Source organism: Eschscholzia californica, unplaced genomic scaffold (assembly GCF_041429995.1).
Source record: "Eschscholzia californica isolate CP2 unplaced genomic scaffold, dmEscCali1.0.p SCAF_5, whole genome shotgun sequence".
Classification (NCBI taxonomy): domain Eukaryota; kingdom Viridiplantae; phylum Streptophyta; class Magnoliopsida; order Ranunculales; family Papaveraceae; genus Eschscholzia; species Eschscholzia californica.
In genome coordinates, this window is record NW_028238472.1 from 9,539,431 (window position 1) to 9,611,519 (window position 72,089).

Here is a 72,089-nt window from a genome sequence, read left to right on the forward strand (position 1 = left end):
GGAGTGTGCTACTTCTCTTAAAGGGTTAAACACTCTTCCATAGTGAGGTCTTTTAAAACTTTGAGGCCTAGATGTGCCAAAACAGACAGTACCATTAGCAGCCCATAAGGTTGATCGACGTCATCCTATTACAATCAGAATAATATCACACAAATTTCTAAGTCAGACTTCGAAAAAGATTACAAGAAACATTTCCCAAAGAACCAATATATAAACTTTAGTCAGTTATAATGAGCTATCACTTAGAACACGAATAGTTTGACAGAAATAAATCAAACTAGCGGCTTACAGTTGTTGCCACCTTCCCCACCAAATACCATAGTTGACTTCCAATCACCTTGTTCTCCTAAGAAAGACGCGTCATAACAGTCTTTGACATCTACTAGGGTCTTAATAGTTGAAAGTTGAAACCCACATTTACCCTTCTTTTTTATTCAAACATACATTATCCTTTCTATTGCTTTTCCATTTCATATAAATATCCACAACCATCGAAAATCTGTAAGAGGGGGGGAAACATGGATAAAATACATCAACCGTGATGCTATGCCCGGTGAGTTTTACCGGGTGAAACCCGGCGGCCTACATGGCGCGCCACGTACGGCAGAGAATAGGACGTGGAGAGGCATCTTTGTTTTAGAATATTTGTTTTTTGAAATAAGCCCGGGGTTTTGTTTAGTTACAAATAAGTCCTTTATATAAAAAACTCAGATGACCTAAAATCTCATTTTCTCTTGTACGAAGAAACCCTAAATTTTGAAATAAGAAGCCTGCCCTCAGGGACGTAACTATGTAAAGGCCAAGAGGGGCCTTGGCCCCTCCTGACCCTTAAATTTTGCTACATTTCAGTGCGTGCTGGAGTGAAATCTTTACTTTTAAAGTAGGTGCCCCCCCCCCCCCTCACAATTGTAACCCAACACCCAAGGCAAACCAACTTATTTTCTGCCTAACCAAATACACAGTCACCTAATCTAAACAACCCTAATTCCCACCGCCACAATTCCCTACACACTAACCAAATGACAATCACACGCCCCGACTCTTTTTCTTTACTGTTGAAAAGCACGGCTCCGAGTCAACAAAAATAAATACACGGCCCCAAATATAGGGATGTCAAGAGTTTTTTTTGTTGAAGGAATGGATGTCAAGAGTTTAGTAATTATTGTTTCTTAACTATTCAATTGATATTTCTAATTGTTCACTTATACTTGTATCGAGTCTTAACTGGTAACTTATTTCATCAAAAAAACTGGTAACTTATTTCAATTTCTTTTTTATATATTAATTTAGAGTTAATTCTTATATGGCCCCCTACTTTGTGACCAGCTTCCTTTATGGCCCCATTTTTTCCGTAAATTCAAATATAGCCCCCTATTTTCAAGTAAATGTCATTACTACCCTTCTTAATTCTCAATTTGAAACATTTAAAAAAAGTTATTTCCACCTCACCCCTCTCTCTCTCCACCTCATCTCTCTCTACAACTCACCCCTCTCTCTCTCTTTCCAACTCACCTCTCTCTCTTTCCAACTCACCTCTCTCTCTCTCCAACTCACCTTCATCTTCTCCAATTAAAGTCGCCAGCCGGAAAATTTTCCGGCCGACGACCTCCAAAAAAAAAAAAAAAAATTTCTTCTCATCTCTCTTTCTCTCAAACTAATCTCTCTCTCCAATCTTTCTCTCTAACTAATCTCTCTCTCTCCAACTTTCTCTCTAACAACTCTATAAAAATTGAATCTCATCTCTAATGGGTTCGACCCCAAAATGTCATCTCCAACTGTTGCTACATAGTTTCTTGAATTGCCATCACCGATAAGGCATGAGAATTTTCCGGTTGAATCTTGGGAACAATGGGTTCTTAATATCTCCATTGATTAAGCTCATCTTGTAATTCATACCCAAAACAAGTTAATAGAGAGAGATATTGGAGATAGAGAGATTAGGTAAAGAGATAGTTAGAGAGAGAGAGCTTGCCATTCCATTTCTTGAATCTGACGAGCAGTGTGACGATGATATCTTTTATTTTTGGGTTTATTGATATGTTCATCTTCTTGTTCATCTATTGATGCTCCTCCATCTAAATAAGTTTTCTAAACGGTGTATTTTAACTCAAAAAGGAAAATAAAATAAAAATTCACAGAAAGAAACTTATTGGAATCATGGAAGAGAAAGGATTGAAAGGCATATTCGTCATGAAATTGAGATTATTTTTATTAGGGTTTCCCATTAGAGATGATGAAAAAAGTGAATCAGGTGATGTTACTACATTATTTCCTCCAATTGATGACATTACTTGACAATCTCCTCCATACATGATGATGATCCTTTTATCTTTCTCTCTCTAGAATTCTGTAGTAAGAAAAAAACTAAGAGCAACTATCTAAATGAACTGAACTTGTGATCGAATTGTTTGGATTGGTACTATCTTCATCCAAGCAATTGCAACATAGCTGAATAAAGAACAAGCTGTCATATGTCACATAGTGAGGAAGATCGGATATTTGAATCCATAGTTACTCAATAGATACTTGTTCAGAAATAAAACCCCAATATTTGATGAATACCAAGTCGTTACAAGTCTGATTGTGAAAAAGGGGGAATCCAATACCATAACCGCTCCAACTTCATGGTCAGGTCGATTTTGGGTCGAACCCATTGTTCCTAAGATTCAACCCGTAAATTCTCATGCCTTATCGGTGATTGTGGTTCAGGAAACTGTGCAGCCACAGTTGGAGAGAGAGAGATTAGTTTGAGAGAAAGAGAACAGGATATAGAAGAGAATTTTTTTTTCTTTCCTCTCTCTCTAGATCTGTTCTAGAGAGAGAGAGAGGAGAAAGGAAATTTTTTTTATTTTTTATTTTTTATGTTTGAAGGTCGCTGGCCGGAAAATTGGCCCGCCGGCGACCTTCGCCGGTTAAGACGATGAGGTGGCGAGAAGATGAGGTGGCAGAGAGAGGTTATGAGATGGAGGAGATGACTGAATTGGAGAGAGAGAGAGGTTAGTTGGAAAGAGAGAAAGGTGAATTGGAAAGAGAGAGAGGTGAATTGGAGAGAGAGAGGGGTGAGTTGTAGAGAGAGATGAGGTAGAGAGAGAGAGGGGTGCGGTGGAAATAACTTTTTTTAAATGTTTTAAATTTAGAATTAAGAAGGGTAGTAATGACATTTACTTGAAAATAAGGGCCATATTTGAATTTACGAAAAAAAGGGGGTCATAAAGGAAGCTGGTCACAAAGTAGGGGGCCATATAGGAATTAACTCATTAATTTATGTCGCTTCCAATCGTAAAGAGAAATCAATTATGCTCGTCCAAATTTTGATCTCTCATTAAGAATATTTGTTGTCTCTCCAATCGTTACTCGAAGAGATAAATTTATTAGAGAAAGAGTCTCTTTCTATCTCCATCTCTCTCTCTCCCCCTCCCTCTCTCTCTGTAGTATGTACCTATCTTTATCCATCTCTCTACATTTAACTAATATAAAACAATTATTTTTAAACAAGTATATTTAAATGGCGAGCTGGAGCATTCAAATTACTATATAAATTTCTCAAATTAATTTATGACTAGAAAAGTTCGGCCCCCCTCTAACAAAACTTCTGGATTCGTCCCTGCCTGCCCTTGTTTCTTCAAGAACGTCTTCATATTCCTTCTTCCTTTCCGATTTGTCGTCTTATTCAACTAACTACACGATTCTTAGAAGCATTTTCATTTTTCTCTCGGTTTCTAATTTTCAATGCTAAATAAAATCAAAAGAGTGGTGCAAAATTGGGACATATTTTTTCTTGAAGTAATAAGAGATAAATCACTTATGGTGTGTTTGGTTGCAGGATTCCTATCAAAAGTGGGATTTGATAGGAGTCATGAATCCTTGGTCTGTTTGGCTACCAAGAATCCTAGGACTCTTGAATCTTAAGAATTCCTAATTCCAAATTTTGTGTTGGACCAAAATCCCACCCTACTCTATAGGATTTGCTAGGATTTTGGATTAATAAACCTAAATTTCAAATTTAAAAGCAACAAAAATATATTTCCCTTATACAAAATAATTATTTTTTCAAAAATCATTATTTTTTTCAAATATCATTATTTTTTTTTTTCAAAAATTATTTTTTTTTTCAAAAATCATTTTTATTTTAGAAAATCATTATTTTTTTCAAAAATTATTATTTTTTTTCAAAAATCATTATTTTTTTCACAAATCATTATTTTATAAAAAAAACATTTTTTTTCAAAAATCATTTTTTTTTTCCAAAAATCACTATTTCTTTCAAAAACCATTATTTTTGAAGAATAATGATTTTTGAAAAATAATGATTTTCAAAAAATAATGATTTTCAAAAAATAATAATTTTCGAAAAAAATAATGACTTTGAAGAAAGTAATATTTTTAAAATAATTATTTTGTAGAAATAAATAACTATTTTTGAAATTTTCGTGAAAAAAATAGGTTTCATGAAATTTCAGTTACCAGAGACAATATTTCGATGAGATTTTGTTTTTGGGATATTATTCATGAAATCGGAGGATATTATTTTAATTAGAATCTTATTTTATAAGAATCCAATTATAATAGACTAACAAACCCAAGGATTTTAAATGAAGGAATCAAGAATCCTAATTCTTATTGGTTACCAAACAAACCAAAAGAAACCATTTTAATTCATGAATCCGTGGAATCATGAATCCCAAGGACTCATGAATCCGTGGATTCATGAATCCTGCAACCAAACGCACCATTAATTTTGTATGTTTGTAAGGTGTTTGATTTATTTACTCTGAGAAACCATTGTGTTGAACTGATGTTGGATCATGCTTTCTAATTCTCCTTCAAAATATAACTAGTTTTCTACTTCAAAATATCTACATACATTAAACTTCTTTACCGTCATAATTATCATCTCCTTCTGGTATTGAACCTGATTTCATAGAGTTGAGTTTCACCTCACATTTACTAATTTTCTTATACTAATAACTGTGGCAGAAGAGTAGAGGTAAAAAAAAATCAGCTTTTTTATGTTGTGATCCACAATGGGGAAACTAAAAGGGAGATTTTAAAAGGCCTCCCCGTTTTTGTTAAAAGGCCTCCCCATGATTTCGTTGACTTAGTAAAAGACCTTTGACTTAGCTTGGTTAAAGAGCCCCCTCTTTGAATGGGTGAAAAAAACCCCCTTTAAAGGTGTATTTCACCCACATTAGGATTTTAGTTGTTAATTATTAAACTTCTTAAAACCCACATTAGGATTTTAGGTGTATTTCACCCATATTATTAGCCGTTAGGTCAAATATGGATGAAGGAGGTGCTCTTCTGCAGAGGGGGCCCTATAACCAAATGGGTTATAATGAGGGGCGCTTTTAGCGGGGAGGCCTTTTAACAAAAACAGCGGGGCCTTTTAAAATTTCCCAAACTAAAATTCAGTTCAATTCTGTTAGATTTATTTAAAATTATCAATCATGGGTTTGATTAAGTACAGGAGTTTCATAGAGTAGCTAATGGGTTAGCAACTTATTGCAGGCTAAAAAGGTCTTGTCCTTCTCACCTTTTTGGTTGAGGCATTTTATCAAACGCCTTGTTAGTAAATTTTGATTTCTACAATCTGATTTGCAAATTCTAATACTCGAGAAAGGCGTTTGAGTTTCTTAGGGTTCGTGGAGGAAAGTAGGTTTTGTTTATTGAGTTGGTTAAGTTATTTTCTCCGAGTCTAAATCCAATGACCAATACTACTGTTTGAAGTCCACTGTCTTGTCTCCTCCATGATCCATATGATCATCAGAAGTTTTTGAGATATGGGATTTGTTGGGTAAGTTCTTGTACCATTGTTTAGGTAGGCAACCGAGCAATAAAAGGTACAAAGAAAAATATGGGTTCTGTCAATCGAGCTAGGGCAAAATCTTACTTAGCACCATACATTTACTCACCCAAAATTTTAAACTAGGGCAAAATTTAACTTGAAGAAACCTAAAATTATAACACTACTGGAAGCTTGAGGTTCCTCTAGGAAACAGACTAGATCTAACTGTCGATGAAGAAAGAAGAAAACATTTTTTGTTGGAATAAGGGAGAAAGGGAAACCAAGGTAGATTGGGTTTTATCTTTTCCAAAGAGACTCATGTGTGATTAAAAGAAATTGCAGGGACTCTTTTTGAAACAAACAAAAAAAAAAGCCAGTATTCTTCTGAGGATCAAATGATGCTATGTCCACGAGGCGAGCCACGTAGGTACGCCGGGATTGGGCCGGGATTCCTACCGGGCATAGCATCATTTTTCAAAATACATAAGGTTGCTTAAGGTTAAACTAGAACAAAAATGATGCTATGCCCGGCCGGAATCCCGGCCGGGCGAGTTGGCAGTCCAACCGGGCATAGCATCGTGACGTGTTACGAGGGAGAGACTCATTTCTGGATATTTAGCTTTGAGTCCCTCAAGTTTTTTACTTTCGGAGTTGAGGACAACCCATATCGGATTCAAAACACGGCATTTACTCAAAGTAAAAAACTCCGATATTTAGCTTTGCGATTTGTCCCCTCTTCAATCGATTTTAACTCGATTTCTCAAAGAAGTATATGAAATCTGCAAGTAAGCAGAGATGGATCATATTTCTCACTTTACTAGTTAGTTATTAATGATATAATTTGGATCTAATAACTCCTAGTTTTTCTTTTTTCTTGATTTCAAATCGATTTTAACTCGGTTTCAACTCGATTTGCATCATCCAAAGCTTCATCAGATGGTAAGGTTCAACATCCCATCCCCTTCTTCACTCGATTCCATCCCCTCAGGTAAGCTTCATCAGATAGGCATCATCAGGTAAGGTTAACATCCATCTACTTTGTGAACACTTGGTTCACTCATTAATTGATTACAAGTAGTACATATGTGAGCTAGGGCAAACTCAAAAGGATTCAATTTGAGTCAGAATTCATAAACCATTCGACCAAAAGGAAACTAAGGCAACCCCATCTTCAACCGAGCTAGGGCAAACTCTCCACCCATCAACATCTATTTGAACTCGATTTTTTCTTCAAAATCAACGTCCAACCAAGATCAGGTAAGGCATCTTCTCTCGATTTCTCTTAATTTTTGATGTTAAAATCTCTCTCTACAAACCTAAAATTTTATTTGGGACAAGTTGAAGTTCGATTTTCTCTTAACAGTAACTCGGTTTTAACATCAATACATTATATGATCTAAAATTTTGATTATTATATGTTCTGAAATTTTGATTATATGTTTTGAAATTTCGATTATATGTTACTAAGATGTATTTTCTGAAATTTCGATTATATGTACTAAGATGTATGTTCTGAAATTGATTATATGTTATGATTTTTTGCTAAGATGTCCCTTCTGAAATTGACTATATGTTATCAGTGTTCAGAAATTTTAGAAATTAGTGTGATTTTGTCCGAAATTGATATTTACATGTGTGACTCTTCCCCGCATGACATATTGAATATGATGCTCGGATCGTTTTGTTGTTTTCTATTAGTTCATCTTCCCCGCATGACATATGGAATATGATGTTTCTTCTTGCTGCAGATTTTTGCTGGGAATAGCATCCATCGGACTTCGTCTATAATATTGCGTAATGCTATAGAGCTATTCAGTTGGCGAGGAGAGAATGACAGATTTTGTAGAGACAAAGCCTATACTTAACTGTTGAAGGTGAACACAACTAAGGAAGCTTCTTCTTCAATTTGTAGCTCCTTTCAGTCGGTTCCATGACGATAGAAGCTTGAGAGACAAAGAGGGATGAAAATGACCGTCAACTTGAGAGAGAGAGATGATGCTGGTTTGCTTAAAAATGTGAAGTAGAAGTTCAAAGAACTTTGACAAGATTTAGTTTCTTAATGTTTTTAATGTTCATTTGCTCAAAAATGCGATAAGATCTCCTAGTTTGAACAATTGTTTTGTTCTTTTGTATTGATTTGATTATGAATGTAGTTAATGTTGTTCTGATGGTTTCTTATGATAATTCTCCCTTTGCAACCAATTGTTATGATTTTTGTGTTCAAAGTTATGTCACTTTCTTTGTATTCCTTTACTGACATTCATGTAGGAACATGAAGATTAGATGCAAGGCTATCTGTTTAGTGCGTTTTGACCTTGCATCCTATGCCTTGAAAAACTTTACATTTTCCTCTTCCAATTTCTGCCGTACTTTTCGAACAAAGACCAAAAGGACGGTTTCAACTAGAGCATGAATATTTTCAAGGCCAGCGCTTTGGGGAAAGCAAAATAGAATCAACATGAAATGACAAACAATATGCATTGAAGCTCAATATAAGGATTCATTGATTTATAACATATCTCAAAATAAGCCCAAATATGGGTTTCCTCTACACTAGAGGTGTACTCGAGTCGAGCCGAGCCGAGTAGTAAGATGTTCAAGCTTGGTTCGTGTATTTGACTGTCGAGCTCGAGCTCGAGTTCGAGCTCGTTCGAGTAGTTGTCCACTTGTTCAAGCTCGGTTCGTATAAGTTTGAACGAGCTCGAACTCGAGCTCGCATTGTTTTAAGCTCGTTTATCAAAATACTTCAAATTAAGACTTTCTAAATCATCAAAATACTTCAATGATCATTTGTCACATACAATAGTAATGATTAATGATTCATATTCCGATAATTTTTTAATGGTTCATATTTCATGTACAAGTTTCAATACTAATACGTAATTATGTACTATACTATTATAAGAGTATGTTAACGAGCTGTTCACGAGTAGCTCGTGATACACTAAAGAATGTTCAAGCTCGGCTCGTTTATGTAAACGAGCTTGATTTTGAGCTCGTGTTAAGCTCGGGCTCGTTAATATTCGAGTCGAACACGAGCAATAGTCGAGCCGAGCTCGAGCAGCTCGTGAAGAGCTCGGCTCGTGTACACCCCTACTCTACACCCTAGATACAAATTTAGCTACTCATGGAATCTAAAGTAATATTCATTGAATTTATAAAGTAAATGGAATTACAAAAGATTAATGGAAAGAAATCACCAAGAATGCTCAAAATCCATATTCCCATGTATCTCCATTTTGATGTCCAATATTAGCTCCAAATGTTCAAGAATATTACCCAAAACTCCAAATGATAGCTTATTAGAAGATAAAAGAAGAGAAATTTAGAAGAGAGATAGAAGAAGAAGAGATTTGAGAGAAGAAGGTTTGGAGAAATTAGAAGGTTAGAAGAAGAAATTAGAAGTAGAAAGAAAATGTAAAGAAGAGATGAAGGTGGTAGAGAAAGTAGAAGAAAAGAATGGGGGGCTAGGGTTTTTAGTTTAGAAGAGGTAGAGAGAAAAGGAGGCTAAGAGAGGAGAGAGAGGCTAAGAGGGAAGAAAGAGGCTAAGAGGGAAGAGGCTTGGTTGATTCTCTAAAAGTCTTTATATAAAGTTAGGGTTTGGTTGGGGTTAAAGTGGTAAAAAGTGGGAAGTGTGAGGGCTAAAAGGGTAATAGGAGGGTTTAAAGGACAAAACCCTAATAAGGCTGGCGGCTAGGGTTTGTGCAATTGATAGGAGTAAGAGACAAGTGTCGGCTGATGAGAGGGGTAACAGATTTAGGGTTTTAACAACTAATGTATAGCCGGATAAAAGTTAATAAGTCGCGATAGAGACAGCAGTCGTCTGATCTTGGCGCGCTCGGATCTGGACGGACAGGAGACAGCCACGTGGCCGGGAGCACGGAACCTAGCTACTTCGGGCAACACGGAAGCAGGCCTAAAGGAGCAGAAGCTCAGCAACCATCGGATCTTGAAAACGCGGAACCCAACGGTCAAGATTAAAACGTTTGAACGGGACCACCAAGTTAAGTTGCTGCGCGCTCCACCGGATCAGGCCTATAGGGTCCACTTCGCTGCTTAGCGGAAACACGGGACTTGGATGAAACAGCCTCTAGGATGTGACATGTGTCTGTTGGGATACCGCGCGCCAGAACCGTACCCGACATTGTCCCGCTAGTCAACATCTTTTGACTGAACTTTGACCTTGGTTTATTCCTACGTCCGGACTCCGATTTGACTTCTGTTTTCTCCTACGGACTCGTCTCGACCTCTACTTTTCACCCATGCACTGAACTTGTCCAAATTACTAAAATATCCTCGATTCTAAATGACCAAAATACCCTTTGTATCCTTTTCTAACCGGTTTCACACCTAACTCTGCAAAAGACACTTAATCAAGAAAATCAACCATTTTATTATAATAAAGACTCGAAACGAACTAACTCGACTAATTTAAACGACTCCGATGGGACATTTTCATGACCCATCAGGGGGCCTCAATTTTTTGTTTCGCTTGGGGCCCCCGATATACTAGGGTCGACCCTGATGGTTGTACTTCGACCCCAACCAGCTTTACAGTGGACATATGTAGTCCTTCCACTTGATGCATTCTCTTCACAATAGGAAAATGAGAAATCCAATTAGAACTAAAAATCCACAAGGAATATATTATACCAAACAAAAAGAAAAATCTTTCGTCACTTTCTTGTAATTGGCCAAAGTACCATATGTGGAATTATTTTATACTTTGGGAAATAGATGTTGAAATAAGACAATTCAAAGATGTAAGTTTAAAGATGTCTCCTGTTGTAAATGAAGGGAATTATACCCTTATACTAGTGTTTATAGCGGATAACAACATCTAATGTCTAACACTAGTATCCCCAAGATCATCATGCAAAATTAGTAATTAAACTAATGGAGATAGTAGATTACCTTAATCGCTTTTCCCTCGAACTAGTTGAATTGATTAAAGAAGACCAAGAGCTTCAAGTGTAGCTCCTCTACTTGGGACACCGAATAGTGTATTTAATCTCCCTCCTTGAAAGCTCGCTAGCACTCCAATGGTGGTTTGATAATAAGAAGACCTTCTTCTTGCTTGACTAGAAGATAGCTTGGGAATTAGCTCACTTTCTCCTCTCTACTTGATGTGGTAGAGTAAGAAAGCTTAGAGAGAAATTTCACACCTTATTCTCTGCCCTAAGAGTGTTTATATAGAACCCTAATAAGAATCCACCTCCTTTTAGGTTTCCTAAAACACCCTTTAGAATAAGATTTAGGGAAATAGTCGAAAATAACAACTAGTTGATATTTTCTCAATTCCCTAACGAGATGACGTCCAAAACCATCCAAAATTTTCAGATTTAATGTTCATAACATAAGGAAACGTCCCTCCAAAAATCAGCCCAATCCGAGCCCTAAAAGTGCCCGAATCGGCCTAGGCCCAAAACCCTTATTTCGGGCCTTTCTGCTATCTTTTGCCCAAATTCTATTTAGGCCTGTGAGATATGTTTATGGGACATTCCCAATGTTATATCACACTCCCACTAGTCATATCATCCGATTAAATACCCATTCTTATGTGTAACCCGATGTAGGATCCGATCGAAGTTAGCCGCGAATTACTTCGTAATTCGACGATCATAGTTGGTTTCTAGCTAAACGCTACGACCCCTAAACCAATCGGACTTGATGATCTTCTTCATCAATTGTCCTAGCCGACATATTGCTCGCATTGCCATCTTGGTCGAAGGACATCTCCTTCAACTCCTTCAGTAAAAACGTGAGGCAAGAAGTAATTCTACTAACATGAGGTTTATCTGACGTAGTCAGTGTTAGAGAGAAGAAAGTAGGAGCTAGGTGTTGGAACCTCCTAATCTACCAGCCAAAAAAACGCTCATGCACCAGATCTTAGTGAACGTCATAAATGTAAGATATTCTAAACCCTTGACTTATTTCATTAATCATAATTCATATATATAGTTACAATGGAATGGGTTAAATACAGCAATAGCTAAATATACATCGAGATAATTACGGAAGTAAATATACAAAGAATATACAATGATGAACCGATATGGTAGGATATAATTATCGGCTAACACGCCCCCGCAGTTCGAGTCGGAGGAGACCGAAGGCATAAACTGGATCGAAAACGTTGGACTAGATGCTTCGGCATCCCTTTGGTGAAGATGTCGGCATACTGATAATCGGCAGGGATGTGGAGGACTTTGACGGATCCAAGGCGGACCTTTTCTCGGACAAAAAGAATATCCAATTCGATATGTTAGGTGCGTTGGTGTTGAACTGGATTGTCGGAGAGGTAAACAACCGAGATGTTGTCACAGTAGATGATTGAGGCGTGGCGAACAGGGATATGTAGTTCCAGTAGAAGATTACGAACCCAGCTAAGTTCTGCAATGGTGTTTGCCACAGCCCGGTATTCAGCTTCTGCACTGGACCGTAAAATTGTAGACTGTCGTTTAGAAGACTAGGAGATCAAGTTGGATCCAAGATAAACACAGTAACTAGAGGTGGAGCATCTGAAGTCGGGGCACCCGCCCCAGTCAGCATCTGAGAATGCAGTCAATTCGGTGGAAGATGACGGGGAAAGTAATAAGCCCTGATCTAAGGTGCCTTTAATGTAGCGAAGAATCCGTTTCAGAAACTGAAAATGTGGTTCCCGAGGAGCGTGCATAAATAGACAGACCTGTTGGACAGCGTAGGCGATGTCAGGCCTGGTGATCGTGAGATACTGTAAAGCTCCGGCCAAGCTCCTGTATAAAGAACCATCTGTAAAAGCGGGACCGCTTTCGGCACTAAGTTTGGATCCGACCTCGACAAGAGTGCTAGCGGGTTTGCAATTAGACATGTTCGCACGAGACAGAATATCAGCTGCATAAGTTGATTGAAAGAGAAATAACCCGTTAGCTTGTTTGTTGACAGCAATACCCGAAAAAATGATGTAGAGTCCCCAGATCAGACATTTTGAATTCAGTAGTAAGTGACTTAATGATGTTCTGTAGTGGTTCATCGCTAGAGGCAGTCAAAATAATGTCGTCTACATACAGTAACAGATAAGCCATCTGGTCCCCGTGGTGATAAATGAAAAGAGATGTGTCGCAGACACTGCTCCTGAAGCCACACTTAAGTAGATAACCTGCAAAACGTTGATACCATGCTCGTGGAGCTTGCTTTAGACCATATAAAGATTTCTTAAGTTTGCAGACAAATTTGGGATTGGATGTGGAGGTGAAGCCAGGGGGTTGAAACATGTATACGGTTTCCTTTAGGTGCCCGTGTAAGAACTCGTTTTTGACATCAAGTTGGTGAGTCGACCAACCACGCGAAATAGCAAGACTAAGCACCGTGCGAATGGTGGTGGATTTGAAAACCGGGCTAAATGTGTCATCACAATCAACGCCCACTGTTTGTCTTTTCTCATTGCCGACCAAACGAGCCTTATGACGTTCTAGAGAGCCATCCGCGTGGAACTTGTGCTTGAAAAGCCACATGCAGCGTATGACCGGGACATCAGGTGGTCGAGGGACAAGTTCCCACGTATTGTTGGCCAATAGAGCTTCATATTCGTCAGTCATGGCAAGTTTCCAGTTCGGGTCGGAGAGGGCAGTGAGATGGGACTTTGGAAGAGGTGACATGGTGGGTGATGTACTGGTATGGAGGGAATACGGCAGTTTGGGTTTGAAAATGCCCGACCGCGAGCGGGTTTGCATTGGGTGGGACGGTTCGGGTTGCTGAGTAGGTGGGGATGAGTTGAGTGGTGGATTCGGTGGGACATTGTGGGAGAGGGGTTGGGTGGATATTGAGGTAGTGGGTTGGGCCGGTTGGGGAGTGGGGATGGCTGGGGTGGAGGAATGGGCCTGGACAGGTGGTTCCGAAAGAGGCTGGGCTGTGGGCTGGGATGATGAGGAGGCAAAATAGGTTGGGTCAAACATGAGAGGATTGGGGTCGAGAAAGTCGTGGGAGGGTGGAGGTATTTGAGGATTGACCATCGGGAAGATTGTCTCGTCAAAGGTTACATGACGTGAGAAGATGGTTTTGCCCGAGGAGAGTCCGAGGCAACGATAACCGCGGTAGTTGGCCGGATAGCCAAGGAAGAGACACGGTGTGGCTCGGTGAGTAAGCTTATGGGGCCGGGTGGAAAAGGTGTTGGGGTAGCATAGGCATCCGAAGACGCGAAGGTGATCGTAGGATGGCTCCCGAAGGTACAAGAGGGATAAGGGGGTGCGGTTTTGGTACAGTTTGGTTGGAAGGATATTATGAAGGTAGTTGGCTGTATGGAGAGCCTCAACCCAAAAGTTGGAAGGGAGAGAGGCATGGGTAAGAAGGGTAAACATGATTTCGTTAAGGCGACGAATCATGCGCTCCGCTTTGCCATTTTGTTGAGATGTGTGAGGGCAAGAAAAGCGAAGCTGTATGCCATTTTGGGAAGTGAAGTTGTGAAAGTTTGTGTTGTCAAATTCTCCTCCCATGTCACATTGTATGGTTTGGATGGGTAGGCGGAATTGGGTGTGACAAATTGGTGAAAGTGGGTGATTTTGGAAAAGGCTTCCGATTTAAAACGAAGGGGATAAACCCATGTGTATTGAGTAAAGTCATCAATGATTACCAAATAATATTTATACACTGCATGACTTAACAAAGATGAAGTCCATAAATCGCAATGTAATAACGAGAAAGGATATAAAGTATGAGTACTTGAATCAGAAAAAGGTAGTCGTTTATGTTTCGACAACTGACAAGCATGACAGAGAGATGAGCTCTTCTGTTTATTACAAGAAATAGAGTTATTCAAACGAAGAAAATCCATCACTGGTTGACCCGGGTGACCGAGTCGATTGTGCCAGAATGGAGAGTCTTGGGTAGAAGCAAAACAAGCAGTGGCGGAAGCATTTTGGGTGAGCGGGTACAGGTCACTCGAGCTGTTGTGACGACTCAGGATCGTGCCATCATTGAAATCCTTCACAGAAAAACCATAGGGGTCAAATTCAATAGAAGTGTAATTGTCAACATTGAATTGACGAACAGAAATAAGGTTTTTGACGATGTTGGGATTAAAAAGGATATTTTTAAGGTATAGGGGTTTGGAGGGAAAGTTAAGGGTGGAGTTTCCCGAGCCCATAACTGGAAGTTTATTGCCATCACCAACAATTATTGACGATATTGGTGCAATAGTAGAAAAATTGTCAATATTACTCTTATTGAAAGAAATGTGAAAAGAGGCACCTGTGTCAAAGTTCCACGGATCATTGCTTACGTCTGTATCCCCGTATTAGACATGAACTGCTTCAGCGAGTTGAGTTGGTTCAAGGGGATCAACCTCTGCTAGATTTGCTTGAGCCGATCGACGATTGCCGCGAGTAGAAGTTTGCGGGTTCCATGGTTGAGACCAATTCTGGGTAGGGTAAGGACATGGTGGTGGGGTCCAGTAAGGTGGTGCCCAAAATGGTGGGAGATAGGGTTGCTGGTGGGGGTTGGTTGGGTAAAGAGGTGGTGGGTGACAGGCCAATTGTAGGTGTGTTGGGTTGGGTTTGGTGGGGTGCGGTTATAATGGTAGGATTGGCTATGGTTGGTGTGGTTATTGTGCCGGTAATGTTGACGGGTATTGGGCCTGTTGGTTTGGTTACGGTTGTTGTGAGGGGGTGGATTGGATGGTGGTATGGCAGCCGCAATTGCGGGGTTTTTGGTGACGGCGTCTCGTGTTTTAAGCAACCGGCCTTGGAGATGAGTTGGTCAATGGCGTCTTCCCAAGTGGGTAAGGAATTATTCAAAATGGAGGCTATTGTGTCGAATACCTTGGGAAGACCCTTAACAAGATGTAGTACTTTTTGTTGGTCATTCATGGGAAAATCTAGGGCATATAGTTGGTCGGTCAAGTCGCGTATCTTTTGACAATACGCATCAAGTGAAGGCATAGAGCTAGGGTAAGGTTGGTTAGTTCATGTTGTACGGCTTGGGATCGGGGTCCTTTGTTGTTTCTAAAGAGGTGTTTCACTCGTAACCAAGCTTCTAAGGTTGTGGATTCATCGGCCATGACACGGACAAGAAGATCGTCTGATAGAGTACCATAGATACATTGTAAAACAATGGAGTCTATGGTCTCCCACGAAACAAAATCGGCATATTCCTTATGTGGTGGCGGCGAACCGTCGATGTGACAAAGCACATTGTAACATTTTGCATGAAGAGTAAAGAGTTTAACCCATAAGGAATAAGAGACTTTTGTACCATCGAGGATACGTACCTTATGTTGAATGTTGGATACTGTATAAACTGGGTGAAGAGATTTGTCGGTGGCTGGTTCATTGAACGATGCAGGAGCTTTGTCGGCCATATGAAAGGTGAAGGAAAGAAGAATGCCGATCGAAATCTGGCAAGAAGATATAGGACGGCAGTGGTTTGATCGAAAACAAACCCTAGTAAGCCTGATACCATGTAAGATATTCTAAACCCTTGACTTATTTCATTGATCACAATTCATATATATAGTTACAATGGAATGGGTAAAATACGGAAATAGCTAAATATACATCGAGATAATTACGGAAGTAAATATACAATGATGAACCGATATGGTAGGATATAATTATCGGCTAACAATAAAGAGAACATATGATGGAAATAGAAAATAGATTAATTGCAAGTGGAGGCAGTTATTACTCACTATAAATGAATTCCACGGCTTGACATGTATTTGAATACGATGGAGCAAAAAGGTAATCTCTGGTGGCAAGCACCAAATGCTCGATATCATAAGCCTGACAGTAAATAGATGACGATGAAAAGATTACTTAAAAGAATACATTAGTAGTGATGGGGACCCAAAAACACATAATTAAGAAACTAACTGAAAAATAAATAAATAAATTCAACAAGTATATATGATTCAAGAACCAAACTGAAACAAATGAAGTCAAGCAACAGTCGAAGTACTCACATGATACGGAGACGTTGGAACCAAAGTTTCATATGGCTCATTCAATGTGATCACTCCATAAACACGGAGTTGTTTCAAGCAAGGCAAATCAGTGGGAAACGGAACTGCACCTAACAATATAAACATTAAACTGAAGAGGGAGGGATGTATCAGTATTTAACTCTAAAAATGTCCAAAGAGAATTTTCTCTTGTTCAAAGAAAATGAGACAACAAAGTATAAGAGCATCCACTCTCATTGACCAAAAAAGTCTCTTCATCCTAGAGCAAACTCGAGACTCAAATTTGTGTATGTGGTTAACTAGTGGAGTAAATGAAAGAGACTTGAAACCTCCATTACGGGCTGGAGAAGTAACCCAATCCTTCCATAGTGTGCATGAGGTGTACGAATAAGACGTCTTTAATTACTTCCACTAGAATACGTGTATGTATTACTAATTGCCCTTTTCTCTCTCCCTCTCTAGCCCCCTCCCTTATAAATAGAGATTCCATTCTGGAGAGACAGAGAGAGACAGAGAGATAGAGAGAGAGACAGAGAGATAGAGAGAGAGAGAGAGAGAGAGAGAGAGAGAGAGAGAGAGAGTGGGAGCAGGAGCCTTCAAACCAAAACCAATGTGAGTAGTTTTTTTTGTTGAACTGTTCCTCTCACCATAGTATTTCCGTTTGTATACACCCCAACCCACTAATTTCAATAGGTGATTGATCATTAGCAACAATCAAGACTCCTGGGCACCATGGTATTTCCGTCTGTATACATCCCAACCCACTAATTTCAGTCAATACTCACCCTTACCTCTCTCTCTCTCTCTATCTTCAACTTCTTCTGTTTCATTACTTCAATAATTCCATAAACAATCAAGATTTACTGGACCAGCAGAAGTAGAAGGATAACTATCATCTTTGAAAGACTGTATTCCATTATGATTTGAAACTAATGAAGAGATTTCATTGTTCATATGAGTAGTAGTTAACCCTGTTTCATGGGAGATACTGACAATTTGATCTCTCTCTGTTTTAAGTCTTTGTTGTTTGAATTTTGATCCATCACTTTGTAATAGAGCCCTAAAAAGGGTTTGATCTTGCATTAAACCAGATATTGGGCATTGATAATTTATGGAATTCGATGGATATTGAGTTGAGTAAAATGGGGTTTACTTATAAGAGTATTTGGAGAAAACAAATGAAGGGTTTTGGGACATCAAATCAGAATTAGGGTTTACAGACTGATTAGATGGAGACTTGTAATAGTCAAGAATTTCTTCCTTGTTCTTCTGAACTTCCATTGAATTGGAGAAGCAAACACACCTCTCTCTGTAAAACTCAAAGCTCCTACTTCAATCTCTCTTTGGTTTTACGGTTTTCGATTTCGAAGTTGATTTACAGAGAGAGATGCGGGAGAGAAAAAGAGGTGAGAAAGTCTTGATTGTTGCTTATGATCAATCACCCATTGAAACTGAGAGATTGAGAAGGAGAGGGACGAGAGAAAGAGAGAGACGGGAGAGAGAGTCTGCCGGACTGGGGAGGGATCTAATTTTGGGGTGTTAGATTTTTCTTTTTTTAAATCTTGGAGGTTCAATCTTGAACGGCCAGATCTCGGTCAAATTTTCAACGGTGCCACATCAGGAGGGTGGGGTGGGAAAAAACCCGCGAGCCCGAATCCGCCCACGTCCGTCCGAGACCGACGAAGTCCGTGGACACCCGATGTCTGAGGCGGACACTGTCCGACTAAAACCAACGGACGGACACGGACACAACGCCTTGTCCGACATCCGTTTGAGTCCGACTATTTAATTGTCCGTCCGACCACCCGTTTATATAATCTATACATATATACATATTATTTGTATACATAGATGTATATATAAGATGTGTACCAATATATATGTATATATATATATATAATAATGTGTTGTGTGTGTATTTCATCGAAAAAAAAAGTGTTGTCTGTATTTGTAATATATGTGCGGGATCATAACAGAAAAAGAGTGAGAATTTTTAACAAAAAAATGAAAGAGGGAGATACAACAAGAAACAGTAGGTATGGAAGAGGCTTAGGCCAAGGAAACTAGGGACTATGGCATTGGGGCCGTGGAGGTTTGGGGGGAGGTGTAGGCTAAAGAAATTGGTAGAGGATTGATTAGTCTCACACTGGACAACAAAAACTTTTGTGAATGTTTATAAAATTATAAAATTGGCCAAACTTCATTCCCATGCATTACTCCACACTCTACGTATTGAGCTTGGGCCAAATTTAAAAGGCACCGGAGTTATGGGCACCTTTATTAGGGTTGTGGGCCTGTTTTGCCCGTGCTCGGTTGTCCAAAATCTGTAATGTCTAACCTAATTGGTGGGCTCGGACGGGCAATGGACACTCAGATTTTGTGAAGTGTCCGTCCGGGTCCGCCCGGTTACCACTGCGGTCAAGAGGGTGTGGTGTCCGAACCGTCCGGTCCGAAAGGGGAAGTGTCCGTGGACAGCCCGTCCGGTCTGATTCCCATCCCTAGACTGGACTGGGCATCCTCTAAGTCGCCCTCTTGGGCACCGTAGCATTTCCGTTAAAACTCAGGTTGTGTTGGTTTTTCCTTTTCACAATTTTGGAAAAAGTTTTCTTTTCCAATAACTTATTTTTTTTGTTTCTATATTTTATGCAGCATTAGCATCGAAAATGGTTTTTCCCGACCCTGCAGCGAAACTTTACCCACACGTCGAGCAGGGGAAACAACTGAAACAACTTCTATGGATTGCAACGATGTTTGCTGTTGGATTAACCTTGACCACAATCTATTGTGGTATAAGGTATTGCTTGAAAAGAAGCAAGAACAAGGACCATAAGGTCCATAGTGTGGATATGACTTCCGAAATAGAATTAGTGTAATAAATACATAAATATAATTACGGATAATAAAAATAAAGGATACTTTTTTTATTTGAAATGGAATATGGAAATTCAATGTCATTGAGCATCCTGATATTGTATATCTGATTCGATATGGATAATTGGAATGTTATGATCTATGCAAACCAAATACATTATGGTGTCATGGATCATTTTCGACCTTACACATATAGTAGCATAGGATTACCAAACATGAAAAATATTTTTGAAATAGCCAACCCAATACAACCGCTGACCATGAGAAGACTTTCTACCCCCTTAGTATCCCTATTTTCCACATGTGAATATCCATAGAAGATCAACAACCTCCATAGGTAGGATGATTTCAGAATAAAGGTAAACAAATAGATCATCAAAGTCTTCTTTTTTCTTCGGTTAGATTCTGGAAATCTGAAATAAGGCATGAGAGCTATCTTGTGGAACATTTTCGTTTCAATCTATATCAGACACGGTCCATCTATGCTATCAATGATCGCACAGTTGAAGTACTAAATGTCTAAATTTATTAACATTGCACCACTTTGGGTTGTTTAAAACTTTCACCGTGATAAAAGTACATTACTTTTGTGAGAGAGATGAAGGGTTTCTGTTTTCTATTTCTTTCTTTTTATTGTTAGCTCATAAGATTTTAGGTCAACTATCAGGGGATATAGTGTTGACTATTTTCAAATATTTAAATTCAAATTGGTGGGATGTGTTAGTGAATGGATTTATGATTATGAATGGGTGTAATTCTTCACCAGCAGTAGACTTGAATTAATGGGCACATCCCACTAGGGGTGGGAATCGGGCGAGTACGGACACCCACTGGTAATGAAAGGTCGGGGTCGGGCGGGTCGGGCGGGTTTCTTTTATGGCTATTAGGGTATCGGGCGGACTCGGGCGGGCTTTTTATAAATTTTCACTGCCCAAAGCCCGCCCAAGCCCGAAAAAGGGGTCGGGACAGTCGGGTTCCGGGCCCCTCGGGCAGCGGGTAACATGTTAAAAGTATCTATATAACAAAGCGGCTTGGTTGTGACTAGGACAAGCTGACTAGGACAAAAAAGAGAAAAAAATGCCAACTGGATTAGAGGAGGACACCTTGTATTTGACCTCAAAACCTTGAATAAGATTAATTGCACTTTATCTTCAAACCCTTCATTTCCATTTTAGAAATTCAATTCTTACAAACTGTTTCATCTCCCCCCCCCCCCCCCCCCCCCCCCCCCCACCCCGTAAAATTTCTCAACATTAATCCTCTCTTCTTATCCCCATGCTACATCTCCTCAAATCTTCATGACCCTCAATCTTCTACTTGAAATAATCTCACCAGTTTGGAGACATCCAAAATAACTCCCACATTCTCACGTCGTCTCTCATTTGTGCTTGGCATTTCTCTCTCTCTCTCTCTCTTCATTTCTGTTTGGAATGGGCGCAAAGACGCTACTAAAAAGAATTTATTCTTGTTCTTCTTCTTATTATTATATCTTCTTCTTTCCCACAATTGTCGTTCTTCGTTTTGCAAAAATCATTTTCATCCTTACGGTGGATGGTCTTCTTCTAGATAACAAGAGTGCTGATGACTACCTAGGTTGTTGAGGTTGTTTCAGTAACAGTTAAATTTCTGTAATTTTTCATGGTTACTAGAGATTCAGTGAATTTGCCTGTAATCCCTCCTATCATAAGGTTAATAATAACATCATACTTTCTATTATTTGTATGATCAATATTATGAATTTGTCTTTCACTAACGAAATTGAAGATTATCTCATATAAGTTTTAATGTTTTTAATGTTTTTTCGTGTTTATACTAAGTCTGATTTGAAGTTGAATAGTCTTATTTACTTCTTAATTAGTTTATATTCTTATAAGAGCTACTGAGATTATTTCATGGTTATTAGAGATGTTAATCTGAAGAGTCCGTTCTTCTATTTTGAATGTTGATTTGTTAACCTCTTTCATTACTTAAATAGCTGATTCTTATGGTTTTGTACGCAGATTGGTTTTCGAGATATAAGCTAGCAGGGGAGAACTATTTTGCTCTAGATAGGTAAGATTATGTTGTTTTTGAATAAAGAAATACCCACGGTGTACATTTCTATTTATCTGTTTGGCTTGTGAAACTTGTAATAGATGTCGGAAGAGGGACGACCGAATTGAGTAATTGATGTATAGTTACATTTTCTTATCTTCATAATTTGAACTTATAAGGAATTCTATCTTTGATGACTTCCCCTTATGAGCTACTTCTATGTGCATTAGTGCTTATCGATCCCATTCTCCGGCTTAACATTTTTTTCCTTTCCTGGCTTAAAATTTCGTGGTTTAAAATTTTATCATGAATTATCAAACTCTATGTCATTGAAGAAGATTTCTTGAACCCTCTTCTTGCATACAAGATATTCTTAGAAAAACAAATAAGGTCTTGTATGAAGAACAAGTCGTTGATGTGAGTACTTGTACCTCTAGCCCAGATATGTTGAATTGGCTCCTGGAATTAGTTTTGAAATATTAAAGATAATTATAAAGCGACCCTTTTAAGATTTTGGGGTTTTGAAACAGTGGGTATCTGAGAACTGAAGTTTCTATGTTCTTTGGTTGTTTCAATGTGTGCATGAGTGAAACCTAGATTTCCAAGTTTGAATTACCATACGGTTCATTCTTCTCTTATGTAACAGCTTTGAAATTACACCCCAACCATTTTCATTTCAAGTAAGTTCAATCTCTATTATCTTATTTCATCTGTTTGATTATACAATACTCATGTAGGTACTCTATTGAATTTTCCACCCTTACCTATTCATCCATGTAGTGTACACACTTACTCTATAGTCTAGACCGATCAAAAAGTAAATACGGTTCATTGGTGCATCATATACACCCTATGATGGAAGTGTTAACTATGTTATTATGAAGGGGGTCTAGATTGACACTGTTGAACTATTCCAAAGGGGCAGTTAATTGAAACGAAAACTCAATCTCAGTAAATTCAAATTCAGAAAAAAAAAAACACACGGATCATGTTATCATTGAAAACTAGAATTCAGAATAAGCATTCCAGCTGACGGCTCAAATATAATCTCCTTCTGAAGACCGAGTGATCTTCAATATCTTTGAGCCGACACTAAAATGGAATAGAAGAGATGTGAAAATTAATCTCTGTAAATTCGGTTCTGCTAATATTTTCCATATACTGTTTTGAATCCACCCATCTTTACTGTATAATTCCAAAAAAAGAAGTTGAATTGAGAAGGAGGTATTAGATAATTATGTGAGAAAGTACCTATTTGTTTGTGTTTCTTCTTTTTCAGTTCCTCCTCATTTTCATTATAAGGAAGTTTTACTCTTAAATCGCAGTAATTGAGTTGTGAAAGATTCATTTGGAGAGGGTGACATTGATTTGTGAAAGTTTTATTTTGTCAGGATGACATTGAAGATGTACATTTGTCTAACTTTTGGAATTATTTAACAGTAATGTAGAGCTTCTCCTTGCCAAAATTTGGCTATAGATCTTGCATGGAACATGCTGTATCGTGTAATAAACGTCCCATTAAAGGTATAAAGTTGGTAACTTGGTATCATTTTCCTTAATTGTTTTTTAGTGTACCAACTCTTTATTGATGATATTGGTTCTGACGCCAATTTCCCTCAAATTCAAATATTTTTACGGCTCCAGTATTGGAGTAAGGTATATAGGTTGAATTTTTCTAAAAGTTCAATCCTCTAAGTTCATAGTTTCAAAGAACCAAACATCTAACTTGTTTATAAAATCTAAAGGTTCAATTTTGTATATAAAAAGGAAAGAACTTTATATTCATTTTTATCTAACTTTTGTTTTTGACTTACGATAAGACCAGGTGAAGTAAACTTTTCATTGCGGCACATGTTGTCCAATTCAACATATATAGAAGTTGTCAGAGGAAAATGAAAACCTTTGAGTTAGTTACTAGAAGAATTGTTGATGATAGAAGCAAGAACAACTATGATATGAACCATAGAGGCCTAGCGGGTATATAAGCAAAAGAATTCACTCGTTCAACAAGAACGAAACATTACGAGATATATTTGATAAACGAATATCATTAAATATATTTGCTCAAGATTCTTTTCTAAGGATGAATTTCCATTCCAAATTTTGTTAGTTATTGTGCATTTTATCACGTTTGCTCAAAAGAAACGACTGATACCCAATTTTTATGACATTGCTTTCGAATTAGAATGAATTTGATGGCCCAGTTGACTAAGCAATTTTACAGATGAAAATATGAATTGACAGAGGAATAAAAGAATCAAATATCTTTTTTCTTCAATCAATTGCTGTAATTTTGAAATTGTAGTAGTCAGTCGACTTTTTATTAGAGTTTTATAATTTTGGAAGAATTTGAATTCGAAAATGAAATAACTCTAGGGTCCGTTTAATACGTGTGAAAACCAATTATTTCTTTATAACTTACGATGGCACATCCAAATGTTTACTGAATGCATACTTCGGCAAAAGAAGACATTTCAAAATAAAGAATTATAACTTTCCCACTACATACTTCGCCAAAAGAAGACATTTCAAAATATAAAATTATAACCTTCACACTACTCGTTGTATTACATGTTATCAAAACATGATTTTTTTTCTATGCCTAGTTTTATAAAAATAGAAAAAGATAAAAAGTTATATTTCAGTCAACTTTTTCAGATCTAGAATTTCTTATTCTCTAAAATAGATTTCTAAATAAGTAGATCATACAAGTTAAGGGTTTTTTCTATAGATCTATAGACTCCGTTAAAAATCGAATCACATATTTGTAACTCCTTAACCATTTCTTCTAATTCCTATCTCCAGACTCCAATTACAAACATAACATGATATTCAAACACACAGAGCATATCAATTTCTTGCAAATTTCTTTCTTCAGCTTGATGTTCCTATTACATCTATTTGCTTATCTCAGATCTCCTTCATACCACAATGCCATATTATATTACATACAAAAATTTCTATGAAGCAGAAGATTATACATGATAAAGAAAACAACAATATTTTGTTACTAAAAAGAATTAAACAAAGGGAAAAGAGGAAAATAACAACACATCTCTACTTCTAGTTCTTTTAATCCCTTCTGAAGATGAAGATAACGAAAAAGAATAAGAAGAAGAGAAATAAATGTCAGATCAGATGTAGTTGTCCCTCGCTCTCATCTCTCCCGATCTTGGCTCTTCCACATACTTATTTTTTTTCTCTCTCTCTAGGGTACTGAAGTCTCCAAGTGATAATGGGAGCCTTAACTCAATGTGTAATTTATATATCTTTCCATCTTAGAGGAAACCCTAACTGAATAGAAGCCCTAAAAGGGTGAAAATATATAGGCACCCTTCGGGTGAATATGTCGGGCTCGGTGTGGGCGGGGTGGCGGGCAGAGCTTTTCACCCGAGCCCGCACATAAAAAGTCATCGGGTTGGGCGGGTAGTACCCGTCTTCGGGTACGGGCGCCCACGGGCTCTATCGGACCCGGGTAATCGTGACGGGTATCGGGCACTCGGGCGTAATTCCCAACCCTACATCCCACCGTAAGAATGAATCAATTCAAGTGGCACCTTTTCAAGATTATAAATAATCATCACCCTACCTATTTGATACACACAAGCATCCAACCAATTTCCAGTCTCTTTCTCTCTGTCTCGTTTTCTTCCACATGTGAAGCAGTTCTTTTGGGTGTTTCATTATACAAGTTATTTAGTGAATTTGAAGTCGGTTTATTGGCATTATCAGTTTACATTTCAGAGTGTTCTCGATCTTAGTCAAAGCGTACATACTTTGAACTAAGATAGTTGTTAAGACTTCATCGTATCCTGAAGGCATAGTTCCATACCCGTTGTGTACCTGTGGTTTTACCAGAAGGGAGCGAATTACTGTCTAAAAGGATCGATATAATCGAGCTTTGAAGTTTTCGTGTACAACATCATATATTTCTGGTTTTCCATTTCAAATTATTAGTAACAAATTTACAACATATAGTACATTGGATTTGGAAGCTTGAATGAACGGCTGGATATAGAACTCCCGAGTAGATCACTCCATTGATCCCCAGAGTTCCCAAGAACCCTATAACCTCCTTTCACCATGTCATCTCTTTTCTCTGACTTGTATAAAGTTGCAGTTTTTCCATGGTCCTCTTTAGCTCTGCACCAGTTGGGAGATTCAAATTAGGACATGAAAACATTCGAAATGAATTCAAAAATGTAATCTTAAACAAATCTAGAAAGGAGAAAGAGTTCGCATTATTAGGTAGACTTGAGGAGTAGACTAGTACTCATTGTTCATGCTTCGTTAGATAAGAACAAACAAAACAGACTACCAAGGTGGTTTTTGTACATAATAAACTCAATGTTTTTCTTGATGAAATGAACATCATATACGAACTGTCGAATATTTAAAGAGGGTACAACTGACAAATGAACAATAGGAAGTTCTTGATTTCTTTTGTTTTCTTCACCAATCAACACATTTAGGAACAAAATAAAATGATGTAGAGGAATTGGCCGAGAAATACATAGATGGAATAGAAGCGGCCAAATTCAAAGGTGACAGACTAAAACGGCCAAAATCGAAGCTACGGGTGTCGGAATTGGACGAGATTTTGAGGGATGGTGCGAAATAGCGTTCCGGTCATTCGTTGTCGCTTTGCCACAACGGGCCCACTTTGAGGGGCAAATTCCACCGTTTAGGACCTCAAAATGGACTTTTACTAGTTTTTTTCTATTTTTGGAATTGTTATCAGTTTAGGATTACTAGTATTCTAGTATTTTATTTTATTAGAAGTTGCTATTGGAGTTTGACCAAGATTAGGAAACCCTAGGTCTATATAAAGAGAGCTTAGAAGTTGTTTCAGTCATTCATTCAATCAATGAAATTTAATATTTTATATTCTTGTTATCAATTTCGGTTCTATGGTCTTTAGACGAAGATCTAAGACTCTTTTATTAGTTTTCCGCTGCGTCAGTTGGCATCAAGAGCGAGGTTTCTCCTGGCTTAATGGCAGAAGACGATGCAAGAAACACTAACCTCGACGAAGAACGAGGTATTGATGTTGTTTGGGTAGCCATTGACGGTTTGAATCATCGACTAGACCAATTGGTGGAGATGATTAACAACCTTAATGTCAATGCATACCCTAGGCAACCTATTAACAGAGAACGTGTTGAGGGATTCGCCCACAACCAAGCTGTTAATAGACACGAAGGAAGAGCACCACCAATCCATCAATATGCTAATAACCAAGGAGACGAAGGCAACAATTATCGAAACCACATATGCCCACGTAGAGACTATGATGAATATAAAATCAAGGCAGAAATACCAATCTTTAATGGCTATTTACCGATCGAAGAGTTCCTTGATTGGTTACATGAGGTTGAACGACAAGTCGATATTTCTTTTACTGTTCCTAGCGAGCAGATGGTGAAGATTATTGTATGTAGACTCAAGGGTAGTGCTGCTGTTTGGTGGGATCAGTTGCAACGTCAAAGAGTGGGACAAGGAATGACTCCTGTCCATAACTGCCCGTCCATGAAAAAAATCTTGAGAGAGATTTTCTTACCCCCTGATTATCAACAACACTTGTTTAGGACCTACCAGAATTGTAGACAAGGGTTGCGTTCGGTAGGTGAGTACTACAAAAAGTTTTCAAGATTGGCCTAGAGAAATAACATGGAAAACGTGACAGAATCAGATAATGTGCTAGTAGATCGTTTTCTGAACGGACTAAAATTTAGTCTGAGAGAAAAGATTGGAATAGTTATTGTTTGGACTATTCAGGATGCATACAACCTAGCACTGAAGGCTGAAGCTTGGGAGAAAGATCGTCGGAATTCTGGTTTTCGTAGAGAAGAACAACCCCGACGAAATACTGAACGAGGCAAAGGAACTCTCGGGGAAAACACTGAAATCTAAATAAGTGCACCAAAGGCCAATCCCAGTAATACTAATTAGAGACCCTCGACGAACACAGGAACCAACCCAAATCCGTATGCAAAATTCCGTGGAACTAAGTGTTACTCTTGTCAAGAAATTAGTCACACATCCAGCAATTGCCCTCAAGGACAGAATAGGAGGACAGTGAATGTCATAGACGAGAATGGGGAAGATAAGGTAGCTGAAAAAGACGGAGAGAGTGGTGAAAAATACGACGGTTATGAGTATGCCGAAGAAGAAGGTGAACGAGTAGCTTGCATGATTCATCCTGTTTTATAGGGCTGGGAAAACGGTCTGGAAACCCGCGATCCGGCCCGTTCGGCCCGAACCGTGAGAGACCGATGACCGAAGCAGCCCCGAGCCGGGCTAGCCCGGCCCGATATAACGGGCTAATAGGGCCGGGCCTCGGACAGGTTCTCAATTCCGAGTCCCGGCCCGTTAAGCCCGTCCGAGTCCCGGCCCGATGCATAGCCCGACTACAAGCCTGACGACAGAGCCCGACTACGAAGCCCGAAAGATAGCCCGACAGTGTACCTGTGAGTATCCGCGTGTCATTTTAAATCCAACGGCTCAGATAGGGCGCCCCTTCAAATCACATCTCAGCCGTTGGATTAAGACGAAGCGTCTATAAAAACCCTCAGCCGAACCCTAACTCCTCTCTCCTTCTCCGCCTCTCTCTCTCTCCTACCACCATCAGCCGAACCCTAACCCTCACAGCCGAAACCTAAAGCCATTTAGTCTTCATCTCACCATCCTCTCTCTCTCTACCAGTAACCCTAGTAGCAATTTTAGTCTTCATCTCACCTTCATCATCCAACAGATCCGAGTGTTCAACAAAAATGGTTAGTATTTTTGTAACTACTTTAAGTCTTCTAGTCTTTCTACTTCTGCATGCGAATATGTGATTGGGTTTCGAGTTTGGACTTCGGAGAAATGGCCATCAACTTCTGAGTTCTGATGATGTTCGGTTAATGGTATACGCCGATGATCTTTCAGACAAATGAAGCGGTTAAGCCTTCGAACTCATCTTAGATAGGTTTTTTATTTTTATTTGTGTTATTAATTGGTTATTTGTTTTTTATTTGAGAAAAGTAATGTAATGTTGTTATTAGATCTTATATAGGTTGTTTATGATTAAGATGTTAACAGATCTCTGTTTGATCAGACAGATCAAAGTTATAAACCTTTGATCTGTCTGATCAAAAGGGTCGTTTCCTTTTCTGTAATTTTTTTTTTGTGGTTGATGAATGATGACATGAAGTCGGATGTAAGATGTTAACATCTCTGTTTGATCAGACAGATCAAAGTTCTAAACCTTTGATCTGTCTGATCAAAAGGGTCTGTTTCCTTTTCTGTAATTTTTTTTTGTGGTTGATGACTTGAAGTCGATGTAAGATGTACCGACACAAAAATTAGTGGAAATGTTTATTTTTTTTTGTTTGTTCTGAAACAGAACACTCATTTGATTAAACAGATCAAACTCAAATGAGTGTTCTGTTTCAGAACCGGTAGATAATATTGATAGATGATAGATCATAGTCTCATAGATAATAAATTTTTTTTTTAGTTCTGAAACAGAACACAAACATTGAGTTTGATCTGTTTAATCAGACAGATCTGAGTCATCTGACTATCGATCTGTCTGATTAAACAGATCCGAGTGTTCTGTTTCAGAACCATTAGGTAATTAATAATATTTATACACAGATCTCTTTTTTTAAACAACTTAGTCTGACTTGATCATAGATTAAAGTATTTTTTTTTCAAACAACTCAGTCAGACTTGATCACAGATCTGAGCCAACATGATGATCTAGCCTTCATTTCAGGACAACTTTTAAACTATTCTCTTTTTCTTCTTTTTTTAAAACTATTCTCTTTTTCTTTTCTTTTTTAACAACTTTTTTTCTTAAACTTCTCTTCTCTCTGTTTTTCCAAAACAGTTCTTTTTATAAAAAAATTTCTTTTTTTTTAACAACTTTTTTTCTTAAACTACTTCTCTTCTCTCTGTTTTTCCAAAACAATTATTTTTATAAAATAATTACTTAATTTTCTCTTCTCTCTGTTTAAAACTACTTCTGTTCTATTTTTCTTCTTTTTTTTTTAAACTATTCTCTTTTTCTTTTTTTTTAACAACTTTTTTTCTTAAACTACTTCTCTTCTCTCTGTTTTTCCAAAACAATTCTTTTTATAAAATAATTACCTAATTTTCTCTTCTCTCTGTTTAAAACTACTTCTATTCTCTTTTTCTTCTTTTTTTAAAACTATTCTCTTTTTCTTTTTTTTGTAACAACTTTTTTCTTAAACTACTTCTCTTCTCTCTTTTTCTTTTTTCTAAGTTCTTAAACTTGTCTGGTTTTGAACTTGTCTATTTCTAACTTCTATGTTTCTTACCTTCTCTGTAGGACTCATGATTTCAGACTAGATCACTTGTCATTCCAGTTTTGGATGCGTTGTTTAAACACTTAGAAGGACCGAATTGATGAAGAACCTAAATGGTTCTCCCAATTGTGGACACTTCTTTGTTGTTAGAACATTGTAACCAAAATGGGTGATTCAAGGAAGCTGGTTAGAAATTGAATGTCCGAACGAATATTGATGTTCCCACAAACCGATGATGAATTTCGTTATCTTAGATCTCTCATGAACTCAGCTTAGTAGAATGACTTTCTATGTTGGCTGTGGTTCTACTTAGGTTGATTTGACGGAGAGTCAGAGTGGTGCTCATGGAGAAATATCTCCTGCTGGTACTGCTGATCCTCCTGTTCCTGGTGTGTCTGCTCCTGCTGGTTCTCCCGCAGGCGAAGTAGATGTGCTGACTGGAACGTCAACCTGTACGAGAGGCAGAACTTCTAAGGTTTGGGACTTTTATTCCTTTCATGATGCTCCTGATCCTAAAAATGGAGGCAAGATCATTAAAATGGCCAAATGCAACTTTTGTGGTGTTTCTCGAAATTCGAAATCTTCTAACGGGACAACACATTTCAAGAGACACACATTTAAGTGTGCTAAAGCACTAAAAATCGACTTGACTCAATCAAAGTTGGGACAAGATCCAAACAGTGGAAATATGGGTTCATTTCAGTTTAGTCAAGCGAGAGCTCGCAACGATCAAGCTTTTAATCCTTCGCGAGTTGCCGATGCAATTTGTGGAGGACCCCTTCTTTCAATTTTATATTACTGATTCCTTCCATCCTGGGTTCAAGTCATTTTCTAGGAGCACTGTTAGAAATGATATCCTTAAATACTTTAAGGAAGAAAAAGATGCACTCAGAAATGTTTTACTTAGTGCTCCTGGTCGAATTGCTCTTACTTCTGATATCTGGTCTTCGAACCAGAGGCTTAGTTACATGTGCATAACATCGCATTACATTGATGAAATTTGGTGTGTCCAAAAGAGAATCATCTCTTACATTCTGTTGGACAAGTCTCATACTGGTGAACACATTGCCAATGTTTTGTATGATAAGCTAACTAATGATTGGATGATATCTGGCAAAGTGTTTTCCTTGTCAATGGATAATGCTAGTGCAAATATTGTGTCTGATTCTCGTTTAATCGAGTTAATGCCTCATTTACCATTGAAAGGCGAATTATTTCACGTTCGATGTTGCTGTTATATCTTGAACTTGGTTGTTCAGGATGGTTTTAAAGTTCCCCAGTTTAAAGAAATGCTTACACGGTTGAAAGGTTGTCTTGAATATATCTCTGCATCGGAGACTCGAAATGCACAATTTCGAACACATTGTGAATCAAAGAACTATTCTCCTAAAAAATTGCAGTTAGATGTAAAACATCGTTGGAATTCAACCTATCTTATGTTGATAAGTGCCCTTCCGTTTAAGGATCCGATTGACTCGTTCTTATCTGATCGATCTCCGCCATTTGTCTTATCGAGTAGTGATTGGCAGCACGCCAATTTATTGTACAAGTTTTTGAAGCCTTTTTATGAAGCAACCAACTTCTTTTCTGGTGTTGATTATGTGACTTCTAACTACGTCTTGGAGTATTTGGTTGATATTGGGATGGTATTTTTAGATAATCGACATGATCCTATGTTTGCGGGCATTATTCATTTCATGGAGGCTAAATTTTGCAAGTATTGGGGTGAAACTCCCGTATTGTTTGGTGTTGCATGTATTTTAGATCCAAGGATCAAAATGAAAGTTGATATGCTCTTAACCGAACTTGAGAATTGTTTCGATACTTCGGCTCATGTTATCAAGTGTTCTACTGAGCAATCTGCCACCATGATCGGCAAGTTACGTGAATTATTTAAAGAGTATACGGCTGATTTGAGTGTGCCTACATCCGTTTCTTCGTCGTCTACTGTTGATCAACCCCAAAGTGAGCCCGATGGACCGTCTAGGCGTGGTGCTTTTTGGAGAAGTATTAAGAGAGTCCGAAAGGACCCTATAGCTACCGCTTCCGAAGAAATATCTAGATATGAGTCTGAGCCAGATCCTGCAGTCGATAATATTGAAAAGTTCGATGTTTTGGGTTGGTGGAGTGAGAACGAGAAGAGATATCCGATTTTGTCCCGAATAGCACGTGATGTTCTTGCTGTCCCGGTTTCGACTGTTGCTTCCGAGTCGGCTTTCTCTTTAGGTAAAAGAATTTTGGGGGACTATCGGAGTAGCCTAACTCCGGAAATGTTGGAGTGTTGTGTTTGTCTTAAGGATTGGTGGAAACATGAGCTTAATGTTACTTTGAAGGAGTTTGATCCGTTAAACGACTGGTTTCCCGAACCAACTCCTAGTCCTAGCATTTCTCAAGTTCAATTACTCGATTAATGAATGAAGGAGAGAAATGTAACTTTTTGTTTATATTTTGTACTTTTTGTTATTAAAATGTTGGAGGGAGGGAAATGTACTTTTTGTTATTAAAATGGGTGATTATGTAATTTTGTTTATGATATAAAATCCAATAATCATATATATAATGGTTGATATTTTAATTAATTATTGTTTTTTTATTAAATTATTGTTTTATTATTAAATTATTATTTATTTTATTTTTTTAATAATTCATTAAAACCCGAGCCCGTTGAAACCCGTTCGGGTAGTCGGGCTCGGACGGGCTACGAGCACTTCAAGTCTTTGATTCGCCCGGCCCGATCCGCCCGGCTCACTACCTCGGGCTCGGCTTATCCGAGCCCGATCCGCCCGAGCCCAGCACTTGGTAGCCCGAGCCCGACCGAGCCCGCCCGATTCCCACCCCTAACTCACGCCAATGAAGGAAGATCGTAGTCAACGGAGAAAGATCTTCTGACCTGAATGTACCATCAAAGGGAAGGTGTGTTCGTTAATTATTGACTCCGCAAGTTTCGAGAATTTTATTTCGAGAAAACTTGTTGAGTATCTACAGTTACCCGTAGAGGACAACCCATCACCATATAACATTGGTTGGATAGAGCCCGGACATGTTAAGAAAATAGTCAAATCGTGTCGAGTTCCTATCTCTATCGGAAAATACTACAAACAAGAAGTCGTATGTGATGTAACAGATATGGATGCTAGTCATATCCTCCTCGGACAACCATGACAATGGGATACCGATTGTACATTCAGAGGGAAAGCCAACACTTATACATTCGACTGGCAAGGACATAAAATTCTCATGATGCCCCACGAAAGTAAGGGTAAAAGTATTTCACCTACTCCCCCCCCCCCCCCACCTAAAGAAACTTTTCTTACTTTTAGCAGGTCAGAGGACGAAGTCTTTGCTGATGTAAAGGAGGCGCAAGGAGTCTATGCCATAGTCGTTAAAGCAGCAGTAGAAGAAGGAGCCCCTAAACCGCCAATCCAAATTCCAGAACCCGCAAAGAAAATATTAGGAGAGTTTCAGGAAATCATTGCTGAAGATTTACCTGAAAAGTTACCACCTCTTAGAAACGTTCAACATCATACCGATTTCATCCCGGGAGCAAGCTTACCTAACATGCGCCATTACTGTATGAGTCCGAAGGAAGATGAGATTTTAAAAGAGAAGATTGAAGAGTTACTCAGCAAAGGGTTCATCCGTCCAAGCATGAGTCCTTGTGTTGTCCCCGCTTTGTTGATTCCAAAAAAAGATGGAAGTTGGAAAATGTGTGTGGACAGTCGAGCTATCAACAAAATAACTATCAAGTACCATTTTCCAATCCCGAGACTAGATGATATGTTGGATAAATTAGAAGGGTCCCAAATCTTTTCTAAAATTGATTTGAGTAGTGGATATCATCAAATCAGAATCCGACCAGGAGATGAATGGAAGACGGCGTTCAAAAGTAAAGATGGGCTATATGAATGGTTGGTCATGCCCTTCGGCCTTAGCAATGCTCCCAGAGCCTTTATGCGTGTAATGAACCAGGTACCAGAACATTGTATTACTAGAAAATTCGTTGTTGTTTATTTCGATGATATCCTTATTTTCAGTAAAATTGAGGAGGAACACCTAGTCCACCTTCGAAAGGTATTGATAGTTCTGCAGGAGAATGAATTACACCTGAATCTGAAGAAGTGTACCTTCCTCACATCTAGTCTCATGTTTCTGGGCTTTGTAATAAGTTCAGAAGGAATTCATGTAGACAACGAGAAGGTACAAGCTATCCAGGAGTGGCCGACTCCTAAAACAGTCACTGAAGTTCGCAGTTTTCATTGCTTAGCCACTTTTTATCGACGATTTATTCGGGATTTCAGCACTATCATGGCACCCATCACTGAGTGCATGAAGAAAGGAAAGTTTGAATGGGGGATTGCAGCTGACAAAGCCTTTTCCATTATTAAGCAGAAATTATGCAATGCACCGGTCTTAGCTTTACCCAACTTTGATAAACCATTCGAAGTTGAGTGTGATGCTAGTGGAGTGGGAATTGGAGCAGTTTTATCCCCAGAAAAGCGACCTGTAGCATTCTTTCGTGAGAAATTGAATGAAGGCCGACAAAAGTGGAGTACTTATGATCAAGAGTTTTATGCAGTAGTTCGAGCATTACAACGTTGGGAGGTATATCTGTACCAAAACGAGTTTGTCTTGTACTCAGACCATCAGGCCCTAAAGTTCATCAACAGTCAGAAGCAAGTAGACAAGATGCACATCAGATGGGCCACTTTTATTCAAAAATTCAACTTTGTTATTAGGCACAAATCTGGAGCAACGAATAGAGTCGTTGGCGCCCTTAGTAGGCGTGCCACACTGTTGGTAACGTTAACACAAGAAGTTGTGGGTTTTGAAGTACTAAAAGAATTGTACGAAGACGATGACGACTTCAAAGAAATCTGGGCAAAGTGTAAGGAGGGTCAACCAGTGTCAGATTGTCTTATTTCAGAGGGCTATCTATTTAAGGGCAGCAGCTTATGTATTCCCAAAACATCCTTACGGGAAAGTTTGATCCGCGAGTTACAAGCTAGTGGATTAGACGCACATCTCGGAAGAGATAAAACCGTTCTTAGTTTATCCAGTCGATATTTTTGGCCAAAGTTGAAGAGAGATGTGGGGAATTACGTTCAAAAGTGCTATGTCTGTCAAGTTTCAAAGGGACAGGCGCAAAATACAGGTCTTTACATGCCCCTCCCCATTCCAGCAACTATTTGGGAGGATTTATCCATGGACTTTGTGTTAGGACTTCCTCGAACACAAAGGGGAGTAGACTCAGTTTTTGTGGTTGTTGACAGGTTTTCGAAGATGGTTCACTTTATTCCGTGTAGGAAGACTTCGGATGCTACCCATATAGCAAAATTATTTTTTCGTGAAGTAGTCAAGCTACATGGAGTACCTAAATCAATTACTTCTGATCGGGATTCAAAGTTTCTTAGCCATTTTTGGGTCACTTTATGGAAGATGTTTGGCACTTCTTTAAATAGAAGTACTACAGCTCATCCCCAAACAGATGGACAGACGGAGGTGACAAATCGAACTTTAGGTAACATGATTCGATGTATCTGTGGAGATAAACCCAAGCAATGGGATCATGCATTGCCTCAAGCAGAATTTGCCTACGACAACACAGTGCATAGTGCTACTGGAAGAACTCCATTTTCTGTCGTTTACATGAAAGCTCCTAATCACGCTGTGGATCTAGCGAGGTTACCTAAAGGAATAGGAGTTAGTATAGCAGCAGAAAACATGGCAGAACAAATTCAAACAATGCACGACGAAGTGAGACTTCGTCTCGAGGAGACTAATGCCAAGAACAAAGCAGCTGCCGATAAACATCGTCGGAAGAAGGTATATGAAGAGGGTGAGGAAGTGATGATCTTCCAACGAAAAGAACGTGTTCCCGCAGGCACGTATAATAATTTGAAACCTAAGAAGTATGGTCCATTCAAGATTCTGAACAAAATCAATGACAATGCTTATGTGGTGGATCTTTCTGAAGACATGGGAATTTCAAATACCTTAATGTTGCTGATATCTATACCTTCTACCCAGATGTACCACTTTATCGTAACCATAACTCGAGGTCGAGTTCTTTTCAAGTGGAGGAGACTGATGTAGAGGAATTGGCCGAGAAATACATAGATGAAATAGAAGCGGCCAAATTCAAAGGTAACAGACTAAAACGGCCAAAACCGAAGCTACGGGGGTCGGAGTTGGACGAAATTTTGAGGGATGATGCAAAATAGCGTTCCGGTCATTTGTTGTCGCTTCGCCACAATGGGCCCACTTTGAGGGGCAAATTCCATCGTTTAGGGCCTCAAAACGGACTTTTACTAGTTTTTTTCTATTTTTGGAATTGTCAACAGTTTAGGATTACTACTATTCTAGTATTTTATTTTATTAGGAGTTGCTATTGGAGTTTAACCAAGATTAGGAAACCTTAGGTCTATATAAAGAGGGCTTAGAAATTATTTCAGTCATTCATTCAATCAATAAAATTCAGTATTTTAGTATTCTTGTTATCAATTTCGGTTATATAGTCTTTAGACGAAGATCTAAGACTCTTTTATTAGTTTTCCGTTGCGTCATAAGATTAAAAAATGCTGAGATGGAGTGGTATATAAGATAGTCGATGACGAAGGAAAACCATTCCACAAGTTGAAGTCTTGAACAAGGATAGAAGTGGGCATGGGTTAAGGGGATAAGAAAGGAATCTAACAACAAAGTAATGACAGGGGGTAACCATTGAGATAGGCAAATATGGATCATTTTAAAGAAAAGTTAAGCAAACACAGAGTTATTGAGTTTATTCATAGTGCTCTATAAGATGTCCTTAAAGGTGACCCAAATTGTTGTTAAAAGAGTTATTGAGTTTATTCATATCATGATATAATGTATACATGATATATCTACGTCATTTAATGATGTAATGACTTTGAGTCTATGTAAAAAAAATGTATATATCAGATGAGTAATTATTTGTGTTTGCTTAGATAATCAGATCATTAAATACTTTCTGCAACCTTTCAATTACTGGATCCAATACTTTATGGTAAATTGTGAAGGTGCACCATATTATTGTTGTACCCGTCCCATTTGCAAATAAACACATAACAGTTACGTGGGATTTGAAGAAGTGGTTGTCGCTGTCAAGCGTCAACTTAGGAAAAACCTAATAAACAAAAAACACAAGAGAAGTTGAGCGGGAAGTGCAGGGGGCGGATCCATGGGGGTGCGAGGGGGTGCGGCCGCACCCCCTAGATCCTCCCGAAAAAAGAATGTAGTAGTAACAATTTTTTTTTGTATATATGAAGATACGTATATAATGATGTCTATTGATAACATGAAGATGGCTTTGGCGTAATGGTTAAAACATGGAGTTCAAATCAACTTGACCGTAAGGTCATGTGTTCGAACCCCACAGTTTGCATTTTAATTTGGGAAGTTTTATAAAGCCTCTCCATGAACTATTTTACTTGCTAAATTATCACTAAGGGGAGGCCTTTTAACAAAAATGAAGGGGCCCTATAAAATCTCTCTTTCTAGGTTTACCACACATCTTTCTTGAGGTGAAAAGGGAGAACACGAAGGACGGCGTCACTCTTACATGATCCAAAAGCCTGTTATTTAGTCACATTATCATTTATATGCTTCTTTAACTAATCTATGATAGTGGATATTGAGAAACACAGTTTTTGTCTTCTATGTTGGTGAAGCCAATTCTTTAGTTACGGAATTGAGGGAGTTAATTGGTCTAGACCAACTCTACTAAGTTATTTTTCATTTATGTGTGAGGGTACACCATGGTAGAACCTTTCACTTTTCATTTTTTCCGTCTTTTTTGTTTTTCTCTGAAAATATGAAGAGGTCGATTGGTTTGCCATAACGGAGTTTCTACAAAAAAAAATACTCCCCAAATGTTGAACAAAACGTGTAGGAGGAATATCTTCACAACTTAGAAGTAAATCCCTATCAAAAGTTAGATTTAACATTAACATTCCTGTCAATCAGACTCATATTTCAACACAAGAAAAACATTAATTGTGGAATAGTATATCCATTAGTAAACCCTAACATTATATTCCATGAAATCCATTTTGTTTAGTATAATCTTGTCCAATTCAAAATATAATGAATTAAACTAAAAATCATGAAAAATGTTGAGAAAATAATAAAATAAATTAATTTAATAAGAATATTCTTTTGAGAGAAGAAACAAACAAAATAAATGTGTTGAGAAAATTACTAGTATCTCCCAACTTTCCATAGATGGTGGTAGGGCTGGGAAAAAAGTCCGCAAACCCGAACCCGTGACGGGTACCCGAGCCCGTTAGAGTTCGCGGGTACCCGAAACCCGAAAGCGGGTTTAGCCCGACCGACCCGATGAAATCAACAGGTCGGGTACGGGTTTTGAGGTGCTACACGGCATCCCGCCCGATAATCTTTACCCGCTTAATAATGTCATCCATTTATACGATAATACCTATGCACATTATATGTATGCTTGCTTGTATGTATTTACGTATGCATGTATAACATATATAAATATATTTTTAAAGTATTTGAAGTGTATAATATAGATATACATGCATATATTGTTGTCCAAGTACGGAGCGTCCTTGACACAACCTTGTTAAGAGAAACTTAATTAAACTTTAGTTTCGATAGAAATTTTGGTACCATCGAAATAGAAATATTTTGGTCATTTCGATCGAGATATTTTGAAACTTTGGTGAAAACCCAATACTCGACTGCCCGATACACAGAAACCCAAAAAGTTTGACGGACTTGGACGGATTTTAGACACTAAGATTTTTTAAATTACCCGCCCGATTAAACCCGAGAACCCGAATGGACAAAGAGTTTAAAAGGCCGACCGGCCCGACCCGATGAATGACATGAACTCGACCGGCCCGGATCGATTCCCACCCCTAGATGGTGGAAAACATAAATTCCCATAATTCTCACAAAGATCTGAGTTTTAAGGCAAAAATTCAAGAGACCAAAATAGAGATAGAGACAGAGCAGGGCTTAGGCGCCTAGGATACTCGTGGCCCCCGATTTTGAGTGTGAGTGACAAAGCTCTTTCAGATTCACTTCCCTAATGACTTCACAGGTTGACCCGTTGGATTCTTGCTCTCTTTTTGACTTATTAACTTAGTCAACTGATGACCAAGTTTGGATCATCGCATAGGTGTTAGTGTTGGGGTCCCTCCTTATAATTAAAGGACTCCTAGTTGGAATAGGATTTCCCTTATTCCTTGTTTGGGGAAAAAATAGAAGTTTCTATTTTTTCAAGCCTAAAAAGGAATTCCTATTTCTTTTGGTAAACCTCCCTATTTATCATTATAAAAGGGAATGAAAGGGAAGAGATTATACACAACAACTTCCAGAACAAAGAGAAGTCAGAGAAAGAGAAATTTCTGAAGTGGTTCTTTCAAGAGAGATTGAAAGAGCAGAATATTGGTTTGAAGAAAAGAAGATTATTAATCTTGTGAAGCAATTTAGTTTGTGGTTATCTTCTTCAACCTTTAGTAATCTAGGATTTGTTTAAATCCTAAGGAGTAAGAGATTTTATTTCTTTGTTTCTTTGTTCAGTTTATCCACCATAGGTTTGGTGAAGAGTTGTCCAAGAGTGTTTCTACACATCTTGAAGAGTTGTGTAACCCATTATTTAATTATAGTGGAAGATTTCTGGACTAGGTCCCGTGGTTTTTTTACCTTCTAGTTTGGAGGGGTTTTTTGCCACGTTAAATAATCTTGGTGTCTCTACTTTTACTTTCGCATCGTTTATCTTCATATTCCTGAACAAGTTAATTAGGTTATTTTCCCTAATAAGTGGTACCAGAGCTAAGGTTGGATTTATTGTTCAGAAATATGGAAGTGAATACTAATCGAATGATTAGTTTAGATGGAGAAAACTACTTGATGTGGAAAGCAAAAATGGAAGATTTGTTATACTGCAAAGACCTAGCTGCACCCATTGAAAATCACGGTACAAAACCGATGAAGATAGATGAAGAAGACTGGAAGGTATTAGATCGTAAGGTTGTTGGATTTATTCGACAATGGGTAGAACCAAGTGTTTTTCATCATGTATTAACGGAGACTTCCGCTTATAGTTTATGGAGGAAATTAGAAGAATTGTATGATCAAAAGACAGCTGCCAAAAAGGCTTACTTGTTCAGAAAGCTAGGAAAATTACAATATAAAGAAGGAACCTCAATTGCTCAACACTTGAATGAGATGAAAAGTCTAGTAAACCAGCTTTCTGCAATGAAGTTAGTTTTGGATGATGAGTTGCAGGCCTTACTTCTTCTAAATTCTTTACCAGATAGTTGGGAGACATTGGTGGTGTCTCTTAGCAATTCTGCTCCTGATGGCATAATGCGTATGAATCACGTAACAGGTAGTTTGTTGAATGAAGAAACAAGAAGGAAATCATCGTCAGACGAGTCTCATTCAGAGGCACTTGTTACAGAAAGACGGGGGAGAGGTAAAAGTAGAAAACCTCATAACCGTGATAAGTCAAGGGGGAGATCAAAACCAAAGAAAGAAGTTAGATGTTTTGGTTGTGGAAAAATGGGTCATTACAAGAGTGATTGCAGGAACCCAAAGAAGGAAAATAAAAAGGATGATGAAAAACAAGATAATGTTGCGGCAGTTGCCTCAGGTGATGACATTATCTTACTCTCAGGTTGTGGAGACACTTGCTTAAGTATGACTGAGTCAGAACCAGAAACAACATGGTTGGTTGACTCAGGTGCTTCGTATCATGCTATTCCATGTAAGCATTTCTTTAACTCTTACAAAACTGGTGACCTTGGCAAAGTCAGGATGGGAAACTTAGGTTTCTCAAAAATCGTAGGAATTGGAGAAGTGAAAATTGAGACGAGCACAGGAAGTACATTGATTCTTAAGAATGTGAGACATATACCAGATCTTCGATATAATCTAATCTCTACCGGAGTATTAGATGATGAAGGGTACCACAGTCACTTTGGTGATGGAAAGTGGAAGCTCACAAAAGGGTCAATGGTGATAGCAAGAGGGAAGAAGTGTTGTACTTTATACAGGACTCAAGTAAAACTGTGTAAAGGAGAATTGAATGCAGTTGAAAAAGATTCTTCCACTGATCTTTGGCATAGAAGACTCGGGCACATGAGCTAGAAGGGACTTCAAATCCTTGCTAAACGACAAGACTTACCGAACGTAAAAGGTATAAATTTAAACACTTGTTCTCATTGTTTAGTAGGAAAACAACATAGAGTATCCTTTCAAAGGAATGCATCTGAAAGAAAATCCAGTGTTTTGGAGCTTGTTTATTCTGACGTTTGTGGACCTTTAAAGGTCAAAACACTTGGTGGTGCTTTGTATTTTGTTACTTTTATAGATGATGCTTCCAGGAAAGTTTGGGCATATGCCATAAAGACCAAAGATCAGGTACTTGCAGTTTTCAAGAATTTCCACAACATGGTAGAACGGGAGACAGGAAAATCATTGAAGTGCATTCGCACTGACAATGGAGGAGAATACATCGGATCGTTTGAAGAGTATTGCAAAACCCATGGTATTCGACATGAACAGACAGTTCCCAAAACTCCACAACAAAATGGTGTAGCAGAACGCATGAACCGCACGATTGTGGAGAGGATCAGATGTATGCTCTCAGAAGCAAAGCTGCCTAAAAGCTTCTGGGGTGAAGCAATGCGTACTGCATGTTATCTGATCGATTTATCACCTTCAGCACCATTAGATGGAGATGTAGCTGAGAGAGTGTGGGCTGGGAAAGAAGTCAGTTATGAACACTTAAGGGTGTTTGGTTGCAGGGCTTTTGTGCATATACCTAAAGATCAAAGAGCAAAGCTTGATGACAAAGCCAAGCAATGCATCTTTTTAGGGTATGCAGATGAGAAATTCGGATACAGGTTATGGGATCCAGTCGATAAGAAGATTATTAGAAGTAGAGATGTGGTCTTTCTTGAAAATCAAACTATTGAGGACTTCGGGAAAGTTGAGAAGCATTTGAATCATAGTAATGATCTCATTGATCTAGATCCACATATCTCTTCTAAGGTTATGCATGATAATGCAGGTGAAGAACAAAATCATGAAGATGAAGCTCATGAAGATGTTCCTATGGGTGATGATGTTGAGCAAGGAATGGAAGTTCAACATGAACCACCAGCTGAATTGAGAAGATCGACTAGAGATAGAGCACCATCTACCAAGTATCCTCCACATGAGTATGTGATGGTTACAGATAGTGGAGAACCACAGTGTTATGAAGAAGCCATAGATGATGAACACAAGAAGGAGTGGTTGAAAGCTATGGAAGATGAGATTGAATCGTTGCATAAAAACAACACTTTTAAGTTGGTTGAAAAACCTAAGAATAAGAAAATTCTTAAAAATAAGTGGGTGTTCAAAATCAAGACCGAAGAAAGAAATTCACAACCACGGTATAAGGCACGCCTAGTGGTGAAAGGATTTGGGCAGAAGAAGGGTATTGATTTTGATGAGATTTTCTCTCCGGTGGTGAAGATGTCCTCTATACGGTTAGTATTGGGATTGGTTGCAAGTATGAACCTAGAAATTGAACAACTAGATGTCAAGACCGCTTTCCTTCATGGTGACTTGGAGGAAGATGTGTATATGGAACAACCAACAGGGTTTGAAGTTAAAGGTAAGGAACACTTGGTTTGTAAGTTAGAGAAGAGTTTATATGGGCTGAAACAAGCACCAAGACAGTGGTACAAAAAGTTTGAATCATTCATGAAGGATCAAGGGTATCACAGGACGGCTTCAGATCATTGTGTTTTCGTTCATAAATTTCCTGATGGAGATTTGATTATACTTCTACTTTATGTTGATGATATGTTGATTGTTGGTCAGGATGCTAATAAAATTAGCAGGTTATAGAAGGAACTAAACAAGTATTTCGATATGAAAGACTTGGGTCCAGCAAAACAAATTCTTGGCATGCATATCTCTCGTGATAGAAAAGCTGGAAAACTTTGGCTATCACAAGAAAGATACATTGAGAAGGTTATAGAAAGGTTCAATATGGACAAGACAAAACCAGTGAGTTTTCCATTAGCCAGTCACTTCAAGTTGACTCGTGATCAGTGTCCATCAACTAGAAGTGAGAAAGAAGAAATGGAGAAAATTCCTTATGCTTCAGCTGTAGGAAGCTTGATGTATGCAATGGTGTGTACAAGACCGGACATTGCATTTGCAGTTGGAGTAGTAAGCAGATTTCTTGCTAATCCAGGCAAAGAGCATTGGTTAGCAGTGAAGTGGATTCTGAAGTATCTTAGAGGTACGTCTAAAGCTCGTATATGTTTTGGTAATGATAAGCCAGTATTAGTCGGTTACACAGATGCAGACATGGCAGGAGATGTAGACTCTAAAAGGTCCACATCAGGCTACTTATTTACACTTTCAGGGGGAGCAGTGTCATGGCAATCTAAATTACAAAAGTGTGTAGCTTTATCTACTACAGAGGCAGAATATATTGCCATTACAGAAGGTTGCAAGGAGATGTTATGGATGAAGAGACTGTTAGAAGAACTTGGTATGAAACAAGATAATTATGTTATTCATTGCGATAGTCAAAGTGCCATCCACCTCAGTAAGAATTCTAGTTTCCATTCCAAGTCTAAGCATATAAATGTGAGATACCAGTGGATCCAAGATGTTTTTGAAGAAAAGGTGTTGAAGATCGAGAAAATCCATACTGACGACAATGGTTCAGATATGATGACAAAACCATTACCCAAAGGCAAACATGAGCTATGTAGCAGTGTTGCAGGTTTGGGGATGGTAGGTCCCTCTTCATAAGTCGGGAGGGGGAGTTTGTTGGGGTCCCTCCTTATAATTAAAGGACTCCTAGTTGGAATAGGATTTCCCTTATTCCTTGTTTGGGGAAAAAATATAAGTTTCTATTTTTTCAAGCCTAAAAAGGAATTCCTATTTCTTTTGGTAAACCTCCCTATTTATCATTATAAAAGGGAATGAAAGGGAAGAGATTATACACAACAACTTCCAGAACAAAGAGAAGTCAGAGAAAGAGAGATTTCTGAAGTGGTTCTTTCAAGAGAGATTGAAAGAGCAGAATATTGGTTTGAAAAAGAAGATTATTAATCTTGTGAAGCAATTTAGTTTGTGGTTATCTTCTTCAACCTTTAGTAATCTAGGATTTGTTTAAATCCTAAGGAGTAAGAGATTTTATTTCTTTGTTTCTTTGTTCAGTTTATCCACCATAGGTTTGGTGAAGAGTTGTCCAAGAGTGTTTCTACACATCTTGAAGAGTTGTGTAACCCATTATTTAATTATAGTGGAAGATTTCTGGACTAGGTCCCGTGGTTTTTTTACCTTCTAGTTTGGAGGGGTTTTTTGCCACGTTAAATAATCTTGGTGTCTCTACTTTTACTTTCGCATCGTTTATCTTCATATTCCTGAACAAGTTAATTAGGTTATTTTCCCTAATAGTTAGAGGATATCGATCAGGATAGAACGAATTAGTTACATATTCTACTATCTGCTAAATCTGTCTCTGTCTCCTAATCTCTCTCTTTCTATCATCCTTCATTTCAAACAGATGGGCAAAATTTCAGGCAAAATCCATAAAGATTTCGCGTGAAACCCTTAATAATGGTCTCCAATAAAACCCTCCTCAAAGAGTTTCGTGGTTGGTACGTTTCCAAACAATTTGAGGGCGTAGAAAACAATTAAGTCAAAATTTTAGATAGAGAAAGAGAGATTCAGCAGAGAGACTGAGAGATTTAACAGAGAAACAAGGAGAGACATAGATTTAACAGAGATTATAAGAGTAAGAAAGATGAGAGGAGAGGAATAGTAGTGGTGCTGGTCAGAAGTTAGAAGAAGAAGTTGTCTTAGATAATACTCACACCTACTTTTAAAATTTGTACTCCAAAAAGGTTGTCCAAATATCCATTGATTTTTTTTTTAAAATATTCATTGATTCAACAATCACTACTATGTCTTTCATTTAAGAAATATTATCCCAACATTAAATCGATGGTTCAATACCTAAAGGTTGAAGTTCCACCTCACTCCTACTGGTGGGTGTAATGGAACGAATACTGTTGGGTGGGGTGGAACTAATACTATTATTGTTATTGTTATTGTTATTTATTGAACAAAATCTCCAACACCGCATCAGACAGTATCCTGTAATCAATAATAGTGCTACTGGTATGAATATGCTGAGCCACCACATGTGAGTATGCTCCCCAAATTTGTGGTAAGGATGTTCCCGCACCTTATCAATTAAAAGTATCATTGTTCAAGTCCCTACACTGCACAAAAAAAACATTTATGCTTCAAAAGTTTTCCTTCTTTGCATTTTTGAAGCCAAATCCAAATCAAATTCCTCTGTAATCAAGTTTATCTTAGATTAACAAGAATAAATTAAACCAAACAATTTTATTTTAATAAAAATTCGAGTTCGAAATATAATTTCTTGATTGAAATTTCAATTTCCTCGTAATACCGTCAAAATCACTAGTCCAATACTTTTATTAGATAGTAACATTTATACTCTAATTTCCCTTCTTTCTTTGACAAAGAGACACATAGTACTATTAATGTATATATTGTCCACCACCACTTGTGCAGTGGTTGGACAAGCTCAAGTTTTATTTCCATGGAGTTAGAAATTCATGTATCAAACATAACAATAAATTAAGTATATGTGAGAATAAAGTGCTCTCATACTATATGAGATGTCCTTATGTCCTTAAATGTGACCCAAATTGTTGTTAAAAGAGTTATTGAGTTTTTTTTTTCCGTTGAACTAGAGTTATTGTGTTTATTCATAGTAAGATATAATATATTCATGATGTATCTATGTCATTTAATGATGTAACGGTTTTGAGTTTATGTGAAAAAATGTGTATATTGGATGAGTAATTATTTGTGTTTGCTTAGATATTTAGATCATTAAATACTTTCGACAACATTTCATTTACTGGATCTAATACTTCATGGGAAATTGAAGACGCACAATATTATTGGTGTACCAGTCCCATTTGCGCATAAACACGTAGCAGTTACCTGGAATTTGAAGAAGTGGTTGTCGCTGTCAAGCATCAACTTAGAAAAAACCTAATAAACAAAAAAGTACAAGAGAAGTTGAGAGGGAAGTGTATTAATGGGTTTAGTTCATTGGCCCATATCTTTGACGAACTAATGAGTTTGTACTCATATGTTGACCAAGTGGAATTTAGGCCATTATAAATTTTAAACAAAGCTTGATGTAGGCTTCCCAAAGTGCAATGTATGAAATGATCTCACAACGGAGTGTATAAACCAAAACGAAAGGCACAATGCTTGTTATCTAATTTCTAGGTTTACGACAAGTCTTTCTTGAGGTGAAAAGGAAAAACACGAAAGATGGCGTCACTCATACATGATCCAAAGTTAGGTTTAACATTCCTATCAATAAAACTCAAATTTCAAGACGAGACGATATCAAATGGAAATCCCAAGGGCCATAACTATCCAAGATGGCAAAAAACATTAATTGTGGAATAGTATATCCACAAGTAAACCCAAACATCATATCACATGAAATCCATTTTGCTTAGTATAATCTCATCCAAATCAAAATATAATGAATTAAACTACAAATCATGAAAAATGTTGAGAAAATAATAAAAGAAATAGATTTAAAAAGAATATTCTTTTGAGAGAAGAAACAAACAAAATAAATGTGCTGAGAAAATTACTAGTATCTCCCAACTTTCCATACATGGTGGAAAACATACATTCCCATAAATCTCACAAAAATCTGAGTTTTAGGGCAAAAACTGAAGAAGCCAAAATAGAGATAGAGTACAAACTTGTGATTTTAGGGCAAGATTTGGAGAAGATAGAGAGATGAAAACCTGGAGTCAAAGACTAAAGGGTATGGTCGATGTGAAACAGCTCCGGAGACGAAAAGCTTTTGCAACCATCAAAGCTTCAAGAGGCAAGTCTGAGAGTGAGCAGATGAGAGAGACCAAATGAGAAAGAGCACAAGAATGAGATATAGGGCAAAATTTGTAGAAAAAAGTGAACTGAGAACCGAGACACCAAAGTGGGATGTAATTATGGTCGAAAGTGATGTTCACAGCAAAAATAGAAGTAGTACTGAGTCTCACAAAAATCCGTTGGTAGTATACTTTTCGCCAAATATTCCTTGCTGAAAATTTTGCCGTCGGTAATTACAAATTATACAACCTAACATCTAATTCATGTCGAATGAGTTCTTTCCCAACGGTTTACTAGAAAGGCGTTAGATATTAAAAATTACACAAATTGTTATGGAAAAACTGTTGGTAATGACGTTATTGCTGACGCCTTCCTCGAATCGGCAACGCCACAAAAACAAGGTCCTATGTATCAAATAGGAGTTAAAGACTACAAGCCCATCCGCACTTTTTTTTTTTTTTTTTTTTGTGCATAATGTCATTTATAAAGAAGCATGCCATCACAATACATATGAAAAATAATTCCATATTGTGTCCAGCGATAGTGATCTTGCCCTTATAGGCTAGCTAGTGTGTTTGCCTGAATCCTTGATCTTGGAATCTATGTGAATCTGGTGTGTTTAAATTTCGTTCTTAGCTGTTGTATTTTCTTGATATGGGAATTAGTTTGCCATTGAATGGTTCACTTTACTTAAGAATGAATGATATTCCTATTGTCACTTTCGATGCCCATGTGATCCCTTCTAATATAACTTTAGCTTCACTTTCTTAGTTTGTACAAGCTCTGAGGTTAGTCGTTGTAGCTGCAATGAAGTTAGCACATTATGATCATGAATGATTATGCATATACCAATATTCTCTTTATTATTTTTTAAAGAAACATCAACGTTGAATTTGACAAAAGAAGAAACTAGGGGGATGACCATTTACAATGTTTCAGTAGCAACCCGATCTTCAAGTCAGAGAATTGGACGAGTTAGAACGCCGAGCGGATCTAGTGGTTTCTTTTGGATTTGGTATTGAATAATTATTTTAGTTGATTCGGGCAGCTCATCGGTTAGATCTCGAGAAAACACGCATTTTGACTAGTCACGTGAATAGATTGGACATAGTTTTGTTATCGTTTTGTTTTCGGTAATTTTCTTCGTTATCGAATGGATAGGAGCCATATATTTTCTCATGGTTAGGTGTGGGGTGCAGAATAAAAGAAAAGCTTAAGTGTGGATTATAAGGTAATTAATGAGGGTTGAATTAATTAGACATAAGTATGGTGGGACTTGTTACTAAGTAGTTAATAATTAGGGATCAGAAAGTAAATTTATTTCATGGCCACTTTATTAAGCGACATGTGGCATCCCCATCAAATCCCAATGGGAACCCCAATTCGTGCTTACAGGTGCCACCGTTTAAACCCACATTTAATTGATTTCAAAGTCAATTTCGAAGTAGCAGAACCGTGAGAAACATTTTTTTTGTGGTGAAGGATTTTAGGGTTTCTTTTGTCGATTTATTCGCGAATTTTAATCTGAATTCAATGAAACTTGTTCCAATAAGAATATTGTACTCCAACAGGAAGCTTGAGGAGAGGTGGAACCTCGTCAGGAGCATCATTAGAGGCGCAATAAGAGTTGCAGGTACTGGTGACCCCGAGTGACACAGATTACTTCGATGGTTCACATTATGTAAGGTCAATTATTTTCCTACTATTTTGAGTAATCTTTGTTATCACAACATCAATATTATATATGTATCATCTAGAATAGTTAGGATCGTTCTCTCACTTGTTTGTGACTGTACATAACTAAATAGTATGAATCTTGTCACTTTCACTATTATGAGGTTAATATGCGATTTCAGATTATCTTTAACTTTATCAAAACTATTTTAGGTTACATAGTTTTCGAGAATATTTTAAAAGGTTTAAACTATATTTGATTTATGTTGCGTTTGATCTTGATTTGTAGCTCGTGATGAGAGTTTTGGCTTGGTTATATTTGAAACTGGTTCGAGTGAGACATAGACAAAATTTCTTTTATAAACTGTCTCGCAACCCGAGATTCGGAACACGAGACGTCACAGTTTACTAGTCAAATTGGTTGAAGAGTGAGTAGTTGTAAATATTAGGAACACTTGTATTTGTTCAATGACTTGCCCGGGGGAGTATATTGTGCATTGGAAGCATCAAACTCACCGAGCTTTCCAAATGAACCATAAGATTATAATATGATGGGAGACAAATTTGTTGTTATTACATTTTGTTTGATCCTTCCATGAAGTAATCCACTCTACAAGAAATAAAATATTGGTGAACATAATATTAAAGTAGAACCAAATATGATTTTCAAATAAAAGAGTGAGCTTGTTTGGAGGGGTCAGGCTGGCTGGCATTATGAAAGCATTTCACTTTAAGGAATTTAACACAATACGCATTGGGATCAGTTTTGATCTGGCAGACTAATTTACCTAGGAATGCTTGTTTGTCTATCAGAGGATATCTGATAGTACTGTGCCACCTTGTTTCCTAGGAAGGCAAATGTATGACCAGGTTTGGTGCGAATATATACCTCTGATTTCCCCCATCAGAACAACTTTTGTGAATGCGATATGCGTTTTCTTGTGCCTTTTGGAATGGGAAAGCATTGCATCTGATATGGGGGAACTACCGCAGCTATTGCAGACGCAATAATTATGCGACCAGCTTGATACCGAAAATTATGTTGTCAATTAGAGCGTTTAGTTTGGATTTGATCAAGAATAGACTGGAAACTTTAGTTTTATTGGTGTCAATGGATAATTGAGCTGCAAAGGTATTTCTCTTATGCAAAGGTATGTTTACCTTTAAGGATGTAGATGATCATCCTTTTTAATTTGGGGTGAGAGTTTTGGAGAAGAAAATGTTGGATTTATCATAGTTGGATCATTTGACCCAATGACTTAGTGAAGATATCAAGAATATTCTTGAGACTGTGGATATTATCGAGAGAGCTCCTCCCAAAAATAATACATTAGTCATCAACAAATAGAAAATACTTAATGGCTATTTTATTGTGAGGTGAGGGGAAGCCTACGAAGGATAAGTCTCGTTGAGAGGTATTAAAAAGTCTACTTAAACCCATTGTAAGGGTGAAGAGGAAGGAGAAAATTGGTCTTCTTGATGAATACCTCTACCAGGATAGAAGTGATTAAGGTCCTGGACGACAATTGATGAGAACAAACATGGAAGATGCAGCTACGCAAGCTCGAATCATCTCAATCCAATGGCCAGAGAAGCCTAGTTCAGTCATAATGTCAAAGATAAAATACCATTGATTATATCGAAGGCTTTAGATATATCGAGTTTAAAATCGAAATAGCTTTTAGCTCCTTTAAATTTTTTATAAGAATGAATGATCTCCTAGGCAATGATAATATCACCTGTGATTTTGCGACTAGGGACATAAATAGCTTGGAAAGGGGATATGATGGTGCTTAAAGTAGATTTAAAGAAATCAGCTAAGATTTTGGTGATGATGTTGTAAGTGCTTATAAGCAGATCTACTCTGTCTATAACCGGCGGGAGTCTTAGTGGTGGGGGTTTTGCCTTGTAAACGGATGCAAGTGTGATTGATATGCGAAGGTAGAGTGGGTGTATCGAGGGAAGCATAAACCATGTCTATAAAATCTATTAATGGTTGAACTGACCTCTTCTGACTTGGGATATCCACCAACAAACTTTTTTAAGTGTCGGACACTGAATGTCGGAACAAGTTTAAGAATATGATCTGAAGTGGAAGTATTACTGGAGGTGGCTATAGTGAGTAGATGGTTAGTGAAAACTTGGGTACATCCTTTTAGATCTAGTCTCCATTATTATTCTGGATGGATTGAATCCTTGCTTGATGGCTAGCGGTGGAAGATTCAGTTTTTTGTCCCCAAGGTTGATAAAAGAATTACGCAGTTTTTCCTTCTAGGTACTCATTTGTTTAGTAAGAAAGGGTTATTCAACAGTAAGGTTGAGTTCAGTTATGCACAATGAATTTATGTCAGTCAGGGTGAGTTATGGATCCAAGTCCTAATGAATTTGAAAGGTTTAAGAAAGGTATGCATGAGGCAGTTAAAGAGGAGTGCATAGGACTATGATCTGAACCCACTCCATCTAATTGTGTTAGGTGGGAGTTTTGAAAATTGACTTGCCAATCTTGATTAGTTAACACTCTTGGAACCCAAATAAAAATATAAGAAATAGATCTTATAATTAATGAAGTTTTATAAATATTTAGTAAGAAAATAAAAAAGTAGATCTTCACGAAAATAAAACATAATTCTTAATTGAGAGTTATACAAATTACGATGACAATGGAGAGAGAAAATAAAAAATTTTAAAAAGAAAAGCAACTGAAGATAAATGGACAAAAAGAGAAGATATTAAACAAAGGAATAAATGAGAAAGAAATATAGCATTTTCATCTTTCTTTCTTTTTTTTACGTGCGAAACCAACCCAAATGAACATGAAAATGAAAAAAATATAATTGAACATTAGTGTTGGTAGTGTTGGGGAGAGGGGTTAAAACTTCCCAAAGAAAACAAAGAAGATGTGAAAGGATTTGAACGTAGGAACTCTTATGCTTCAACTGAACTAGAAACCACCATACCACCACTGTTTTTGTGATATAGAATTATATGTACATAAATATATATAATAAGGGTAAAAGAGGTATTCAAGTCAAATACTCCTACCGAAGAAATTCAAAAGAAATATTCTCATATATATCTCCAAGATATGGATGCACTAGAATTAGGATTATTTCTATCAATTGCAAGGTTTAAAGAGAATGATCGTATCCATCATTATCAAAAATGAGGATTCAATCCAACAAGTACTACGTCATCTGTACAATTCTGAAAATTAAAGATAACAAAAAAAATTCATATCAAACGTTAGGTCGGAGACTACAAAGTTAGGTTCGGATGTGAAAATATTACATCTCATAAGCCAAAAGAAAAAAAATGTGTTAACGCCAGAAGCAGGTTTGTCTATATCAAACGCGAAATACCTCGTACTCAACACATTTTGAGAGATGTGGTAGCATTGGTAGTTGTGCTAGATATAATTTGTGGTTTGTATTATGTAACTTTGCTTCTACGGGAAACATCATATTTTGAAAAGTACAAAGTAAATCACATTTTTGTGGGAATAGTTGGATTGTGTAGAGTGAAAAATGCATAATGTTACATGCACCATACATCTAACATTATGTGATATAAAAATGGAAAATATGTTGGGAGATTTTGACATACACCACCACTATTATATCGATATTTGGACTACAGTCTCGATTTTTAAAAACTTTTGATTTACACTCTCATGTGGACGGAAACCGTCAACTTAGAATTAAGTTTAGCGTGTGCGAAAACACATGCAAACCATGACGATTTTACTCTTTCTAATCTGACGGATTTGTCCATCTCTTAAGATCCAGCTATTGAAACTAAAACCTAATATATTTAATAGTGGTGCACAAAAACTTTCCCCAATCTTTCAACGGTCCCAAATTTGCATCCTCTTTTCTTCTACAACTCTTTTCATCAAAACCTGGGGTTTCATTCTACTCAACTGGAGTCTTCAATCTCTAACTTGTTGGACGCCTAAAATCGTAAGAGAAGAGGTAGATTTTCTTTTGGACAGTGCCTGTTTCTCTCTCTAACTCATGAATAAATTTTGGTTGGGTGATTTAGGGCTAGGGCGTCATCTCTTGTTTCTATTTTTCTTCTTCAACTTCCACTCTCTGTCACCCTTTCCTTCTATTTGAAGTGTCGTTGAGTGCTCTAATATAATTAATAAAGTTTGCAATGGAAGGTTTTCGGTATTGTAGTTCGGTTTTGATTGAAGATTGAATCGACCACTTAGTATATTTCAGTTTATTTGATATGCAAAAAAGCTTTGTAGCGGTGGCACAAAATTTATGTCAACTCACTTGGTGTACATGGTGAGAAATATGGGTGTGATGGATTTTGATTCTTACCGTAATCAGGGGCGTGTTTGAGGGGGCGCGACTGATGCGGTGGCACCGGACCCCCTCAAACTAATAAATTTTCTTAAAGAGCGAAAGGCCCCTATGCTTAAATTAAGTACAATGTAAAATAATTTAAACAATGAGATGTAGCTTAATTGGTAAATATCTTGCATAATAAGTATGAGGTCACAAGTTTGATACTCTCCCTTGTCAACTTTTATTTATTTTTCAATTGATTACTATCTCCAATTATTAGTAATAACAATAACCATTAATTGCCAACAACTAGTGGCCCAAGTTGGTAATGCATCCATTTCTCTGCAATGCAGAGGTCCCAGGTTCGATCCACTGGAAGTGCAAATCAGGGGAATATTGAACTTGGGTTATTATTAGTATAAATAATGTAATAAATTTGTCAGGCTTTAGGCCTCTTTCATCTTGTAGATCTTTTTTAGATAAACCAGAACTTTCATTCGTATTTAAGAATTAAATCCAATACTTTACATGATTTTGAGACTTTTGACTCCTTTGAGTACAACATGGATTTGCTATCGTAAATTACAACACGAAACTTACAAAAGTAAAGACAACACGAAGGTAAAGGAATACAATATTGCAAAAACAAAATAAAAAGACCCTAAAGGTCACAAAATAAAAAAGATCCTAAAGATCACAAATGAGAAGATCCTAAAGGTCGTGAACTTTATTATACTTAATTATATGTAATCGGTATGAACCAAGTAGAGACGAATTACGGCGTCATCAAGAACACCAGCAAGTTTCTCGGAGAAGAATTTATGAATGTCACCGGAGACATTGACATTTGATTTCAAAGATGAAGGTTGAGTGATTCCATAAGTTTACTTCTTGTTGTTTATGTATAATTAATCTTTCTTCCTCCATTGATAGAAACTTCTTATCATCTCCCATTGTGTTATTTTCTTCTATTTCTTCCTTGATGTTTGTCCATTCCCATTTCTTTGCACTGATTACTCTTCTGTTCCCATATCTACTATCTTCTAATTTCCTTTCCTTCTTTCATATTTTCTTGAAAATCTCTAAAAACTACTAATAGATTCCGCCATTCTCTTTCCTATTTATCTCCCATAATGCTCTTGCTTGAAACTGTCGTTTACCTAATATCTATAATTATTCCCTCAAGTCTAATTTATCTAATTTCTTGGATCATTATAGATCAGTAGTGTAGGCATGGGTTGTAATTGAAAGAGGCAGTTTGGAGAGATGGGATCTCATTACATAGAGAAGAAGAAAAGATGGTGAAAACCGAAGAACTGAAAAACGAATTGGTCTCTACTTCCAAAATGAGTATTATAGATTAAAATAAAAAATATATACATAACAAGAGGAAATTCCGGAGAAGGAAACTCTCCTTCAGAATATATGAAGATCTCGGAAATTAAAGGAGTATTTTACACAGAGTTCTAGAGAGAGAGAGAAAAAACAGTTATCCACCTCTTTCATCCTGTTGGGCTTTAGGCCTCTTTCATGGTTTGACATAGGCGGTTATCGTGCTTCTTACATCTTCGTGTTGTATCAATGCCTTGTAACGACTAACGTAAAACGCAGTCGATTTCTCAAAGGAAAAAAAAAATGATAAATATTAATTATAGATAATCAACTAGTTTTAGGTTAGTCTTTATGCTTAAAGGCTAATTATGAAGTGTAATACTTATTGTTTTATTTTTTTTCATGGTATAAGTTTAGTTTGATGTGTGTAGTTCTTACTTAAACAAATTTTTCGAAGAAAAAAATACACAACTTAGATTCATTTAAGATAAGAAAAAGATTCATGGGTTAATTCTATTTTGGCCCCCTAAAGATGACCAGCTCACTAAAATGGCCCCCTAAAGATGACTAGCTTCCAAATTGGCCCCCTAAATTCTATTACCGTCAACTTTTCCATCCACATTAATGACTTTTCCATCCACATTTGGAAGTTGATCATCTTTATGGGGTCATTTTGGTGAGCTGGTCATCTTTAGGGGGCTAAAATGGAATTAACCCAAATTTTTAACTTAGTTCATTTTGGAATTTTGCTAAATGCATTATATTTCGAAAAGAAATTTGCATTTTAATGTTATTGGAGAAAGAGCCCCTAGTTTTTTCTACACCGAATCCTGAATTTTCAGACACACCACTGACCGTAATTGTTGCTTGACTAATTGGAGGATTAAATATTTAGTATGATGTAATTACGACCACCATAGCACCATATCACTACCATCTTCTCTTTTCTTTCTCTCTCTAGATCTATCTGGAGTGGTTTTTGAAGCTTCAAACACTAGAGGAACAAAAAGAAAAATTACTGATTTGAGTAATTCCAAGCTCCTAATCCATAAAAGATAGGTTGTATATTGAATTTAAGATCAAGAATGAAGAACATGTATTAAGATGAACTTCCAACTGCTTATTAAAAGGTTTAAATTCAGAGGACCAACTCTTAGTGATTACTTTACGTGAAGATATCGCCTCTGCCGCCATGTTCAAATATAGAGTGTTGAAATAAACTTAGACAAGAGAAGAAGAAGATGGCTAAAACTCTTTACTGTATTAATTTTCTTTCTGACTTCTTGCTTGAAACAAACTACAAAGTTGGGTATTTATAGATGCCCAAGTTAATACTAAATTACTTCTAAGTAAATGAAAAAAACTCTTGACTTTCTAAATACCATAACATAAGTAACTACTAATAATAATACTATGACTTAAATATTTTAATTTAGTGCATAATAAAAACATAAAACTCCTTTTGTTTCATCTTCCACCATTATCTTCAACTAAAGGCAATTGATTCCAATTTAATTTGGTTTAATATCCATCAATGCCTCCCATAAACCAAATTTTCTTATAACTCCCATACTTGCAATATTTCTCTTGAAAGCTTCTCCACTCAAAGGCTTTGTGAACACATCTGCCAATTGATCATTCGTCATGCAATACTTGACCTGAATAATTTTATCATTCACAAGCTCCCGTAGAAAATGATATTTGATGCGAATATGTTTTGTTCTTCCATGAAGTACTGGATCTTTAGTGACAGCAATAGTTGAACTATTATCACAAAACAATGTTGTTGGAACAACTTGTTCATGCTTTAGACTTTCCAAAAGACCTCGTAACCAGACAATTTGACATCCTGCCAAAGCTGCAGCTATATATTCAGATTCAGTTGTAGACAGAGAAACAACGGGTTGTTTCTTTGAGCACCATGAAATGGTCCGCTACCAAGACTAAAAACATAACCTGAAGTGCTTTTGCAATCATCCAAACTTCCTGCCAAATCACTATCTGTATAGCCAACAAGATTAACGGAAATATTTGCTTCATAAAAAATGCCATAGTCAATTGTACCTTTCACATATCGTAAAATTCTTTTTGCTGGCTCCTAGTGAGTAGAATATGGTTTTCCATAAATCTACTAACCAAAATTATCGTAAACATTATATCTGGTCTTGTAGCAGTCAAATACATTAAATTTCCAACCAAACTTCGGAACATAGTGGAATCAACAATTTTTCCTTCTCCCTCTTTGCTTAACTTCAAACCTGTAATACACGGACTTCAAACTGGATTTGCATCTTCCATTCTGAATTTTTTTAATATTTCTTTTGCGTACCTTTCTTGTGAAATAAAAATTCCTTTATCAGATTGATGAACTTCTATACCAAGAAAGTGATGCATTTTTCCCAAATCTGTCATCTCAAACTCATTTATCATAGACAATTCAAAATCATCTAACATCTTCAAGCTATTTCCAGTAAAAATTAGATCATCAACATAAAGACTTACAATGACGAAATTTTGTGAACTCTCCTTGATGTAGAGAGTGTGCTCATATGGACATTATTTAAACCCATTTCTTCAAAGTAAGAATTAATTCGATGATACCAAGCTCTTGGTGACTGCTTCAACCCATAAAGAGCCTTCTTCAACTTGTATACTTTCTCTTCTTTTCCGTTCTTTATAAAACCAAGAGGTTGTTCAATATAGACCTCTTCATTAAGCACGCCATTCAAAAATGCAGATTTTACATCCATTTGGAAGATGCTCCAATTGTTTTGAGCTGCAAGAGATATAATCAAACGAACCGTATCAAGTCTAGAGACAGGAGAAAATACCTCAGTATAATCTTCTCCTTCTTTTTGTTTATAACCTTTTGCTACAAGCCTAACCTTGTACTTGTTAATAGAGCCATCTGGATTAATCTTTGTTTTATAGACCCATTTCACACCAATTGAATTCTTGTTTGGAGGCGAATCAGTAAGCTCCCATGTTTCATTTTTTTCAATTGATTTTATTTCTTCATCCATGGCTATTTGCCACTTTTCTTCTTTAGATGCTTCATCATAGGAAATTGGATCTTCACCTGCAAAGAAAGCAAAAAATATAGCATTATCTGGATCAATAGGATTAGTTGAGTCATAAATTTCCCTCAAGCTCCTTGTCTTCCTTGGTGGTGTACTTTGAGACGAATCATCATTTGATTGGGTATTAGAAGATGAAAGGATTTCACTACCATTCTCATCTTCAGTTATAGACCAATTAGGACCCTCACTTTTTGATTCAAAAGTACCACTTTCATCAAATCGAACATCTCGACTAATCACTATTTTGTTTGTTTCTAGATTGTACAATTTATTGGCTTTGCTCCTCTCACTATAGCCTACAAAAATACATTTTTTTGATTTATCATCCAATTTTTTTCTTAGTGCATCTAGAATGTGTGCATAAGCAACACAACCAAAAGTTCTCAAATGACCCACATTCGGCTTAACCCCATACCATGCTTCATGAGGTGTGCAATTTCTCAAGCTTTTAGTAGGAGACCTGTTAATCAAATAAACTGCACAAGAAACTGCTTCAGCCCATAAATCTTGTTGCAAATGTTTTTTCTTAAGCATACATCTTACCATTTCAACGATTGTACGATTTTTCTTTTCACTCACACCATTTTGTTGTGGTGTGTATCGTACAGTCAACTCATGCCTTATACCAAATTCTTTGAAATATGTTTCAATAGGAAGATACTCACGTCCCCTATCAGTTCTTAAAAGTTTAAGTTGTAAACCAGAAAATTTTTCTACCTCCGCTTTAAATTTTTTAAAAGCTTGAAACGATTCAGATTTTTCTTTCATTAAATACACCCAAACTTTTCTTGAAAAATCATCGACAAAAGTGATAAAATATTTGTTACCTCCATTAGACTCAGGAAATGGACCACATAATTCTGAATGTACCAATTCCAATGGCCTCTTTGCTCTCCAAGTAATTTTTTTCGGAAATGGTTCTCTATGTTGCTTACCGAGTTGGCATTCCTCACAAACTTCTTTTGTTTCATAAATCGAAGGCAACCCATCAACCCTATGCTTCACTTTTAACAATTTCAAACTTCCATGGTTCAGGTGTCCATACCTATCATGCCACAACTTACAAATTCCATTGTTATGAACAGCTGAAAAACAAGACTTGTTAGCAATTTGGAGTTGAAGAGGAAACATATTATTGGTTGTTACTCCAATTTTTGCAACAAGTTGATCTTTCTTGATAGAAACAAGTATTGTCATGAAAATGAATATCATATCATTTTCTTAACAAATGACCAATATTAAGCAAATTATTTTTCAAGCCAGAAACATAATAAACTTCTGACATTTTTTCAATATTGCCAGATTTTGTGTGAAAAGAAATTTCACCAATACCTCTTATTTTATAGGTTCTAGCATCTCCAATTTTCACCTGTCTATTGTCTGACTCAATTAATTTTGAGAATAAACTTTTGTTACCTGTCATATGCTTGCTAGCTTCACTGTCTAAATACCAAACATTATCAGTTACATCAGTATCATGATAACATGCAAGTAACAAAGTTTCATTTGGATCTTTTTCATTTGCATCATTATTATTTTCATGCATAAAACCAGATTCATCATAGTTATCTTGTTTATACCGACATTCTTTAGCAGTATGACCAGGTTTATGACAATTATAACATTCAAAATATCCTTTACCTCTTCCTCTTTGATAACCACGACCTCTACCTCCATTATAGTACTGATTTTCAGTAACCTCTTTAGTATCAAAGTTGTTTGAGTAAAAATTACTTCTTCCTCTACCACGAAAACCTCTTCCTCGAAAAATTTTACCACAGCCGCGGTAAGAACCACGGTCTCCCATATTTGTAATTTGGGTTTTTAGAGCTTGATCGGGAAGACTAGGATTTCTTTGGTTAATTCTAAACTCATTTGCTTTTAGAGTTCCTTGTAAATCTTCTAAAGAAAGTGAAGAGAGGTCTCTTGATTCTTCAATAGCCACCACTACAAAATCAAATTTTTGTGGTAAACTACGAAGAATTTTTTCAACAATTCTTTCATTTTCCAAAATTTCTCCATTAGATGTCATTTGACTAACAACATAGTTTACTCTTGTAAAATAATCAGAAACATTTTCATTTTCCTTAATTTCCAATTTTTCAAATTCCGATCTCAATGTTTGGAGACGTACCTTTTTTACCTTTTCCTCACTTTTGTATGCAATTTGAATAATCTCTCATGCTTGCTTTGAAGTTTCAGCTTTAGCAATTCTTTCATAGACTGACTTCTCAATTGCTTGATAAATATGAAACAATGCTTTGTTATCTTTTTTCTTGTTTTCATTCAACACGGTTTTTTGGACTATCGTTAGAGCCGCTTCATTTTCAGGAATGGTGAAACCTTCCTCAACAAAACTCCATAAATCCATCGATTTAAGCAACACTTTTAAATTGTTGCTCCAATAATCATAATCCTCTCCATTGAAACGAGGTATTAGTGTAACCATATTGTTACTACTACTTGCCATCTCTCACACAACTTTTTCTCACAATTTTTTTTCCTCTCAATTTTTTTCTCACTCAATTTTTTTTAACCTTGCTCTGCTACCACTTTGTTGAAATAAACTTAGACAAGAGAAGAAGGAGATGGCTAAAACTCTTTACTCTATTAACTTTGTTTCTCACTTCTTGCTTGAAACAAACTACAAAGTTGGGTATTTATAGATGCCCAAGTTAATACTAAATTACTTCTAAGTAAATGAAAAAAACTCTTGACTTTCTAAATACCATAACATAAGTAACTACTAATAATAATACTATGACTTAAATATTTTAATTTAGTGCATAATAAAAACATAAAACTCCTTTTGTTTCATCTTCCACTATTATCTTCAACTAAAGGCAATTGATTCCAATTTACTTCGGTTTAATATCCATCATAGAGGACCAGCTGATTGTTTCCTCCTCCATCTTAATCTATTTTGGATCACTTCTTTTTTTAATGAATGTGGATGTGAAAATGATGATATTAAACCTTATGGTTATAGTGAGATTGATGGTGGTGGGTTAACTAGTAATGGGATGATGGCGGTGAAGGTGGAGTGGTGGTGGTGATGGAGGTATTGAGGGTGAAGATGAAGAAGAAGATGATGCACTTGAGTTGGAAATATTTAGTTACAACCCGATTCTCATTGATTTGGAAGTTAGGATTACAAGCTTATATAGGAAGGGAAAAACATAAATTAACTAACTTCATAACAGAATTTCACTCCTAACAAACTTATAACCAATTCTAACAACTTGGGGTTATGATCCCATACATCTCATCATGATCCAGTACAACACACTCATATGTTACATCTCATCTATAACCCCCCTTCGAATTGAAGGTGTGTGAAGAATAAACCTTCAATTTGGTATTGAGAGTGTGAAACCTTGGACCAGGGAGTGCTTTTGTAAGAGTATCAGTTGGTTTTTCAATAGTAGAGATGTGGCGGAGACCAATTAATCTTGAGGCAACCAGTTCTCTAATAAAGTGAAAATCCAAAGCAAGGTGTTTAATCTTGGAATGAAAGACTGGATTGGAGGCTAAAGCTAGTGCTGAAACACTATTACAGAATAACAAAGGAGGTTTAGAGAGAGAATAATGAAGTTCTTTAAGAAGAGAACATATCCACACAACCTCTGCAGCTGATTGGGCTAAAGCTCTATATTCTGCCTCAGCGGAATATCTCGAGACTGTTGGTTGCTTCTTGGCAGACCAGTTGATAGGATTACTAGCAAGAAATATAATGAAGCCACCCATGGATCGGCTATCAGTGGGACTTCCAGCCCAATCAGCATCAGCATAAGCTTTGAGGCTATATGAAGATGACTTAGAGATCCTAATGCCATGATCAATAGTTCCTTTAAGATACCTTAAAATCCTTTTGGCAGCATTGAGATGAACATCAGTAGGTTTATGTGCATACTTGGCTGACTGCAAAATTGATATCAGGTCTGGTCTAGGTAACATATTGGAGAGCCCCTTATACTTCTATAAACAGTTGGGTCAGCAAGAGGAAAACCGTCAGTTGGTAAAAGCTTGGTCTTTGCAGCAAGTGGAGTAAAGCAAGGTTTAGCTCCTAAGATATTAGTTTTCTCTAAGAGATACAAAATGTACTTAGACTGATTGAGAGAGTTACCTGACGATCCCTAAGAGCTTCAAGATCCGAAAAATAATGTAATGGACCAAGATCCTTCATAGAAAATTTGGTGCTCAATTCAGTGATAAAATGATGAATAAATTAATCAAAAGAGTTACCAGTTACCAATATATTAAAACCATTATAATAGATGAAAAGTAAAGAGTCAGCAGCAGATTTTTGAAAATCAAGGTTGAGCAAGGAATCAACCAGTTTTTCATACCAGACCCTTGGGGCTTGTTTTAAACTATATAGGGATTTATGAAGAAAAGCATTGCTAACATCCAATTATCTTAGAAGAATCTTGAAAGCCAATTGGTTAGGTCATATAGACTGTTTCGTTCAATGTGTCATGGAGAAAAGCATTGCTAACATCCAATTGTCTCATTTCTCAATCATTCTGAACAACCAAGTTTATAACCTTTATGATCCTGTGTGTAACCTATAAACACACATTTCTTGCTTCTAAAAGAGAGTTTATTGGAAGAATATGGTTTAATCCAGGGAAAGCAAGCACACCCAAATACTTTGAGAAATTTGTAATCAGGAGGAGAATGAAATAACCTTTCAAATGGAGTATCAAAGGCCAAAGATCGAGTTATTAGTCTGTTAATGAGATAATTGGATGTAAATAGGGTATCAAATTAACCAGCAACTTTAAGGAAGAAATGACTGAATTAGCAAAGTTCTAGCCACCTCTAGAAGGTGTTTATGCTTAGATTCTGCAGTTCCATTTTGTTCTGGTGTATGTGGGCATGACATTTGATGAACAATACCTGAATGTTGAAGTAATTCCTTGAAAGAAGAATGTAATAATTCTCCCCCTCCATCTGTTCTTAGAGTTGTATTGTACAAGATAATTGATTTTCTATTGTTGATTTGAATACAGCAAATGCATTTCTAAAGTTTGACTTGTTATGTAAAGGTAATAACCAACAATATTTTGTGAAATCATCAATGATATTAGCATAATATCTATAACCAGTCATAGATGATACAGGTGAAGGACCCCAAAGGTCAATATGAAGAAGTTCTAGTGGTTTAGAAGTAGTTGTTACTGAAATAGTAAAAGTCAGCTTCTTACTTCTCCCTAATTGACAATCATTACAAAATATTGGTTTCATAGAAGCATTATTGGATAAAATAAAAGGCTTGAGTCTTTAAAGAGAATGGAAAGATGGATGTCCAAGTGTCCTGTGCCACAGATGATTTTGTGAAGACTGAGTTGAAAGTACATGAGCTGTGCTTGTATTATTTGGGGAGAAGGAAATTGGGCAAAGGCCAGCTTCAGTTGGCACTCGAAAAAGAGTCTTGGGCGAGTGAATATCCTTCACATAATATCCAAATGGATCAAAGGTCAATGAACAATGATTATCAGTGGTAAATTTCTGAACTGATAATAGATTGTGTGAAGCTTAAGGTACTCTAAGAACATTATAGAGTTTAAACTTTCTGTTATTCTTAATAAAGGAAGTATTATCAGTATGAGTAATGATTATACCTTGGGCATTACTTGTTGTGATTCTTTCTCGACCATTAACGTTAGAAGTGGAAGCTAATTGAGACAAATCAGAGGTGATCTGATTGGTTGCACCTGAATCAGCAAACCAATGATTATGCCCAAAGACATTAGCAGAGGCAAGCATGGCAGCAATATTAGGTGGTGGTGATCTTCCTTGATAGGAGAAATTAAGCCTATGGTAACATTCCATAGCAGTATGTCCAATTTTGTAACATATTTGACAAATAGGTCGATCATTGGTGGATGGATAGGAATTATGGTGTTGAAATCGATTGTAATTTCCTCTTTGTATAGAATTACCACCTCCTCTACCTCTGAAAGAATTTGAACTTTTGCCTGAATTATGATTATAGAACTGGTTTTTATTAGAATAACTTTGATTTCAAGAGTTTCCTTTAACTTGATTCGGAGGTTTGTTCTTGTATTGTGGATTTCCACTGAAATTTGATGCCATTAAAGCACTGTTATCTGAAGTCAGACTCATCTTATCATTCAGAGATACCTCCTTGCTCAATAGCAAATTATGTAACTCATTAACCGTAACAGGTGGATTTATTATTTGTATAGAAGTAGAAATGCATCAAATTCAGATGGTAAACCACTTAGAATACTCACAATAACCTATTTTGAGGAAGCTGGACTTCCAGCAGCAGCAAGACTATCACAGATTGGCTTGATTTTCGCAAGAAATTCTGGAATCGTATCATTATCCTTCCTACAATCTCTTAGTTGTCGTTCAAGTTGAAGAATATGAGTTGTTGATGAAGCAACATAGGATTCTTAAAGATTTTGCCATAATTGAGCAGAAGTAGTTGTTCCAACTACATAAGAAACTACTGGATCAGATAAGGTAAATTAATCCAGACTAGAAGTGTTTGATCTTCATCAATCCAGTCAATATATTCTTGATTGATGATCTCCTTGTCTTCATCTGTATTTATCAGGACAATGTATGTTTCCATCGATTAGCCCTAGAACCTTATATTTCCTTAGAATTGGAAGAAACGTTGACTTTCCTTAGAATTAGAATTGAAAGAAACATTGGGATTGCGTTTCCCATTGAATTTATCGAGATTGATCTAATTTTACTTGTTCCCATTGTTAAGACGATGAAATAAGAGAAACAGAGATTGAGCATGTAGAGAGAGAAAGTCGAAGGTTGAAGATTAATAGAATCATAGATTAAGAAATTTTAGTGAGAGAAAGTTTGAAGGTTGAAAATAACTGGAAGCTTGAAGATCAAGCTCTGATACCATAGTTACAAACTGATTCTCATTGATTTGGAAGTTAGGATTACAAGCTTATATAGGAAGAGAAAAAACGGAAATTAACTAACTTCATGACAGAAGGTAACTCCTAACAAACTTATAACCAATTCTAACAACTTTTATGATCCCATACATCTCATCATGATCTAGTACAACACACTCATATGTTACATCTCATCTATAATATTAACGTAGGGAAGGGTAATTTTTTGAATTGTAGAGAAAGGTAATTTTGTCCATATTCACATGTGTTACACGCGGATCAAGGTCAAACTTTCCCAAATATGTTACATACAACCTAGTTTATGTTACATGCAATGGAATTTATGCATCAAAGCTGACATTGGTTGATTCGATAAAAGTTCAATTACACGCGCCATTTTGGCCACTCCGAAACTACTATTTGGGCATGCCCCTAATTAATTTTGGCCGGCGCTTTGGGGAAAGCAAAATAGTTTCCGGGGTGTGAAGACTTGGTCAAAAATTGGTCAATTTTGTTTGACAATTTTATTTGGGGGAAAGCAAAATAGTTTCTCCACCTCAGCTCTCTCTCTCTCCAGCTCAGCTCTCTCTCTCTCCACCTCATCTTCTCTCTCTCTCCACCTCATCTTCTCTCTCCCCACCACTATCTCTTCTCCGACAGGTCGCCGGCCGGAAAATTTTCCGGCCGGCGACCATTAAAAAAAAAATTCACTCTCTCTCCCTCTTCTCTCTCTCTCAAAAAAACTTTTTTTTTTTTTTTTTTTTTTTTGCTTCTTCTCTCTCTCTCTAGAAATCTAGAGAGAGAGAGGACCTGTTGAAGGTCCCGAACAGGACCTTCATAGATCCTCTCTCTCTCTCTGGATTTGGTCTAGAGAGAGAGAAGAAGAAGAAAAAAAAAAAATTTTAGAGAGAGAGAGAGGGAGAGTGAGTGAATTTTTTTTTTTTACTTTAATGGTCGCCGGCCGGAAAATTTTCCGGCCGGCGACCTTGTCGGAGAAGAGAGAGAGAGAGGTGAGGTGGAGTGTTTTTTTTTATTTCCCCTTAAAATTTATTTCCCCGGAAAATTTCTAAAATTCTACATATTCCCTTTAAAATTTCACACCCCGGAAACTATTTAGCTTTCCCCAAAGCGCTGGCCTTAATTTTTAACCTTGGACCTATCCCTTATTAACACTTTTCGTGGAACTTTTGCCCGACCAGCCATCATTTGATCATGTGAAGTACAAATAAATCCCTTAGAGTGAAATACTGAAATACTTCGGTTAGACATACTAGATTAAGCCTTAATTCCTCTTTGAAGAAGAACGAGGACGAAGAAGAGGAAAACGAGAAGCAGAAGAGAGATATAAAGTTGGATATATCCGAAAACTTTTGGATACAGATACGGATAGCAAATGTGTTATCCGTTCAAATATCGAATAATTTTTCGGATTCGGATACTACACTATTTGTTCCATTATGCATCAGTTTATAGCCCTTACCCGTTAGAATATATGAATAAATGATATATAGATAAGAAAAAGTACCTAGTATACTTAACAATGTTTCAGTTTCTTATCGAAAACAAATCTGATTAGTCAATGAGCACATTGAAAACAACAATGATGTGCTTCTCTATAGATTATAATTCTAAGAGAACAACCAGCTTGGTAGAAATAAATCAAAGGTTAGAGTGGGGTACATTTTCCACCTTCCCCACCAAATATCATAGTTGTCCCCATCTTACCATCTTCTCCAGGGAAAAACATGTCATAACAGTCTTTGACATCTACTAGGGTTTTGATTTTATCCTCATTCAAATACACAGGTTTTCCTTGATCATTAACAACCTCCATGTTGGATATGTAACAAACCCCATAGTATGATTTCTTATAAACACCACTTCCCATTGGTGGCATTGGCAAATTATTTTCTGCCCCTGCTCTCCCACCATATCTAATGACAGAAGCATTCTTTGAGAGATGGGTGAAGAGTTCTTTTGGCCAATACCCTACCATTTCATCATTTGTACAACATGTCAACCACCAATTCCCACTTGCTGGATCCTGCATTCCAATACAAAATACTTTGAAATTCTCATAGTATTTTTTAGAAACACATACTACTGCAAGGACTAAAATTCGTCACCGAGAGTGTCCCTAATAATCCGCAATCAATGGGTTTGCATGTCACCTAAGCCCATAAATTAAATTATGTCGTTATTTGTCCGACGTGAAACTCTCTCTCCATGATCATTTCTCACGATCATAGCCCAAGAATATACACGTTGCAAACGTTACACTATCCTTTCTTAATCCCTACATTCAAGATTGCAGTTGGCTCGTAACGAATGAATCGGGTCAATGATACATTGGAGGAGATCATCCAATGTCAGAATGAAAACTCCTCTCTCTCCAACTTATTAGCAAGGCATGATATGATGCCAAAATGGTAATTTACACACTTATTCATTTTTCTTAGTTGTTATACCAATAATATTATATGATGTTAAATTGAATCCACATGTCATGTTAAAAGAAATATTTATAATACAGTACTTACCCGAAATACGGAAATAATAATGGCAAATATGTCTTCTCCAGAGGAAGTACCACCGAAAGCATCCCCCAAGACTACGGTAGGATGAATTTGCACAAACCCTGAGCATAGCGTATTAAAGCAGCCTTTTTGATATCCATTAGCCTGCGTTTTTCGTCCAAACAATATCAAAATTACTACAAATTTAAAACTTATCACGTCATAGTTTATGTGATTGAAAGTATATTTTCTTGTAACACACATAGTTATCAGATAAAATCAATCTCCATCTGTGATGGTATGGTACTATGGTTGCTGACAAGCTTCACCCCTCTTCTTTTATTTCTTGGGGCAATAGTATTGTTGCATAATTTGTCTTCATATTATTTTTAAAGAAATTTTACATAGAAATGAGCCTTCTTATATCACTTTTTCAAGACGATTGAGTACAGGGTAGGGGTAGATTTCTAAAGTCCACAAAAATTAAGAAGCGTTGAATCTTACCGTCCAATATGCGAATAAGCGAGTCTGGTTGTCTTTCGACAATTGTGGGTATACCTGATTAATCCAATGAATAAAAAATTAATGTAATTCTAATCAGATATAATAAGCGTAATAATATTTGAGCAGTTGAAAAATATTACTTACCGACCATCCAGCTTCTATACTATTTATTTCAGAAGAAGGTCCATTTTGAACCCAAATTTGTGCAGTCGAAAACTGCCCAGAGATAACATTTGGATTGTACAAACTAATATGAGCTTTTCCTCCATAATGTACTTCGTCATCCCACGTATCTACCGCTGCAAACTTCAAAAAATTAAAAATTTAAGTATCAATTTCTCTCAAAATTTTATCCCGAAGTCAGAATAAATTGTAGACCCCATTTAACATTTATATTTTTCTAAAAAATCCTCCATAGTTTGTGTCTTTCTGTGACAAAGCAAGCTATATGGATAATATCGGTATTTTGGGGAGATAAGAACAGTTTCTGGGATAATAATTATTGGGTCAAAAACATCATCCTTAATTATTTTTCAATTTTTTTATCTTTCTTCTTTTCCCTTCTCACCTCAACTGGAACTCCGGCGACCTCTACCACACTCCGCCGACCTCCACTATTAATGCCGACGATCACCACCACCAAATCAGGGAAGCTACTCCCTCTCTTTTCTTGTCTCTTCTTTCTTCTATCTTCTCTTTCCCTCTCTCCTCTTTCCCTCTCTCCTCTTTCCCTCTCTCATTCTTTCTCTAAGTTCGGGTGAAGGGGTTCTCCCCTTCGCACAAAAAAAGAAGAGGAAAGAGGGAAGAGAGGGGAGAAAGAGAGAAAGAGAAAATAGAGAGAAGAGAGAAAGATGTCGCCGGCCGTCTCCGACCGGCTTTATGCCTGCCACTTGAGGGATGTGTTTGGCGGTGGGTGCTTTTTGAGCTTTCCACCTTTTTTCCAGGAAGATTTTCTTGTTTCCCCGAAACGAAAATCACACTTCCCAAATATATTTAAGCTTTGTGGCAAGGGAGGAATTTCTTACTTAATATATATTGAATGATCGTTTTAACAATTTTTTCATTTATAGACTCCATCAATAATGTGAAAATATTGCAAATATATAGATTTGGAAAACAAATGGATGTGTATGATTCCACCTAGATTTGGAAATTCATATAAATTAATATGTTTCATATATGTTATAGCAAAAATGTAAGAACACTATCTTATAACTTTAGCAATGAGTATTTGCAAAAAGTAACTCTAGTTAAGCTTGGCTCTGGAGTACTTGGCTAGCATTTTCTAGCTGTAACAAGTTAAATAAAAGTTTGGCATCCCAATTGTATTTAAATTAGTACTTGCTATGAATCAATTCGTAGTAACTCCAAACTCTAATCGGTGCGTCTACATACGCCCTCCTCATTATTCTTGGGCTGCCCTCACTCTTAGCGCCCCTAAGAGGGCACGGACTTAATCTGTGTTGGTCTTGAATATCACGGAATCAGGCTAGTCTGAGTGCCCTCAGACTGCCCAATTCGAGACCCACAGGAAGTGCCGGGAGAGGGTTGCCCAACAACGAAGAGACGAGATGCCTTTGGCCTTTAGAAACACCTTTCTGTCAAATCCTACGTAAATATCTACATCGATTAGTTTTAGACTTGAAAATATTTAATTTAGATTAGTCTATACTTTCACACTTTGAAAAGAAATTTTCACAAACATAAAATGGAATACGAATATTTACAGAAGTACTAAATACGAGGCCACCCCAAAACTACATAATATATAAATAAAAGATTACTTACATGGGTAACCATAGGTGTTAGAGGATATGTATCAGGATGAAATGATTTGGATACATATTTTGCATTTATCAAATCTTCTTTTGTAGTCCTTCTAATTGGAACAGTTCCTTCTGGGCACCTTTCATTCTGAACTTCAAATAAAGTCTTTGCTTTATTTTTGTATGATGAGGTTTTTTGACTGATAGTTTCTTCTTGTATGATATTTGGTTTCAGCTGCATATTAAGCATTTTTATCTTTCAGAAATATGAATTACCAAAACTAAAGAAGATGAATTTTCTTTTTGCCGGACCGGGTCCAAAGATCCCATACCTGAATTTTATGATTCTTAAGCAATGGATTATCAAATGTTGGTTGTTTGTATACATCTACACAATCGAACACATCTCCGATACTAGTCTGTGAATCATTGTGATTGATATTAGAATATTTCATTTAATCACCCAAACACAATAATATATGTATACATGTATGACTTCCACCATTTAGGTCTTGCTTTCGAGACACATATACTATATTCCCTTTCAAAAAATGTGTACATGTACAGTTAAGAGTAATATAAACAAAGACTAGATATATCTTACTCGAATAGTCTTGAAGGAAGACTTATTGAGAATTTTGAGTTGTGTTTCTAACTCCAATGTTTCTTCGTCGGGTAGAATTCTTCTTCCTTCTACAACATAATAACTTTGATAACACAGAAAAAGTATGATTGTGGCTAACAAAGATGACTTTGAATCCATAATGTAATTTTGTCGATTGATTAAGTTTGTTTTGCATCTTATGTATTCACTATAAAGATCTTGATGAGTTGTAGTTGCCAATTTAATCTTAAAGATTGTACCTTAATTATTTAGGGAGGTAATCATGAGATAATATCTTAAATATATTGCATTTAATAAAAATAAATTATTTTAGTTTCTAAATAAAAATAAACTGAACACCTATTAGGGAAATAAAAATGAAAATAATAAATCAAGGACAGAACTAGGATTTGGTGCTAGAGAGCTAATTTAAATTTGGAACATTTGGAATTAAACTTCTATATTGTCGCCAAGTCTACTGGCCTAGTGGCCTGTCTCTCTGCCGCTCTCAACAAAAAAGAAGAAGTCCACTGGCATGTCTCTCTGCCGTCCATAGATCACCGTTCAAATCTTATGCTATGTTTGGAACACGAGAATAGATTCCTAAATAATGTTTTGTACTTGGAAATGCGTCTCCATCATAACATTCCGTACATAACAAGATTCGTTCTCGAAAGTAAACTCCAAACACAGGGGTGAGTGGGTTTTTCTATGGGCAATTCCAAAGGCGCCTTGTATAACTTTTGGTGCCCCAATTTTACACCTCTGAGGCTCTGACCTCCCTCATTTTGCCTGCGAAGGGTGTCATGTAATAGTCCCACATTGCTCGCAAGAGTGTCCAGGAACTGGACTATAGGTGTACGCTCAAGCTTAGTAAGTACCGAATCTTTTTGGGTAGGCTTGTGGTGCATTCATCAAGAACAAAACCTCGTACCTGTGAGATGGTTAAAGCGGGGGCAATATCGATAACTGCTAAGGCTTGAGGCATTACATGCCAGTACTAGTGCGTGCTGCCGAAGACTTTCTACATAAGTCGTCGCACACATGGTAGTGAATCACCACCGTAGTACAAAAGAGATGATCGTCGGCATTTATCCTCGGTTACAGCTTTTTGTCTTTGTCGTCAGCCTAGATATCACTCCCAACAGACAGGTCAAATGTCGTTTGTAAGTTTTATTTGGCATAATATATTGGCCGCAAATTTCACTCCACAAAAAGAGAATTCCACTTTTAATGGCTAGTATTTAATTATCCATCGGTAGTGAGAAAAAAAAAATCTGCATGAGACTTATGTCGACGGCGTTATGAATTCCATCCCCAAAAGTCCTCTTAAGCCCAAATTTGGACGTGGAACAGATCGTACTCCTCTCTTTGATTGAAACTCTCTCATTCTCTCTTAGCGAAACTCCACTTTTAAATATTTCAACTTTTTCTGCAAATACCTTTGGAGGTAAAAATGAAATTAATTCTAAAAAATCTTAAAACATTTTACCCACCTCACCTATCTTTTCTCCATTTCATAACTTCTCTCTTCCACTTCATCTCTCCCTCTCTACACCTTACCATCTTCTATGGAAGGTCGTTGACCGCCCGCTTGTTCAGCGACCTTCAAACTCAAAAAAATAAGTTAACTTCTTTTTCTCGTAACACCACCACCGTCAGCGGGAACACCATCAACATCTTTCTCTTTTTTCTCACTCTCTCTACACTAGGGTTTGGGATATCCCTTAACCGTAGATCTTATTTGGGACTTCTCCAAACCATAAATTTGGTTTGGGGAAGCCCCAAACCCTAAATCTTGTTTGGGGATGTCTAAACGAGAATTTTTTTGTTGGTATCCTAACGGCAATTAGGTGAGAGGAGAAAAAGAACAAGAAAATGAAGAAAAAGAATTTTTCGAAGTTTGAAAATTACCGGAAAAGAGACCCTCCGACGACCTTCTGTCGGGGAAGATGACGAGGTTGAAAGAGGAAGAGATGAAGTGGAGGTGAGAAGTGAATAAATGGAGGAGAGAAAAATAGATGGGGGTATTAATGTTTTATGATTTCTTTTAGAATTTATTTTGGTCAGGCATTTCAAGGAAGCTTAAAAGAATTTGGCCTCCAGAGTCCAAGTTGAACTACTGGCGACTTGTAGGGGCCAAATTAGTTAGTTGGTGATGAGACATGAAAATGTCCCATCTGAGTCTCTTAATTTAGACGAGTTAGTCTCTCTAGAGCAGTTACTCTCACGAATTACTCTCTTTTATGTTCAGGTACCTTTTTACAGAGTTACGCGTGCAAAACAGATAAAGTCGGAAAGAATACAGACTAGGGGCATTTTGGTCATTTGTTGACTCTGACTTCTTGGTGAGGATTAGTGTTCGGATGGAAAGTAGAGTCCACGATGAGTCCGTAGGCGAAAACGGAAGTGAAATCGGAGTCCGGAGCAATAAAATATTCAAGGTCAAAGTTTGGGTCAAAGACAGTTGACCAGATCAAATACACGTGGCGTGCAATCTGACG

General features: G+C 37.0%; 2 long non-coding RNA genes across 2 annotated transcripts; both read right to left on the bottom strand.

Annotated features, from left to right (window-relative positions):
- Nucleotides 1-528: 528 nt before the first annotated feature.
- On the bottom strand, nucleotides 529-6,268 carry LOC147536890 (uncharacterized). Its single transcript, XR_015225348.1, has 4 exons — nucleotides 5,403-6,268; nucleotides 4,731-5,033; nucleotides 3,609-3,801; nucleotides 529-770 (listed from the first exon to the last, which is right to left on the bottom strand). It is a non-coding gene; the product is annotated as an uncharacterized LOC147536890 (long non-coding RNA).
- Nucleotides 6,269-44,860: 38,592 nt separating this feature from the next.
- Nucleotides 44,861-47,003, bottom strand: LOC147536891 (uncharacterized). The gene is made up of 2 exons (XR_015226073.1): nucleotides 46,831-47,003; nucleotides 44,861-45,240 (listed from the first exon to the last, which is right to left on the bottom strand). It is a non-coding gene; the product is annotated as an uncharacterized LOC147536891 (long non-coding RNA).
- Nucleotides 47,004-72,089: the final 25,086 nt, after the last annotated feature.